At 35.3% G+C, this 72089-nt stretch overlaps 3 protein-coding genes, 1 long non-coding RNA gene and 1 pseudogene across 5 annotated transcripts; 1 reads left to right on the top strand and 4 right to left on the bottom strand.

Moving 5' to 3' along the window:
* Positions 1–14631: 14631 nt before the first annotated feature.
* On the bottom strand, positions 14632–16059 carry LOC113728889 (UPF0481 protein At3g47200-like). Its single transcript, XM_027253247.1, has one exon. It carries the CDS (start codon positions 16057–16059, stop codon positions 14632–14634), a length of 1428 nt encoding a protein of 475 aa, XP_027109048.1.
* A 10167-nt stretch (positions 16060–26226) lies between these two features.
* On the bottom strand, positions 26227–39081 carry LOC113732278 (SCY1-like protein 2 A; annotated as a pseudogene).
* Positions 39082–39154: 73 nt separating this feature from the next.
* Positions 39155–39707, bottom strand: LOC140036959 (uncharacterized). The gene is made up of 2 exons (XR_011840592.1): positions 39568–39707; positions 39155–39413 (listed from the first exon to the last, which is right to left on the bottom strand). It is a non-coding gene; the product is annotated as an uncharacterized lncRNA (long non-coding RNA).
* An 8057-nt stretch (positions 39708–47764) lies between these two features.
* On the top strand, positions 47765–49733 carry LOC113732277 (premnaspirodiene oxygenase). Its single transcript, XM_027257961.2, has 2 exons — positions 47765–48921; positions 49014–49733. Exons 1-2 carry the CDS (start codon positions 48016–48018, stop codon positions 49662–49664), a joined length of 1557 nt encoding a protein of 518 aa, XP_027113762.2. The 5' UTR covers positions 47765–48015; the 3' UTR covers positions 49665–49733.
* Positions 49734–50595: 862 nt separating this feature from the next.
* Positions 50596–57508, bottom strand: LOC113732275 (putative zinc transporter At3g08650). 2 transcript variants are annotated; one of them, XM_027257959.2, is made up of 6 exons: positions 57105–57508; positions 55397–56115; positions 53847–54131; positions 53525–53653; positions 52481–52578; positions 50596–51695 (listed from the first exon to the last, which is right to left on the bottom strand). In XM_027257959.2, the coding sequence occupies exons 2-6, from the start codon at positions 55856–55858 to the stop codon at positions 50882–50884; spliced, it is 1788 nt and encodes a 595-aa protein (XP_027113760.1). In that variant the 5' UTR covers positions 55859–56115; positions 57105–57508; the 3' UTR covers positions 50596–50881. The 2 variants fall into 2 exon arrangements, with proteins under 2 accessions (XP_027113760.1, XP_027113761.1); XM_027257960.2 differs by having other exon boundaries at positions 55397–56112.
* Between the last annotated feature and the right edge of the window lie 14581 nt (positions 57509–72089).

Here is a 72089-nt window from a genome sequence, read left to right as displayed (position 1 = left end):
AATCCTTATATCTAACAGAATTAAAGGTGTAATCAAACGGAATGCTCCAAAATTTATACTTTTAATAATTCTGATGGAGATCAAGGTGAACAGTCAGCTATATAAGTTGAGAAGGTTCGTGTACCTTTGGGACGGTTTACAAAAGCTCAAGCTAAGTAGTTTCGTGACGCACTTCAAGTATTAGTTCATGCTGTTCAAGATCAAAAGATTCTTCCAAGGGATATTGAAGGCCTTAAGGGTGACACTTTATCGTTTGTTCATCTAATTCAAATCATGGAGGGTTCAAAATTCACTTCAAGTTGAAAATGGAGTTAAACGTGGGTATGTCTAAGATGCCTGTAGTCTATCTGACTTATTAAATTCAACGGGTAAAAACATACTATGCACGTATTTCAATGGATAATAATGAAATAAAGTATTACTCCGCATATCTGGAGGCTCGGTATTTGGCACGTGATCTCCAAGTTTCGAATTAAAGTTGCAAAAATCAGATGTTCCACCGGATAGAGAGTCTTCTACTCCTACTAGAATATTAGTTTATTTATCTATTAGAATTTATTCTTTTTCAAATAAGAGATAATGACTTGTTGAGAACTTGATTTCGTTTTAGAAAAGGAGTTTTAGTCGGAACAGGAGAGCAAGCAAAAGAGAATTGTCGTATATCTTCTCTTTTCGTCTCATGAAGTCAAGAAGAGGATTGGAAACTTTCTTTTTCGCAAGAAAAGGAACGACGTCTTTTCCTTTTCTTTTTGGTGTTTCATCTCATAATTTTGGAGAATGGTCTCGGTAATTAATTCAAATATTTGGCTCGTGTATTTTTTCACGAAAATGAACTAAGCTTCTCATTTTAGTCAAGAAACAACTGAGAATTGGTTCAACTTAAATTATTTTATTTACTAGTATTCATATGTTGACGTATCAAATTGAATAGGCAAAAATATTCTGTTAATAGTTGAATGACCAAACTTTGACTATTTTAAAAATTTAGTGGCTACTTAAATAATTTGCTCGAATTTAAATATATTACTTCCTGTGTTCCATCGAAAGTGTCATACTTTCTATTTTAGAATGTCCTAAAATAATTGTCATGTTAGAAAAGTCAAAGCACCTTTTAGTTTTTTTTTTTCAATATAACCCTTCTTTTTAATCATATGTATGTTAACATTCAAATTTAAAATTTGAATTTGTGGGAGTAAAATTAAAAAGAGAAGCACAAACATCATAATTAAACTATTATTTTTAAAAAGTTGAACTTCCCAAATATGATCAAATAAATGGAACGAAGGGAGTAATAAATATGAATGTCCATTCAACATCCGTCAAGTAAAAACTCTTCAAGCCATAAAAGTTACCTGCCTAGAATAAATGGGCGGCAGTTAAAACGTTTATAAGCAATAAAGTTATCTGTTAATGCCGTGGTTATAACTTATACAACAAATGGGCTGGTGGTTGGGGACAATTTCCACCTTGTATCATGAACCATTTCACTATTTTGAATGATCAAAAAAAAAAAAAAAAAAGTCACGAGACTAAACTAGCCCTCATCTGCTTATTCTTTTGGTGATCACTTCCTTTTATTTCCTCAGACAGCTCATGTGTACGTCTTCTTCTTTGATCAATATCAGTCACTGTACACAAAGGTATGCAAGATGGATTTTATGTTTTTTCTTGGCGTCAAAATAGCTGCCAAATGCCCAGAAGTCGGTGATACATGCATCTGCTATTGGTACGAGAGGGACTCTCTGTAGGGCTTACATAAATGCCGTAGGTAACGCGGTATCGAAAGGCCTGACATTTATCCAATCCTTACAAAACGCTTAGGGATAGCAATGGGACCAGCACCCACCCTGCGAAGGAGGAATGAGGTGGGGAAAAGTATGTTTAGGATTGACATAAAAAATTAAAAAGAATGTTTGAACTTATCTTGTGTTTAAAAATTTTAGAAGAATAAAATGATTTTTATATTTTCATATACAGGCTTGTATTCTGCTGCTCATACTACTATCCAGTAACTAACCTTGGACAAATACTCAAGTGACCCACCGGTCAAAACACCATAGTTAAAACTAGAAACTCGCTAACCTCGAGAGAAGAATGTTACGTTTGCATATGGAAGCTTGTGCTTTGGTCATGCATACTGCTACCATCTTTGTTGCATTTACCATTATTCATGTAATTATAACCAAGTTCTTGTTTGGTGTAGCTTCAGGAATTACAGGTTTTGAGTTCAAATTTCTTGTTCTCTTTTCGTTTCTTAAGTCTCATTCCTCTCCTGTTGAATTTCTTTTTAAATAAGTTTTTGTTTGGTGTAAAATATGCAAAGGAGGTATTGTTTTTGCAAAGAATGGTGCATACAAGAAAAGAAAGAGACTATAACAAGATTGACACTTGTAGAAGGACGGAAGTGTTCCATGTGAAGATTCTCAACAGGAAACTTTCCCAAGTTAGATAATAATTTAGTGAAATTGATTATGAGTTCTCCTTGTCTCCACCTTCTCATATGCCTTCAACGTTAAAAAAAGAAAAGAACAAAAAAAAAAAAACACATAGTTTTTTTAGATAATGTAAGCTTTGCACTAAAAAACAAAGGATAAGCATTGAACTTGATATAGTGTGCTTGGCGCTTCAACTGTTTTCACCTACCTCCTTGGCCATATACATTTTACTATAATAAAAACTTGTGCTATGCACAGCTATCAACATTTTTTTTGATGCCACACCATCCATATTAGGTATCAACATGAAGACTGACTAAGTAAACATTTAAAGATGGGGCAGGGTTAGGTTGGGTTGTAATGTCGGAGGGATTGTAAGTAGGAGGTTCGGAGTTCAAAATCTCTCAGCTTACAAAAAAAAGTTTAAAAAACTTAAAAAAACTGAAAAAAAGTAAACATTTGAAGAAAAAAACTAGGTATTAATAAATCAAGTTCAAAATTAATGTTAGTGAATTTTCGTCGTTAAATTTATAGCTTTATGGGCTTATCCCGAAGTCTCGAGGTCATAGTCTAATGGGCCCGTTGTATGCTCTGAAGAAGCTGGTGGTCCTAAAGACTTTAGGGAGCCGAGTTCATATCCTTTTGGATCTGCCTCCTGTGAAAGGTGGACTAGATCCAAATGGGAGGGATACTGGTTTTGAGTTGCTAGTTCAATTGATTTATCGTTGTGTGTTTTTTATTTTGAGGTATTTACTATGATTAAATTGAAGACAAGTTTGAATTGGAAATTAGGTGCATTTAAATCTAAATTGTCATCTAACGTGCAAATTTGAGCAAAATTTCAAATTTGGTACTCATTGCATTGGGGAGACTGAAGGAGCTGATTCATTTGAAACCGGTGCTATTGAACAATTGAACTCATTGTGCATGAATATAATTCGGGTCATAAGAAATGCTGTGGTTCTTAAAGCCTTTCGGTTTGAAAGCCTGATTTGATCGAACAGGAGACCTAGGGACGGCAACGGGGGTGAGTATATATTTGTATTCATAATTATCATAATTTGTATTATAAAATGATTATTTGGCTATTTTTAATTTACTTGAATTTTTTACATATTATTAGTTGTTAATCAAACATTAAAAATAAGTATGATGCTTGTGAGTTTAGATTTGCTATACGCATTATAGATACATATCAATAATATATGCATATCTATTATAATTGAGAACTAAAAAAATCATAATTTCTATTATGAAATGATGTTTTGTTTATCTTTAGTTTACTTCAATTTTTTTTTTTTTTTTACATATTATCAGTTGTTTAAACAAATATGATGATTATAAGTTTAGATTTGCTTTTAAACGCAGAGCAATGAATTCAAAAAATCAAAAATAATTTTTAACCTTGATTTTACATTGAATATTTAGTTAAGAATCTAAAAATGTTTTTTACAATGTTGTTATTGATGTTATATATAAAACATAATGTCAAAATAAAAAATAAAAAAATATAATTAAACAACCGTGGGGCACCCACAGTGACAAGGGACTGGATGGGGTGGAGGAAGGGGATAGAAAAAGCGGGGGATGGGATGGAGTAGGGGTGGCAATTTTCTACACGACCTGAAAACACGACACGAACCTAACACGAAATTAATGGGTTTGGGTTGAGGTTTCGGGAATTCGGGTCAGAATCGGGTTGGACCCGATGAACCCGAAAAGAAAACATGTCGATTTCGGGTCAACCCGTGGTGACCTGATATGATATGATATGACCCGTTTACGAATTAAAAATAATTTAATAAACATAAAAATAATTTTATCTAACTAAACTAAGTTATTATTTTTTTCAAAGGCATTAATTACTTAATCCTAAATGAATTTATTTAATTTGTGTGAAGTTGAAATTATTACATTTGGACAAATAATATATTATATTATTTTTTACTTTTATATTGTTTTAATTTATTTTATATTTTGTTTGGGATAAAACACTTTTACGGTGTTTAATTTATTTTAGATTTGGTTTGGAATTATTTATTTAAATTTTTATTACTTGATTATGTAATTAGTTTTGTGAGAAATTGATTTTATTAGAAATTACAGTGATAAATTAATAAATTAAAATTAAGTTTCGGGTCATTTCGGGTCGACCCGCCAACCCGTCACCCTGAAATTTTCGGGTTCGGGTCAGCATACCTGACCCGTCACGGGTTGGAGGGTCGGGTTCGGGTCAACAGATTTTCTGACGGGTTGATCCGAACCCGACCCGCAACCTGATTTGGACCCGAATTGCCACCCCTAGGATGGAGGCGGGAGGAGGTTTTAGAGGATGGGCCAGGGAACGGGGCATTGCCATGCCTAAGAATTGGTTTTAGTGTTGATCCAATTTGGTTATATGACTAAGATACCATGTTCCTTGGCCTAAAAAAAAAAGTTCCTTGGTTTCTTTTAGATAGCGTTCGTTTGCAAGGAAAGTGTTGGAAAACAAAAGAAAATTAGTTATTTTTTCCTCTACGTATATTCATTTATTAGGAAAATTTTAAAAACATTTCCTGCACATTCTCTCAGTTTCTTGTATTTTGTGTTCTGTAAAATTTGTAAGATTTTGAGGAAAATAGTTGGTTAGGCACAAAAACTTTAATTAATGTCACTAACTACCACAAGCTTCCAATTTTCTGTCATAATTTTTCCTTATAACTTAACGTGTTTTTTTTTTTTTAAAAAAAAAATTTTCCTTTTCCTTTACCTCACTTTCTCCCACTTCACTTTCCTGCATGATTTTCTCTGTATTCAAACAGGAATAGCAGGAGAGGGCAACATCTTTTACCTCTCTAACATTGATCCGCTCTTGTGGTTGCAGACACCAATAGGATTTGTGGTGGTAAAATACGTTGGATTCCCTTCACTAGCCATAAAAGGTTTGTAATTTGAATGGCTATTAGGCGTGGAATGACGAAAATCCCACGTAGTCATCATAAGACTCTATGGTCTGCACACTTTCAAAGCTGTCGAAAGAAGCTTTTTTATTTCTAATTTGGAACTTTTTTTCTTGTCAAATTTTCACATTACTCATCAATTTGTCGGCAAGGCAGTGTACATCTTCCCACTCTTAATTTATTTCTTCTTTTTATATATAATTTTTTTAGTTTCTTTTGAAATAGGGAAGGGATGAGACTTAAGAAGCAGGAAGGAAGCAAGAGAATTTGAACATAAGACCTCTAATACCTTTCACTTTCTAGTTTATATGCTTGCTATCTTCTCCCGCATTTCCTTTGCTTGCCTGCTATCTTGTTTGATTTTGGGTTGTCCGTGCACTTGCTCTTCACTCAATTCCTAGAAGAGCTTCACTTACTGATCCCAATATTCAAGTTGTATTCTCGAGTAAAAAGTTTTATTATATCATCTCGACTAGGCATACAATGGATAAGGTTTGGATTGAATTCTTTTAATCTGGATCCAAATCTATTAGATTTATTTAGATTCAGATCCAGATCCATACCCTTACAGATATGGAAAAGTAAGTCCATGTCCAAATTCTCGTGGATCTCGATATCCAATAGTATTGGTGGGTACTTTTTTGAACATACTAAAGTAAAAATATATTATAAATATATAGAGTTTATAAATAATATAAATACCATCCAATTTTTGTTTTCAAATAATAAAATTAACATTCAATAAGTTGAATGCAATATTATGAATTCAAAGAAAGAGCTATTATCAGTTACTTCTATTTATTTTTAAAGATTCGACTGCATCCATGTCTAATTTTTCATTTGTTTACCTTTACTTTTGTTTCCTTTTCCTGAAAAAGTTTGTATTAGTTACAATGACAACTAGGTTTAGTTTGAAAAAAGATATTCAGCTTTATTAAAAAAAAAATGCATAATTTGGTACCTCTTTTTCTTTTTTAAGTGTCAATGTTGGCATATGTCTCACAATTCAACCCTAAAATAGTGAATGGAATAAAAGTCATTTGACTAAGGAAAGATGGCAAATAAATAATAGAATAAGAAGACTTATAAACACTTATTCATCTTTTTCTTTGATTCAATCCAATCATCATCAGTAGTACATTTGGAAGCAATTTGGCATGAGTTTCAACAATCACCTTACCACCAACACTAAATGAAATTCTAATCCAATTGTAATAGCCTAAAATAGTAGAGAGAGAGAGAGAGAGAGAGGTGAAATTAGGTAGCATTTTACTAGGTCAAGAACGTATCATTTAATCTACTAGTCATGAAATCTTAGGGGCCGCTTGGTTCATGTTTAGGAATCGGAATTGTAATTGGAATCATTTACAAAAAATTAGTATGGGTTTTGGACAAAGGTATGATTACAAATGGGAGTGCTTGGTAAATATTGGTAAGGAATGGGTATCAAATTTAATAATCAATTTTTTACCTTTAATTTCTTTTTTCTTTTCATATCTTTCTTCTTCTTTGTTCAAATGCTTATTCCACATACCCATCCACCATATATATATTCATATATAAATATTAATTTTCTGTTTAAAATATATTTATATAAATATAAATATATTTATTTCAATTTTGTTTTATAATATGTATATTAATATATATTAATATGTATATTTCAATTATGTATATTATATATATTATATCAATTGAAATAAATAATATATATTTATATATAAATATTTTTGTTTAAAATATATTTATATATATTTATAAATTTATTTATATTTATATTTATATAAATATATTTATTTCAATTTTGTTTTATAATATGTATATTAATATGTATATTTCAATTTGTATATTTCAATTATGTATATTATATATATAAATTATAGTAATATTAATATGTATATTTCAATTATGTATATTATATATATTATATCAAATGAAATAAATAATATATATTTATATATAAATATTTTTGTTTAAAATATATTTATATATCTTTATAAATTTATTTATATATATTTATATAAATATATAAATATATTTATTTCAATTTTGTTTTATAATATGTATATTTCAATTAATATTTATATTTTATTATATACATAAATTATATTAATATTAATATGTATATTAGATATATTATATCAATTGAAATAAATAAATATATATTTATATATAAGCATAAATATTTATAAATATATATTTCAATTTTTTTATAATATGTATATTAATATATATATATTAAGTATATATTAATATACATATTATAAAACAAAATTGAAATAAAAAATATTATACATATAAATAAATAAATATTAATATATAGAAACAGAGCCGGTATATATTTAAAAAAAAATCCCAAAATTAATTTTTTTTAAAAGATTTTGGAATCAAATGTGGGATTCATCAAAACCCTCCAATCTACTTGGGTATGGAGAGTGGCTGGTTTTTCATGAATCATTCCAAGATTTCAAAACCTATACCCATTAGCCAAGCAACAATTTTGGGGTTCAATCCAATTCTTGATTCCTATACCCTCCAACCAAGCACCTCCTTATTGTATTCAATCCAATTGTCATCGAATATTAGATTATTTTATAAATTTACTAATACATACATACATATATATATATACATACATACATGTACATACATACATATATATATATATATATATATATATATGTCAGCTTTCTCATTCTCAATTGATTTTAAGATGAAAATCCAAGTTGTTTATCAATGTGAAATATGTGTAATGCTTAGCAGAGGAGAAATGACAATAACAAATTTGTACAAATCTAAGACAATAAAATTTGCAAAACTTGAACTGACACAAATTGACACATTAAAACATTGGGCAAATTACACTATACTCTCTTGTGGTTTAGTATATTTTAATATAATCCCCCTATGGTTTTCAAAAGGTATACATAACCCCTTCATGGTTTGGATTAAAGTGTCAAAGTGACAGAATTTGCAATCCATAACGGAGTCAATTAAAATGTCAAAAATATCCCTATGTAAAGTTGAAAATTTTTTATGAACTACAGAGGGGTTATGTATATAGATTGAAAACCATAAGGGGGTTATATAATAAAGCACTAAACCATAAGAAGGTTATATAAGAAAATATAAATCTATACAGGGTTAGAGTATCATGCATATTATGTTTATGTATTTTGGTCACTTCAACCATTTTAGTTTTTAAATAAGGGTAATTTCGACATTTTTATAGGTTTCGTTATGGATGATCATTTCCGTCATTTTAACACTTTAATCCAAACTATAATGGGATTATATATAGCTCTTAAAACCATAGGGGGTTATGTGAAAATTAGCTATACCACAAGGGGATAAACTGTAATTTATCCTAAAACATTTCTTGCATACGATCCTTATAATGATGGAACAATTGCGAGATTGATCATATAGGATCTTTAAGACATACTCATTCTGTTAATTACACATACAAAAGCACATAATTGCTAGAATAATTTACCTGTATAACCGGGCTGGTTTTATATTGTAGGATGGAAAATATGGTCTCCACAAGAGTGAGAAAAAGCAAGACTAGGGCAGCAAGAAATGAAATAGAATGACTAGGGTATGGGAGTATTTGGAAGCTTGGATCTCCAACAGACGTCAAGATCTGCATGGCTTGCTACAACTCCTAGCTGATATAAATGTTATGATACCCAAGAAGAGTTTATCAGCAACGTTCTACAGTAGCCAAAATGCTAGCAAATTATCACAAAATTAAATAGCTTAAATGGTTTATAGTGCGTTTGGAAGGAGAGATTTGGCCAAAAAAGAAAAGAAAGTGATAAAGGGAATCAATTTTCCACCGTTTGAGAAATTCTTTATGTCAAAAAAGAAGTGAAATGAGCGGATTTGGTTGGATCTATTTTGAGACTACAGTAGAGAAAAGCATTCTACCCATTTTGATTTTGGGCTTATTTGGACTGAAAGTGGAAGAGTGCCTACAATTTTTTTTCAAAATACCAATTGTGTCCTTAAATGGTTATTGAACAAATTTTCAATGACATATATATCCAAAATCTTTTCACTTCTTTCTTTAAACTCTCAAATAAAATTAAAATCTCTTTTTCTTTTCTCATCGTATCCTTTCTTTCATAGCTTAATGTTTCTTTTCTTTTCTTTTCTATCCTAAACTCCCAAACTAGCCATATAGAGATGAGTACCTATATGGCTCTAATGCAAAATTCCTTGCTTCTATAGGTGAATCTTTGGTTTTTTCCCTAAATATTATGAAATTAAAAGAGTAAATTATTTGGATGGCCACCAATCTTTTGGAATCGTTGAATTTTGATCATTGAACTATTAAAACTCTGGTTTTGGCCATTAGACTATCTAAAGTTTAGATTTTGAGTCATTTCGTTAGATTTCATCGTTAAACATGACAGATATAAGTACTCGCATGCTTCACAAGACAAAAGAAAATGGCATAGGTAACGATTAAATCTTACGGAATAGTTTAGAATCTAAACTTTTGATAGTTTAGTCGGCAAAACTAGATTTTTAATAGTTCAGTGGCAAAAACTCAATGATTTCAATAATTCAATGGTTCTCCATCCAGATAATTTGCTCAAATTAAAATGGTTCGGAGACGAGTACCTATAAGGCACAAACGCAAAAGTGAAAAACGTAAAACATTTCTCAAGCCTCTGTGCCCTTCACCGGGGAGTCCACTCCTGATCAATTGCAACTGGTCGGATTTCCTCAATCCTCCATGTTCCCTTGTGCTTGTGCTGTTGGAACAATTTGGCTCATCTCCATGTTCCCTTGGCTCAAAATAAGAACCCCAAATAGTCATTTTAGATCAAGCAATAAAATTAAGCAAAAAATTGGTAGCTTTTATCTTTTTATTGTGGTTGTTTGGAGTTAATATAAGATTATTATATGTGTCACACTTGTGCTTTATTGGCATTTGCTTCTGTGGTTAAAGCATATGGGCTTCACTATGAGCTTTCAAGTGCCAAAAAGATATAAAATATGATTACGACTAGGCGAATTAAATGATAAAAATAAAGAAAAAGATATCTCACTTTAATAAGCATTCCCTATTTTTTTTTTCTCTTTCACATATAAAGTTAACCTTAGAATCCATACTATTCACTTTAGAATCTGGCGTTGATATTTTGCTTAATATAATAATACAGTATGATTAAATGTTATTTTTAGGTAACATCAATAGCTTGTTGAGTTCTTGATATCAAAGTGCACTTGTGTATCTACTAAGGAAAATATACACTTCATGGTAAGGGCTTCACAACTTTCTGAAATCCTCCAAACTGAAGCAAAAACATAGAGCCATTGAGGACCGCAGAATCTAAGACTTTATTAACAAACTAATAATGATTTGGCATTTTGAAACATCAGTTCGTTTTACGCCAGTAAAAGAAACTTTGCTGATGTCGACCTGGGAATTATGCGACATCCTCGAAATTTCTCCATCTAATATCTTCGTATACTCCAATGATTATGCAACAATCACAAACGTGAAAAATCTGTTCATTCCGTCCAAATTCACTTGTCAAATGTCTAAATAATTGCATCGTGATTCATCTGGATTCCTACCTAAATTTGAGAAGAAAAAATGGGCACTACCTAAAAGGCTAACACCGACAGGCCGACGGAGTCCAAAAGTTCTTATATTACAATTAAAGATAGTCAAATGCATAAAATTATTCCCCTCAAAATTCCATTTAAATTGCACTTTGTCCCCTCCAAGTAAATTGAATAGGTACTTTGCCCCATCTAACAAACTTTGTTAGCGGATTTTAACATTTTTTGAGCAAATTCATGCAACTTAATCCACAAGTTGATAAGAGCGCCAATGACTAGGAATTACCACAAGACAATTGCTGGACTTAAATGTATATCTAGCTAGAATAATTCCAAGAAACAATTTTGGGAAAATTTTGGCTTTGTGTGAAATATGAAAAATATTTCCGTTAAATTCACAAATCATATCGGTTTTCTCTATTTTAGTGACTCGCTTCTTAAAACTATTTATCACAATTAATTTGTGTTTTGTCCATCAATTAGCAGTTAGTCAACATACAAAGATCGTTGTTGTTTTTCAACAAAAAGTGTAAGATCTGATTCACAAAGAAATTCAAGGCCAGGAAAAAAAGAAAATGGAATTGACTATTTCAATTTTTCTACAAAACTAACAATGATGAAGAAAACATTCCTTCTTTTTTTTTTCAAAAACGTATTATTTCATAATTGAGTGATTTCAACTAAAGCATAAATTGGACAATCTACAAGTAAAACGACTAGAGTTAGTTTGGAAGTTAACTGAATCCAAGTCAAGGGGGCAAATTGCTCGTTATATTCATTATGCAGGGCAAAACTTAACGATTGTTTAAGTTTAGGGAGCTTTAATTTAAATTTAGACCCATATAGAATGGTATATATGAAGGCACTCAATCATACAAAAAGAAAGGATAAAACAAGAATGCTAGGACATAACGTTGGCCCCGTGCCATGTTCTCTATCACTTATTTTCCAACATGATTTTCTCTTGCACGTGTAGATGTAGACTCGACAAGGGTTCAAATGTTGGTGGCCACCACCTAGTCATTAAGGCTCGGTGGGTGGGAGACAAGGTCACCAAAAATGCCACATTTAAATGGCTTGCTTCAAAAAAATTCAGGTAGGTATGTTGTGCACCAGTCTGATCCGGTGGTAGTTCAATCTCCTTCGGATTACCCCTAGGTCTCCTTAAGTCCACCTCCTCTCCCTTAGTGTGGGATATATTAGATTATACAATAATTATCGTTCCGAAAAAAAGAATTTGTAGACTCGACAAGGTTTGTCATTCTTTTTCTTTTGGAAAAGAAAACATTTAATCATATTAAAAAACAGAAAGTTATAAAGTTCTACCTGCAAGTAACAGCTAAGTTATGGGCAGCAGGGAATTAGTCGGGTCCCGTAAGGATTGATCCGGACATCCCTGTGTCGACAAAAAAAAAAAAAAAAGAAGTAACAGCTAAGTTATGGGCTAAAAACTGACAGACGACCTGCTAACCATGATAAAGATAATTCTAGCAAATGATTGCGACATGCAAATTATATCAAGGTTCGTCTTCCTTGATTCCCTTTACTCCCATATCATTATTGAACTTGAATCTCCGTTAGATGTGGATTTCAGTATAATTGTGTTTGTGATTTTTGATAAATGAAAAAAATTCAGTGGTCCAAATAAAGAATTTTAAATAATTTAGTGACAATTTGTACTATTTGCTCTCTCTCTCTCTCTCTCTAACTATGAACTAGATTTTAACCCGTGCACTTGCACAGGTTGACATAGGTTATAGCGATTATGAAAATATCTAATACTTATCTAGTATAGAGTGTTTAAAACTTTTAAAAAATTAAAAATATATAGAACTATTAAATAGGATTAAAACGAGGAGTAGAGAAAAATAAATTGGGTAAAAACTCAATTTGGGAACAATGTTCCTGTATATATATATGAGTGAACTAATTTCTGAAAACGTACATCTAACTTCTTTAAAGCAATTAAGAAGACATAGCAAGGAACGAACTAATTAATTGAACTAATGTAAATTGGAAGAACTTACACATGCATTGTACATTCTCTTGATTGAAAGGTTAGATGTTCTCTTGGTACAAAATTAAACCTACATTAGAAAAAAGATTTGATAAATAAAGCAATTAAGGACGTACAAAAAAGGTAGGAACTTACCATGCATTCATATAGTCAATAAAAACGTGGCAGTTACTCTTGTTGGGAGACTCACCCACCACAATCAGGTGTGCGACCCGAGTCGACCAACGGATTAGTCAGGGCAAAGCCCTGGATACCGTGGCAGGCAACCAAAAAAAAAAACAAAAACGTGGCAAAAAATTGTGTTCTCAAAAATCATCTTATATATTTAAAAAACCTAAAAAGGTGGGCAAACATTTTTAAAACCTATTGTACTCTAAAAGTTATAAAGCTGATGTATCAAACGAACCACCACTAAATCATCGTCATATGAGGCATAAAGTTTCTAAAAAAAAATGTATAAACCAATAGATGAACCAAATAGTCGCTGAAATGATTAAAATCATTACTTACTAATACATTTTATAAGTATGGGATAGGATTTCAAATTTGAGGTTAATCTGATATGAGAATAAGATTTTCAATTTTGATGATTTTATATCTGAATGAATTTTCACAATAGATATCATCTGTTCTTGATCAAAATAAGTGGATTCTAAATGAAATTTCACAATAGATAATAGGTTTATCTATTCATGATCAAAATAAGTGGATACTGTTTGTGTGAAAAAGGTAAAGAGAAAATTTTGAAGATGAGGTGATTTTTTTAAACATTGGATTTTGAAAGATATGTGATTAAGTGAGTGGATAAGATATGTCTATTTTGAAAGATATATGATTAATTGGATAAGATATTTCTATTCTGAAAACTTGGAAAGAAGCGATATTACTAACCAATTAATTGGGTCAATCCAAAAGAAAACTTGACCTGTAAATACTGTTCAATTAAGCATGCAAAATAGGATTGAGAAAAAGTCTAATTAAAATAGCTGCTTTCATATATATATATATATATATATATATATATATTTGTGAAAAAAGCTGTACATGTTCCCATCCATAATTATTTTGCTTCATTTTCTAAGCAATGTAACCTCTCCTGTTTGGATAAGGAAAAAAATGGAGTGGTTAAAAGCCGTTGGTGAGCCTTTGGCAAGAGTCTTGGTGTTTCCCCTCCCCCATTCCCTCTATCCCACATCGATTGTGAGTGGTGTGTGTGTACTATTTAAGGTCCTCAGTATAGCCTGAAAGTCAGCATGCCTTTTGGGTTGGGCTGTGGGTTTCCCTTAAGTAGTGGGTGTGTGTGTGTGTGTTATTTGCGGTTGTTTGGATAAGGTAACCTCTCCTGTTTTCCTTGTTTACTATTTTGTTTGATTTTGGGTCCGTGCACCTATTGTCCACTTCAACCGATCAAATCAGCTGGTCCGATCTGAGTTTATAACACTCTAAAATATACTAGTGTGTACAATAATTGACGAGAAATGTAAAACCTGAACTGAACTGACCCAAATTAGCATATAAAAATCTCATTTGCATCCGATCTGGTATAATGATGAAACAATAATAATGAGAAGTGAGAACATACAACTTCGCAATATACTCTCTTAATTGCAAAATAAACAAGCACACGCATCGTCGAATTACCAAGTACTCTTACCTACTAGGACGATTTACATATACAGTTTGGCTGGTCTGTATATTGTAGGATGGAAGATATGGTAGCTACAAGAGTGAGAAACAGCAACACCAGGGCAGCAAGAAATGAAATGATGGACCATGGATTGTTGAAATAATTCCTTAGCAGATGAGCCCTCCAGGTATTCCAACGGCTGCTAGAATACTCGTTCACTCGCTGGAAAACTTTCCAGTAGCAGAAGAGCCTGTTGCCTTGATCAAACTCAACTTCCTTTCCCAGTTTGTTAAACACAGATGAAATCGCTTCATCATCGCCTAGCCACTTGGTCATAATTTTCCTGCTTCGAAGCTTTTCAACATCGCTCGAGGAATCGATGAGACTATCCATGAACGTCACGTAATCGAGTACATATTTCCTATCCCAGGGTCCATTAAGCGTGTACATCTCGTAGGCGATTAAGTTTCTCAGAACACATTCTGTAACATCATGAACGTACAAAGGCGGGATTTTCATTACCCCTCTTTCAAAAGTAATATCGAGCCACGATACACTTTGCTTAGCCTTCTCAAACTTGATTCCTGTTTGTCGTAGCTCGCTTGCAGACTCTATATGCTCCAAATTCCCGCCCCTTGTGGAGTAAACGACTCGTGAAACCCTGTTTCCTTGGATTTCAACATCAGCCGGCGCCCTTAGTTTTGCAGCGAATGACCAGCACCAGCATTCGTGCACGAGGTGAAGAAGATGAACTACATGCTGTGCATCACGATCTCCAAGAACTGTGGTAGGATTTGTGAATGATTCAGGTTTTTCACCAGGGAAAAAGGAATGTAGAGGGGATTCAGGGAAAGTGGCAAGATCAACTAGGTTCGCTTCTATAGCACCACCTGGTGGCTTGGTCATGTCAAACAATTGAACAAGGATGAAAAAGGGCAGCTGATTTTCAAACAATAATATGTCCCTGAGCAAAGATCCCATTATCCAACGCTTTTGGAAAATGGGATCATCTGCTTTGGGGAGATAATTAACATCAACTGTGCCATACTTAGCACCGAATTTCCTGAAGAACTCAATGATAAAGCACCCGTCAAGACACATCATTTCTACAAATTCATCAGCACCAAGACCGATCAGGTCGTCCTCTGCATACCACCCTCGAGCTTTGTCTTCAAGATTTGTCAAGGCCTCGATGTATTTCTCAGCACTTGACTCGCCTGTCCGAGAAAGAAGCTCTTTCAAGTACCTCAGCTTATGCGTCTGCCCTTCTTCCAAGGACCTCTTACCGCAATGATAAGGTCCAATGGAAAACATCTGTGGTTCGTATGCCTCTTCATTCTGACTTCGAAGTCTGTGATGGACTCTGAAGATCCTTTGCTCAGTAGTGGTTGAATTTGACATCCCTGAAAGCTTTAGATCAATTTGAGTAGTCACTCGTTTACATCTGTCTTTGGACATGTTGTATCGCCGGAGCTAGTTCAATCACAAGACTAAACTATAAGATAGACACACAAATAAAATATGCATCAAGATGACTGGCTATTAAATTAACATGGAACCAAGTTTTTGGTCAATCATCTAACTATCATATCACCATATGTTATCAAATGTGGTTGGTAGATGTGAAATGCTCATATCCTTTATTATTAACGCATCTAACTCTACTGGGGAATGCAAGTCTTCCCAATTGATTCTAATTGCTGACGTGTCGATCTGCCATTGGCCAATTGATGGTCTCGTGATCGTGTGAATTGCCTCGTGTGACTGGACGTCTGTCAATTCTTTTGTTTGTTTGTTCATTTGTTTGGAAGTCTTCCATAGAAATCTGATCTCCCATGACTTTCACGTTTTTTTTTTAATTTGTAAAAGAAATCCACGTGGATTTGGTGAGAATTGACTGCTCAATGCTTCAAAACTTAGAACCGTCTTTTCTCCTCATCTCCATCTATCATTTTTCGCTTTTTATCAACACCGAAACGCTCCTCAGCCTTTCATCTTCGTCTTCATCATCATCGTCATCTTCTTATCTTCTATTTATCTTGGTGAGAACAAATGGTAAGAAGAAAAAATAATTTGCTCTGAGGTTCTTTCTTCCTCTACTAAAAATAATCTAGCCCTTTAATTTTTTTTCATTTTTCTTTAGCGAAATGGGAGGTTTAGTTGCAGCTTTTTGAGCAAGCTAATGCTGTTTATTTTTTTTTATATTGTAGGATAAAAGAGCTCCAGATGTTTTTGCCTCTGCTTGGTCGTCTTTCTTTCCTCTTCTTCTCTCTTATTTTTATTTTTTTTGGGGTCAAAATCCTCTTCTTCTTTTTTTTTTTTCGGAAACGATAGATGTATTTTATAAATCGCAAACTGTACAATATTTGAGCAACGGCTCAAGCAGCTTTACAAAGTGTACCATAACACTTAAGGAGAGCCAAAAAATCTCTCCTCATCCATAAGTATGCTTAAAGCATAATGGCTAAGATGATTACTTAAAGGCATACTAATACTATTCTTAACCGCAAAAGAGCACATTTGAAACAGATTAGCTAATCCATTTATGTCTTCAACCAGTGTAGCAGTATTCGGATTATCACCTTTCCCAGCTTTTAACAAGGCCATGAGCTGCTTGTTAGCACTAACAACTTTGATTCTTTGCCATCCTTGTTGTCCTGCTTTCATTAGTGCCAGTCGTACTGCTACTGCTTCATCTTGAGTATCCCTGTGCGCTCTCCTCTCCACTAGTTTCCACTTAGCTCTAATTCTCCCTCCAGCCTGCTTAGCAACTATACCAATCCCCAGCTTATGTCCCACTGCTGCTTTCTTAGTAGCAATCTGAAGTTCCATCAGTTCTCCCTCCTCCCGTCCTTCTTCTCTTGTACTTCCAATAGCTTCATCTGTTTCTGATGTGCTTTCCTCATTCTTGCCTTTCCCAACTTCCTCATATTCCAACCATTCTGAACTGGCTTTTTCCACAATTTTCATACCATCTCTTACTTTCCCTTCAAACTCCATCTCATTTCTATCTTTCCATAGTTGCCAGAGTATGTTAGCAGTCAAGGCAATATGCTGTCTACCTTCAGTTCTGCTTGTAGCCTGACTTAGTGCTGACCACCACTTCTTAAAGCATCCTGTTTGATTCTGGATTCCATCCCACTGAACTGGAGCTATCTTCCATACCTTCTGAGCTTGCTGGCAATGGAATAAGATATGTTCAACTGTCTCCATCCTGTCTCCGCACCTTGAACATATAGGCGATCCTTGTTTTGTCCTTCTGAATATTGTTTCCCTGGCAGTTAGTGTATTGGTAATGCACCTCCATATGAATAGCTTGATCTTATGCTTTATATTCAGACTCCACAAAGTTTTCCAGATCTGTGTGTTGGAGTCATCATAGCTCGATCCAGCTTCTCCTTTTGCTCCTCTCCCCCTACTGCTCTCTTCCTTTATCAGAACCTGATAGCAAGAATTAACTGAGTACTCTCCACTCTTACTATGTATCCAGAAGTGCATGTCCCCTGACCTTGACAAACTGATTGGTGTCTTCAATATGTTCTCAGCATCCTCCCTATTGAACCTCCTGTATATCTCATTCCTGTTCCAGCTGAAGTTTGTGATCAATTCTTCCACCTTTTGCTCCTCTCCACTTTCAGGCATCCTTGTAGTAGGCCTTCCATTTAGATTGTTTGGAACCATTGGTCTTTCCAAATTCTAATACTCTTCCCTGATCCCACTCTTTTCAGAATACCCCCCTTGACTACCTCTCTTGCTGACATGATACTTTGTCAAAACCAAGATGCATTCTTGGGGGTCTTACAATTCAGAATAGAATCCTTAGGGTAGTACTTAGACTTCAAAATACTACTAACCAACAGGTTTGGGTATCTAACCAATCTCCAAATCTGTTTTCCAAGCATTGCTTTGTTGAAACACAGTAGGTTCCTGAATCCCAGACCTCCTTCCATCTTTGCCTTCATCATTTTATCCCACGAGCACCAGTGTACTTTGCTTCTCCCTTCTGACTCCCCCCACCAATAACTAGCCATCATCCCTGAGATTTCCTTGCAGAGTGTAGCAGGTAACTTAAAACAGGCCATTGCATAGTTTGGCATGGCCATAGTCACAGCTTTTAACATCACCTCCTTCCCTGCTGCACTTAGGAACTTGTTCTTCCAGCTATTGAGTCTGGCTTTGATGTTATCTTTGATGTAGGAAAATACTTGTCCTTTTGTCCTTGTGATTACCATTGGAAGGCCCAAATATTTACCTTGATTCACTATCCTTACTCCTTCTAGTGACACGCAGGAATCCTCTTTGTCCCTTTCCTTTGTATTCTTACTAAAACAGATAGAGGATTTGTCCAAATTTATCACCTGGCCAGACCCTCTTTCATATTGATCCAGAATGTCTTTTAACTTCCTTGTTTCTGTCCCCTTAGCTTTACAGAAGATCGGAGTGTCATCAGCAAAAAATAAATGAGTTATTGCAGGTCCATGCTTACTGATCCTTAATCCACTTAGCAGACCCTGTCTAACTGCATTCCTTAGCAAATTAGAGAGCCCTTCAGAACACAATAAGAACAGGTAAGGTGACAGAGGGTCACCTTGCCTGATACCTCTAGAAGGGATCACATATTCCTTGGTCTCTCCATTTATACTGAAGGAGTATGAGACAGACTTAATGCACTCCATAATCCACCCTACCCACACCTGGTTAAACCCCATTTTTTCCATCACAGCTTGCAGATAATCCCATTCAACTCGATCATAGGCCTTAGACATGTCCAGCTTGATTGCAGTATAGCCATCCTTACCTTGCCTCTTGTTTTTAAGAAAGTGAAGGCATTCATGGGAAATGATTATATTATCCAGAATCTGTCTATTTGGGATGAAAGCTGATTGGTTTTTACTGATACAGAGTTCCAAAACAGGTTTTAACCTATTTGCTAAGATTTTGGAAATAACTTTATAAAGGACATTGCAAAGGCTGATTGGCCTATATTGTTTCAGATCAATAGGTAGATCCACCTTAGGGATGAGGGATATAATGGTGTGGTTCAGAGATTTGAGCATATGCCCTGATTGGAAAAAAGCTGAGATTGCTTTCACCACCTCTTCCTTAATGGTAGCCCAGAATTTTTGGAAAAAGAGTGGTGTCATCCCATCAGGCCCTGGTGCCTTGTTAGGATTCATGGTGAAGACTGCTGCCTTTATCTCATTCTCCTCCACAGGCCTAGTTAGATTAACATTGATCTGGTCAGTAATAGTTCTTTGGATACCTCCCAGAACCTCCTCTAGACCCTCAGTCCTAGTAGACCTAAAGAGCTGTCTATAATAACTAGCAATCTCATCAGCTATCTCCTTGTCATCAGTGGTCCAAGACCCATCCTCCCTCTGCAAATGCCCTATCTTATTTCTTTTCCTTCTCCCCTTCACCACTGCATGGAAATATTTAGAATTCTTATCTCCTTCCTGTAACCAATTAATCCTAACTTTCTGACTCCAGTATTGCTCCTCCTCTCTGTACGCTCTAACTAACTGGTTCTTCAAACCAGCAATTCTTCCTTTCCTTCCTTCAGCATCAGATCCTTTCTCCTCCAACAGCATTTGTTTCAAGGTCGAGATCCTGTTCTTAGAGTTTTCCTCAAAACCATTCCTCCACTTCAGCAGAGCCACTCTACAACTCTTGATCTTATGAACTACCCTAAACATTCTAGAACCCCTAACCTCCTCCTCCCAAGCCTTCTTAATCACCTCCCCCACCCCTTCTCTCTGGACCCATCTCTTATCAAAGAAAAACCTCTTCCTCTTCTTCCTTTCCCCTGGTTTAGTGTCCAGGATCAACATGCTATGATCAGAAGCTAGACTTTCAACATGAATGCACTTAGGTTGTTCAAACAGAGCACTCCACCCTCCACTGCTAAGCCCCCTATCCAGCCTTTGTCTTATCTCACCATCCTGCCACTGATTACACCAGGTCCAGGGGTTACCTTCAAACCCAATGTCCAACAGATGATTCTCCTGGATAAATTGCCTAAAGTCCAGGAAACTCCATTCCTTTCTAATCCTGTCCCCCCACTTCTCCTCATTAGAACAAAGGTCATTAAAATCCCCCATAATTACCCAGTTCTCCCCCCACAAAACTTTCCTCCTGCTAATAACATCCCATTGCCCTTTTCTCACCTGTTTATCACAGCTCGCATAAATCCCTACCAACCACCACTCCTCTTTCACTTCCTCATCCTCTAGCAACACTTCTATGGTAAAGGCAGAATGTTTAATATCTTTAACCTTAGTATCCTCCTTCCACATCACACTCATGCCTCCAGATTTATTCATAGCCTCTACCACAAAACAATAGTCAAAATTCAAAATCCTTTTCACCTTCTCCATATACTTAGCCTTGTTCTTCGTTTCACTCAAAAAGATCAAGTTGAGGGAGAGGAGGTTGTTAACCTCCCTCAGGTGGGGAATTGTCAAGGGGCTCCCTGCACCTTGACAATTCCACACCATAGCTCTCATTGGTCCTTTGGGGACCAGTGCGGGCTGATCCCTCCCCCTTCAATCCCTACATAGTCTTCCCCCTCTTGTCTCCTCTCTGTCTTTTATCAAAGTGAACCTGGTCCCCCCCTCTTCCATATCTTCATCCCTCAGTTGAAATTTCCTTTTGATACCATTAATCTCCTTCAGAGGAATCCTTAACATTCCTGGATTAGAATGCAGTCTCCTGAATCTCTTCCCTTCTTTCCTGGGGCCCCCTTGATTTTCTTTACTGAAACTCTCATCAGTTTCCATACAATCTAGCTCCCCTCCACCCCTAAGTCTGCCTTGTACTCCTTCTTCCCCTCCTTCGCCCCTCTCAAACTCTTGTATCATTTCCTTTCCTGTGGCCTCTTGGACCTCCAGTCCTTCCTTAGTACCTCCATTATCTGCTAGACCAGTATATCTAATCTCCTCTGATCTCTCCTCATTCATTTCAGTACTTATATTCCTACTTTCTTGCCTCCCTTCCTCCTTCTCTACTTCCTTATCAGCGCTCCAATTTGGTATTATCCTCCCTATTCTCCCCTTTTCAACATCAGTTAAACCACTTTTCTCCACCCAAGGTTGTTGTAACTCTTTCACCATAACCTCATCTGACCTACTGCCTTCCTTAGCTAGAAGTAAGTCAGCTTCCTTTTCCTGTCTCTCTAACTCCTCGACCCTGATCATCTCCCCATTTCTCACCTTCCAGACCTGTCTATGAGGTGTCCAGATTTTTGAACTCCCCTCTTTCTGAGGAGAGCTTCTACCCCCAAACACCCTCATCCACGGTCCATATTGGTTCTGATATTGTCCCTTTTTCACCATCACAGGGGACTTACAATTATTTTCACAATGTCCAATGACCCCACAACTATAGCAAAAGTCAGGGCACTTCTCATATTTGAATGACAACCATTTGCCCATCCCATTGATCTGCACCATGGTTCCTCTCAATAAAGGTTGCTTTATATCTACCACCACTAAAAGTTTCATATGCTTCCCTTCCTTCCCTCCAGTCTGAGGAATTAACACATCCTTGACCTCATTAAATATAGTTCCCACTTTCTTCCCAACTGCCTTAGATAGGCAGTGGATGGGAAGGTTCCACACTTGCACCCAAACCTGAGCTAAACTAAAAGCATCTTCATCCTCCTCAATCCCAATCTTCCAATGCCTAAGCACTAAAATCTGATTGTCTATAATCCACGGGCCCCCCTCTACAATTCTCTCCTTATCCTTAGAATCAGGAATAGTAAACTGGAAAACATTAGGTCCTAATTCTGCCACTTTAAGGCCTTTAGGATAGCTCCAAGCCACAGTGACAAAATTTTTAACCCCTGTAAAATTAACTATTTTCTCCCCTCTTATTTTGCCTATGACACTACCCTGGCATTCTGTGATTCCTTCATCTAAGTCCCCCAGATCTAAAAGAGTGCTACCCACTTCCTTCTCAGAGAGGGCAAATTTCTGCAGAACCTCAACCAACTCCTCCTCCATGAATCAACAGGAAGAAGACAGAAGGAACCTAGACTCTTACCACAAGACCCACACTAATCCCCTAGCTCTATGGAGAAAAAGAGACAAACAGCCAAACCAGGAAAACACACTAAACTGGAGCTACGAACGTAGGAATGAAAAAAAAAAAAAAAATCACTAAGCAAGAGCAAGGACAGTTAAACTACCTGAACAAGTCTTCTTCCTTATAATAAAGATGATGGAATTCCCGACCAGCTGCTTAGGAATTTCACCCATCGAAGTACTTTGTCTTTTTCTTTTGTTTTGTTTTTGCGTCTTTCTCCCCTTATCCTCCGACCAGCACCAACTTCATGACATCCATAATGTTGCTTCTTACTGGAGGCTATTATGCGAATGTACGTGTAAATCTTGGCTTTGAGAATCAACCTTGCACGCAAACTTAGAATCTGGCTTTGAGAATCCGACTTGCACACAAATTTAGAATCTGGCTTTTAGTTCAGATTCAAACTTTTGAGCTTTGTTCATTGGTAGCCTGAAATTTTTCAAAAGTTTGGAGTTCCCACCAAGGGGAAAGGAGCTCTCTTCCCAAGAGAGAGAAAAAGCCTCTACAGAGAGAGCGACCGATGAAGTTGACTTGGATAGTGGTAGGTACTCACTCCTGCTGCAATTTGGATTTTTTGTCAAAATCCTCTTCTTCGTTCACCCTTTTTCTATTCATGTATGTGATGAGCAAGTGGAAGAGACAAATCTGAAATTCTTTTAGGTTTTGAATCTGAATATTTTGAGATTTTTCTTTCATTAAATTTTCTGTTCATGTTGTTTTCTCCTTTTACTTATTTGACCTGAACTTGACCTTTTTTTGTTTTTGTGATTGCAGGTGGGAAAAGTTGGTAAATTTCATGTTTAATTTTGGTAAATTAAGTTTTGGTTGTAAATTTCTAGGTTTTCTATTGTGAATCCTTGACAAGAAAATTTTGTGTGTTCTTAGTTTCTGGGTTTTCTTTGACTAACGGCCAATAGCACTGTAAGTGATAATGGAGCCCTACTAATTTAGATACTTGTTTTAAAGACCTCTTCCTTGCGTATTTGCAAAGATTTTGCCTTTCTTTTTCTTTTACAAGAATATCATTTATTTATTTTAGTTTACAAAAATGCCAGTTTTTTTTTTTTAATAAAATTCCTGTTGATTTGGTTCTGAGAAGCTAAGATTGGCTTGTAATCATCTACTGGGGATAACATTTTGAGAATACAGCCTAAATGATAGCAGATTTACTAGTCCCTAAAATGGTTTCAATCTTTGTAGGCAATCAAAAATTTGGTATGATATGTTGGTCTTTCCAATTTCTTCATTTGTTGAAAAAGTATAGTTAATTTTTTGCAGCTGAAATAACAAGAAGATGTTAGGATTCGTTTGCATTCAGATCCTATTTTCTTAAATTATCTGCTTTTTTTTTTTGTACTTTGGTTATGTTATTAACATACTTTACTATATTAAAGAAGTGGCCAAATCAAGATTCAATCATTCTAAAACCAATTCGTGGAATAGTAAAATTTTTAAGTTAAAAATGTTATATTTTCCTTTTTTTGTGGCTTTTTGATTGAAGAATGGTCACTATTGGATAGAGTGGTTCTTTAATTTCAGCCTTAGGTCCTTAATTATTTGCATGCTGCTAATGCACTATTGTCAAATGGTGGATACCTTTTGAATTATCTCAGATATGTATGATATTTATTTTTGAAACAGCTTTGACATTTCCCCCTTCGTTCTCTATACATACTATGATCATGTTGCAAAAAACACTTCAAATTTTGGTGCTATTGTATTGTACAAAGAACTGAATGAGTTTTACCCAATCATAGACTTATTGGATTGTGAAAGACATTACCACTGGAGGTCGTGGTTTTCTTTTTCCTTTTCATTTTACAGATGATCATTTTTCCCATAACTTTTTTAAAGTTTGGTCCTTTGTGTGTCTTTTCCTTGCGAATCTGAAAATTTTTTGGAAGATCTTAAGCCTCTGGACTGTATGCAAACCAAAATAAGATAGGTAAAGCATAGCTCTTCATCAGTGAAATTTCCTATCATCTTATGTCTTTGCTACCATTTTCTCTTACACTTTTTCATGATTAATGTTCATATAAGTAGGATTGTACAGCAATTAATAATCTTTGTTAGAGAGTTAGAACGGTTTGTTATACTTTATAGCCAGTACTAATTCTCCAATGCATTTCATTAACCTAGAATTCCAAAGTTTAAATGGGTTCTATAGGACAAACATAACTATGATTTAGGAAAGTCAATTTCACGTCAGCAATTCCAAAGAATTATTTAAGGGTGCAAAAGGAGTTCAATAGTCACTTCTTTGTTTTAAGATTTTGACAATTTGCAGGGCCATTCAAATTTTAAGTTTTTTTTTTAAATCTGAACTAATGTTGTCAAGAATTTCCCAATTTGACACTTCCTGAAGGGTGTATATTGGTTTATCCTTTCATTTTTTTTTTTTGCATAGATGTGTCTATTCATGAGCAATTTTCTCTTAATTTTTCCTTTGATCTGAATATTTCTTCATGTTTCCTATTGTTTCTTGCTAGGTTATTACGAGGATGGATGGTAATTTTTTTGGAAAAGGGTATAGCTTTTTGGCTGGAGTATTATAGCAGATGAAAGTTATAAATATACTAACTTATTTTATTCGTAATTGGGCTATGATGATACAATTTTGGTTTTTTTAGATGTATTTCAGGCTTTAAGTTGATTGCCGTATCTTGACAAGGCAACCCTGATGACATTTGATGATCATTCTCCCCTTCAAATGCAATTGGGTCTGCAGCCATGGTAGTACTCTCATCTCTGCCTAACTTTGCTGATAGACTTGAGCCTTACTTTAAATTATTATAATTATTGCTTGATTTCATTAAAGATTTGATCACTGATTCTTTTTATGATTTGTATAATAATCTTCGGACCATGAAAATTTTTGATGTTCTTATTGGTTGTTTTCACCTTTGAAACAATCTCTAGAGAGCTATACCAGAAATTCTCAGGCGTGCTGCTTTGGTTTATAGTTGTAGCTCGTTCATCATATAATGTAGTATTAAGTATTGACCTTCACACTAAAATGCACAGTTGCTTGTAGATAATATGAAAAGTAGCATGAGAGAAGGGAGATAAAAAGAAAAGAAATGAAAAGTAAACAAAGGGGATAAAGGTAACTAACATAACAACGGTACATTTCATCAAATATATAAATGTATATATCATTTAGGTATAAAGTGTGTTTTTTGAGGGAACATTTAGGTATAAAGTTAAGTGTCTAAAAATTATTAAACAGCATTTAGGTATAAATTTAAGGAGGGCTTCGTGCATTTAACGAAAAGGGGGAAAAAGAATGAACCAATAACACAAATTTGTTCATTTTTGGCACAATTTTTTTGTTCTTGCCAACGTCAATCACCCCAGTTTGGGGCTTCTTCCCTTACCTGTCACAAAGTCTACCATAATTCTACAACTCATTACATGTCGGATTCTGGATTGTAGGTTTTTTAGCTGCGAAACTACTTGGTTACAAATGTCGAACGAAAACTTCAAAAGACAGATTTAGAAGGCAATTAAAAATTTGTGGGGAAGATAGATAAGGCCTTACTTCGAAGCTTACTGATGCAACACTTATTTCACTAACAGATCTCTTAATAATGAATGATTACAGAGGCATCGTTGTAGGAGCAACAAAGGGTCAGTCACTTTCATTGACCTAAATCAGAGAATCTATAGTCCTAAATCGATTGACTCAGTGGTCTATGAGGTCTAGGAGCATTGGGATTATCCTGCTCATAGAAAGCCCGTAGAAGAGAGACTGCCTCTGATGCTATTATTCCTCCTTGACACTTGAAACCCTTCCTCGAATGATCTCCAGAATGCAGTGACAATATCGATCCACAGCCTCCAAATTTATCATTTGCACAGCCATAATACACTTGTTTTATACCAAGCATTGATAAGGCTGCAGCACACATAATGCACGGCTCGCATGTGACATAAAGGGTGCAGTTTGAAAACTTTTCAGCAGCTTGAACCTTTGAAAGTCCAGTTTCTCGCCACTGGTCCAGAAGCACATCAATGGCTTCCATCTCTGCATGCCTCGTAGCATTTCGGCTCTCAGTGGTTCGATTTCTTCCAGAGGCAATAATATTATTCCCTTCATCCACAATGACACAGCCAACAGGAACTTCAAGGCTATCTAAAGCAAGCTTTGCTTGGTGGAATGCAAACTTCATAAATGCTTCGGTATCTGGCACCATCTCCATCTGCAGTCTTTCTATGACTGCAAGTGCCGACATGTATACAGTTGAAGGTGGCTGAAAGAAAAGGGGCAGAAGAAGAAAACAAGAGGAAAATGCATTAAAATGCATCTATCAGCCACTTAAGCAACGATTTTCTTCTTAGGGAAAAGATCATTTTTCTTTCTTTAATTTGAAAATCACATTGTACCACAATTACAAGGCAAAATTTGAGTTCAAAATGCATATTACACTTGTCACATAAAAAAAACACTTCAACAAAATGCAATCTTTGATCAAATTAGCGTGCAGTGCTTGGAAATTGCGACTCAAATTTACTAAATGCAAGTGGGGTTCTACAAAATTAAGTAAAGGAATCAATTTTCTTGAATAGTAAAAAGTATACAGAAAACCCAGACAGGTAAATGAAGTTACAGGCTTGATCCACTCAAAAAAGAAGAAAAAAAATGACAAATGCAACTAGACAGCAAATAAGCAAGAGAGAGATAGCAGCCCAATAAATTCAATAACAATCTAATGCTAATCTGGATGTTGTCCAAGTTAGTGTGCAGCTAATGGTTAATTACCTGAATTAAGTAAGAAACGGATGCTAAATTTGGTAACAAACACAATCTAGATCAGCCCAATATCGCAGCTGAAAACTTGGTGTTTTGGTGGTACGCCAGTAGCAGCAGAAAGAAGAGGAGAGTAAAGGAAGGAAGAGAAATTGCCGGTGGCCAATTGGACTTTTGAGCGATTGGAGACTTCCTGCGGGAAAGGTGAGAGAGAGAGAGAGAGACCAAACGACAGAACCAGAGGAGGCCGCGGGAGGAGTAGGGTAAGTTAGGGAGGGCATCTTCTTTTGAAACCAAAAAGCTTTGTTCCTAAGTCGTGGTCGGTATAGGCAGTATAGCCTAATTTAAGCCCAAATCTTGTTAAAAAAAAAATAATTGCAGTTTTAGTCATATGACGGCGGTTCAAGAATATCCAGGGCTGAATCACATATTATCTCTAAGAAGCAAATATCCAGAAAATATGGACTTCAAGAAGACGTACGAGTACACTATCCTGTAACAAGTGAGACATTTACCTCTTCACACCAAACCAATTATATCCTCCTGAACAATCGAGAAAACTTATCATTAAGCCTAATATTCACAGAGCTCACCACTTACTAATCGTCAGTGCAAGAATAGAAACGAAAACACTTCAGAAATCTTGCCATTTAAAGGCTATGATTCGTTAAGAAATTATTAGAGGACCAAGACATCAGGCTAAAACTGGAAATTATATGACAACAACATAATACGAGTTTGCTACTGCAAAAGATACACATGAATATCCAAATTGACAAGCAAAAGGGGTCCTGAGAAGCACTAAGCTAATACACACTAAAATAATAAGAATAGCCATGCACTTGCCAATTACCTGAACACCCAGCTGCTTAACAAGCAATACAGTCTTTTTCAGAACTTCCTCTTGCATACGAGCATCAGTGTCATCATAAGCTCGAACAAGCATCGGTAGAACATGGGAAATCAAGTGCTCATGACTAGCCTGATAAAACATGTAAAAATTGCTAGTTAAATGAGTATAAGCCATGGTCATAACCCATCTTTTAACTACTTAGCAGCTTAATAACAAGGCAAAGAAATAAACACAGTTTAAAACACAATGGTTATCCAAACCAACAATAAACCAAAACTGCAAGTGGAAAGCATTTTAATTGTAATTAGTTCAACTAAATTTCTCACAGTATCTTCTTCTCATTTAAAAATGAATATGGAACAGAAACAACTACTTTCGAGAATAAAATCCTCTCACCAAAATACTTTCATTTCAAATTTTCCAGTCTAGACATTAATAGTAATAGTCCCAAAATTGGATTCACTCTTGAAAGGCAGGATAAGGCTTTCCCATCACACCATTTGGAAAATTACCATTTATGAATTCTAATGTACTGGAGAGCTACATTTCAAATCCCTTCCAAAGCCACCTCACCTAGAATTTATTATTACATGTTCCTAGTCATAGTTTAAGACACCATAGCCAAGTCAAACTTTATTAGCGGACACCTAAAAGTATATATAAACCAACGACCAGAAAGCACTACAATCACAATGCAGCTACTGGAAGGAGTTTCTTGGAAATTTTCATTACATCATAGACAGATAAAACAGAATTATAAGCAAAAATGAAAGACCAAAATAGCTTTTGCATGTAAAACTACAAGGGTTCAATGCTTTGAGAATAACTCCACATCTGATAATCAACGCCCATTTCATCACTGGACTAAATATTATTCAGACACTCCCCAAAAAGGATTAGGAGAAATGAAGATAATTCACCAGACTAATCCATCCACTTAAACAAGTCCAATTAGGCAAGTTAAAGCAGCACCTTAATGCTCACTAAGAAAACTTACAGCAATTGCATCAATACCCCGAATTCCATACCAACTACCAAGTAATCAATCCATGCTTCTAGGAAAATTATTCAACACCATGACATAAAACAATCCCAGCAAAGACAACAACTTTAATTGAGTGGTGTCAGGAGTGACGGGAATAGGAACTGAACTTCAAGTTTTCTGTATGTAAACCTACGAGTACACAAAAAATGACCGACTCCCACAGCTTGATCTTTTCCCCTTTTCCCACAGCTTGATTTTTTTTTCCTTGTATGTAAATCTACAAGTACACAAAGAATGACCAACTCCTACAGCTTGATTATCTTTTCGGGTGAAGCCTGCTGCAGTGAGTTTAAATTGTCACTTTTTCTGAACCTCAAAACTAACACTTCAAAACAGATAATAGCCATTTGTACATTAAATGGCATAACAGAACTAGTTCAGACAAACTAAAATTTTTCACAGGCAAGGGCTCATCAAGTTCTAACTAAACAAACAAATATGACAGTATCCTTTAATTGACTAATACATAAAAATCACAAAGAGCTACCATAAAGTGAACCACTCTTACAACTAATATAGATTCCCAAGAACAATTAGTTAATTACCAATTTCTGCATACGAATTTAAGACATTTTACTAAACAAATCAGATTTATCTCCTAATCATTAAGTTAATATGAACCTAAAAGGAAAAAATTCTATGATAAGAAATTAACAAAAAGAAAATGTAAAGGCATTGACCAAAAGAAAAACAATACATCCAAAAGCAATTTCTTGCATTAGCAGAAGTTCTTCAAAGCTATCTCTGTTACCTTATTGATAATAAGCTTGGCATGCTTCACAAGTAGCAACAATGTCTCACCTGCAGCAGTATTTAGGACAGGAAGAAGAGCTGGAAGAGTAGACAGCTCAAAATCATTTTTGTCCTGCAAAATTCTTATACGCATAAATCTACAAATTATGTGATATGCAAGTTTCATAATTATCTCCTACCAAACTTCACATTTATCAGACAATATCATAAGATGGTCCACATGAACAAGCAAGATAATCATTTCTCTATGACCCAGCAATCAGAACCTGAGGCTAATAAAACAAAAAAGTTTCATAATGCCACAATATCATTGTTAATTTCATAAATTATAAGCGTTTCAAAATGGTACTGCACAACATATCTTGATCAAAAATAGAAGTAGGAGAAATCACATCAACCAGAGCCCATTGGTCTGGAGTAGACTGAGTTAACATATGTCTTCAAATAATCGATTTTGTTAAGATGTTTTGCTTCATTGGCAGAAAAACCTGAACATGATATCCAGAAACAGCATTCTTGGAAGGTCCTCAATTTTATCATTTCTTTCATCCATATGACATATCAAACCAAAAGAAACTCATTTCAAACTTGCCTGTGAGAGCTTATGCCAACCATTGCAGGAAATGCTATAGCCTTTGTGAAGAGTGCAAGTGAAATTCTTTACATTGCACATGCTAGAGTCTTCCCTCAATTAATCTTTCTGGAAACCAATTTGGTTGAATCATGCATGACTAAAGGACTGCAAAGAGACTTTTAACTTTGTTCCTTGAATACTATGACTTTTTTTCAACAACTAATCCTAGACTATCCTGCCATTCTGTTTAATGAAGTCCAACTTTTTCATAAATCTCAAAACCTTCCAGATCTGAACTTGTTGACAGCATGGCACTGAGAAGCTTATCTTATCAATGTGATAAACCATATGAATCTCTATCAATATTTTACTTGAAATATAAAAAGAAATAAGAATAAAATGTAGCTTAACATCTTTCACAGCGAACGGCAGAAGATTTAACATAGCTGGCAACATGGGGAACACAAAAAACACTGGCAAAAGTCAACTGTTTGGCCATGTTCAAGTTCAGGCTCAAAAATGAAGGCTCCTTATTTTGTCATTGAACATGGGCATATGGATCAAGATTTGCAGGCATTAGTATCAATGGTACCTGAGACTCTGCTATTGTAAGAACCATGGGAAGTATCATTGGCTGCATGACCAGATTCCGAAGCTCAGCACAAAGTGGTGGAAGTACCTGCAAAGATCATCAGGATAAGAGCCATCTCATTAAAACTCTTTCCACAGCAGAAGGAATTAAAATGTCTCATCCATGTCCAACATTGGTATGACTCGCTGCTTAACAATACCCTATTTACTAACTCTTTTCTCTTTTTCCATTTCTCCTCTTTTATCTGTGGGGGCACTATCAGAGATGTTAAGGCAAGAGAAGGGTTTCATGCGATGTCTTGGAGTCTAAATAGACAGTAAAACAAGGTAACCAGGAGTCAACTTGGTTAAATATCCAAAATCACTGTAGAATCATCTAAAAGGGACTTCAGACATCATGAAATCAATTATTCCTGCAATCATCTAGTTCTTTGGTTCTGTAAAAAATATAAAAGCACATACAGCTCAAAGAGGTATGTCAGACAACATTATAAAGTCATATTACACAAAAGGAAGCAGAAAAACAAACCTTATACCGCAAGACACGCGGATCAAAATCTTTCCACATGTCTGATAATGCTTTTAGAAACTCGGTCTTCTGCATGTTATCCCTTTCCTGCAATCAAGCAGAGTTTGAGTAGGAATACTCAAGGTTCCATAACATTCTAATACAAAAAATAATTGTCCTTGCTAAGCCTCTTCTGGCTGTCAAACTAATATAAAAAAGCATACAAGCATGTGATCCAGGAAACGAAGTGCACGCAACCTAGTGTCATTATGAAAAAAAGGTGACCCTGCAAAGAAAGAATGTGCATTTGGTTATATAGAATAACAAGATACACCTTAATAAAAATCCTAAACACAATAAGAACAGAAGTAAAGCTATTCAACATTACCCACGCTCACAAACCACAAAGCCTCCTCTAAACAATAGTTAAATTGCTAGTCCAAAGCCTCCTTAACTTACAACCACAAAGACAAAAAGACCATTTTACTACCACATTCCAGATGCTCTCCATCTATTTTCACATCCTACAATTATTTAGAGAATGTGTTTCTCTTTCTTGTTAAAATACTATAGAGGAGTATCTGCCATCTTCACCCTACCCCAACCATCAAAAACAAAAACATAAAAGCTTCAAAGAAAACTAGGACAGGAATTCTCTCAAAATGCTACTTCCCAGATGTTCATCTCATACAATATCACCAAAGCATATGTGTGCGAAGATAGTCTCACATCCTTACCTGTAAAGTCCATTGCTGTTGGTCTCAAAGCCTCGTTAGAAGAAAGCATCCTTTGCAAGTCCGAAACCAAGTCCCGCGGTATTGACGAGAAAGCCTCACTGGATAAGTATGTCAAACTATTCATGTACTGCACTCGAGTTGCATAGGGACATTAGTATAAAAAGTCACATAAGCTATTACCATGTAAATTAAACATATGAACACATCTATAATAAAGATACACACTATTTTGAGGCAGCAATGAATAATCCAACAGAACAGGAAAACAACTGTACTTCTCATTCAAGAGACCAATTAACCAGACTATTATTCATTTTAGCAGAGTATATATTTTAGTCATAATGTTATCATCTTATAACCATACAGCAATTCATTGCTACAATCTAAAATCTCCTACTCCAACCATAAATTTTGCGAATCATTGTGCCAGGAAATATTAGATAAATACCATTTTGACATTGTTGTGACAATTAAACAACGGTTTTCGAGCAACCAAATGGTAGGCAAGACATGCAAAACTGAAGATATCAGAGGCAGATCCAACTGTAGATGTTTTACTTCGAACAAGTTCAGGAGCAGTGTAGTCCAGTGCTGGCTGAAGGGGCAAATAGAATCTTCAACATCATATTCCTGTCAAAGAATTATATTAGCGGACTAGTTAGAGCCTTAGTCAGAAGTAGTTCCAGATAGAATCCAATAGACCAGTTAATAAAACTCCAATCAACTGCGGCAAAAATTTTGATGCTGAAGGTGTTGCACATCTCCAGAACAAAGAGACAGAGCATACAAATACAATAGAAACAATCCTTTCAAAACTTTCTTCAGCCATATGTAACAATTTATTCTGTGCAGAGCAACTTATAGACAAAACTGGAAGATTACAATGCTATTGCAATTAGAAGTTAAGGCCATCTGCTTAAATACACAGCAAGATAGTAAAACTACCAAGAAAAACAGAAAGAGAAGAACTGAACTAAATATATTAATCCTCTTCCAATCAATTCAGAACTGTTGCTAAACCATATATCAAGATAGAATAGATAGACAACAACTCGAGTAGGAAATATGGAAGGACTTAAAGTTTGAACCTGGCCTCTGGAATCCTCCTAAACAGAGATGATACAACATGTTATACACGAGGAAATCAGATTTTTGTCTATGTATTGTTTTAGTATTACTCTAGATACTCAGTTCAAACTTAGTAAAGGATTGGAAGGAAATTGCAATCAACTTTGGCCTCTCCTCCTGCTCATAGAGAGACGACAAGTCAACAACTCGAAAAGGGAGCATTAAAGAACTTTAAGTTGAAACTGGCCTCTAAGATCCTTTTAACCAGAGATTGAAACATAACTTTTACTTCTTGTTTTTCTGCCATGCCTCTTATAAGTTTTATTCCGGTCATGCAGTTTCCTCTACTTCTCCAGCTATGGAACTCCATAACAACATAAGCCCATCCCAAAAGTTATATATAAAAAAAAAAATTATACACCATTCCTCTTCATATTCCTTGCGCATATCAACCTAGAAAGAAGCATAATCCACTTTCATGACCATTCTCCAAACTTGAAATTCACTCTCTCACTCCAAATCCAAAATGTCCCTTCTAGAAAAAGACTTTGCACTCAAAACTTTTCCCAACAATTAATCCCAACCCATATCAGATGCACTACCTGTAAAATCTAGTCCACAACTCGAGACAATGATGCTACTACAATAGAATCTCAGACATTATGAAAGTAACGAGCCTATTCTTCTTACCAACAAAGCCCTACAATCACAAAAGAAAAACTTCTCTTGTAGTGATCACAATAATTTAATCTCGGGTATTAAACAATTTGCAAAACCAAATGTGCTTTTTGTTTGTACATAACATCAATGCAAGAAAGTTCTTGGTCTCCCAGTATTTTGCTCCTGTCTTCCAAAGACTTAATGTTATTACGGTGAAAAGAAACCAGCCTTAAATAGGGGATGTGCCAAGAGTCTCTTTTCAGAGTAAAGCATACCAGACGAAAGTTCCTGTATCAGTTTTCCATGAGAGTTCAAGAAGTAGATGTTGGAACAGCAACTTATAAAATAGGGGTCAGATAAATGTAATCAAAATACAATTTCAGAAAACAGAGATGCAGTAAAAGATCTAAAAAAAAATACAAATGCAAAAGTATAGTGTTTCCATAATGGATCTAAAAATTTACACTCACAGCATAGTGGAAAGCCTGCAAATTTGCTGAATCACTGGATGATTGATCTGTAGATATTGTGAAACCAAATCCACCTAGCTTCCAAGCTCCATTAGATGTGATTAAAATTGTCTGCAATATCAGATAAAGAGGCAATACATCAAATAATGCACATAACTTGAAAAGAACCTAAAGGGTTTCTGGATTGCATAAGAAGCAAAAGACGGCATGATTCTTCTTATAGAATCTATTGCTCTCTTTAGGCACGAATGATGAAAACAACTAAAGCAACAATGACACACCATCTTTAGGCCAATATTTAGCAAAGCAATCTATTATCAATTATCTTGATCCTTTATAAGACAATATGTTTGCGATAGTTAATGCTTGCCTCAAAAACACCAAAAACAATCCTCGCCCAACCTTCCTGACTCAAAAAGAAAATTTTTAGAAGTTTGAAGAGATATCAGTGCTTAGAAAGCTATTAAGATTGAGTCAAGTAGCCACTAGCAATGGATATCAGCAGATTTTTCATTTGGCTCGAAACCAAGAGAAGCAGAGAAGCAGGAGGTTAGCACAAGAGTAAGCATGAAAAAGATTCCTCTGGACATTTTTAGAAGGATGACAACCCAGGAATTAAAAGAGAAACACAGTAACAAGCCCCATCTTCTGCAGACTCGCATGGTGCTATCTACCAATTGGAGCCAATCAAGTATGAGCAGAAAAATCTGAACTACACAATTTAGCATCTCACTACCAGACACCATGCATTGGACAAACAAACATTTTTAGATTAACTACTGCTTAATTATCATTTTGTATGTAAACTACTGCTTAAGGCTCTAAAATACCAACTAAAATGAATAAGAGAATTAGATATACCACAAACCTCTCTTTAAAACTTCATGGGAAAACAGACTCAGTAATCATTCCTCTTGCTCTTACAAGATCAACCAGACAAAAAAAAAAAAAAAGAAGTGCCAACTCAGAATGAGCAAATATTTTGAAAGGATACATATCTTTTCCCATTATTCCTCCAAATAAGGGAACAGAAAAGAGGATGCGTCGACCTCCAACCCCCCAAAACAAAAAAAAAGGGTTCTTCTTTTAGAAAGGACAAAAAGAAAAGCAAAATGCCAAGTATGATATTGACTGGAAAAGACAGTATGGAAAGAAGAAAAAATTACCTCAGGTGCTATAGACCGATGAATAAGATGAGCATTGTTGTGGAGAAAATCCAAAGTTTCTGCAATTTGTAGGAGACCATGCTTCACCTCCAATAATCTCATTTCCTGCACATAAGGAGATTATCAGAAAACTGCAAAAATCATAATTATTTGCAGCCATATATTACTGGATAAAGTGAAGAACTTCAGTAGCATGGCTCGATACATTATCTACTTCAAGAAGATTGTAGCATACAAATCAGTCATATATGAGTCAGGCACTCTAATCTCCCTTTTTCCAGAATGAATCCAAACAAAACCAGATCTTGAATCCAGAATTGAAGTCGGACTTTTGTATAATCTAGCAATCTAGTAGGTAAACTCATTATGAGTATATCAGTCACAGCAATAGGCAAAGGGAGATTGCATGCACTTCCTCCGTCCGCCAAGAAAAAACAAAGGGCCAGGGGGAAACACCTGGTAGTTGTCAAATTTACTCGAGAAGAAATATTAAACAAGATAACACATTAATGTGCATTGTATAAAGTTTTTGAAATCAGCACTTTTCCTTTGTGCCTCCTTTAGTTATTTTGTTAGTACAATGGTTCATTCACACGTAAACTGCATCTTCCCTGTGAGCTGTCCCATATCATTGCCGTTACTATCATTCACCGGTAATTGGCTTCTTTTTAACTTCTAGAAATACTTAAAAACAAATAAAGAGCATTGTAGTTCATTCCTCTTACTATGTTGGTGTATTGCATGTTATCCAACGCTATTTCCAGAGTACAAACCAAGGCAAGATTGGTGTATCATCTGGGATAATTTACACTTAGCTGCATATAATGAACTAAAGTCCATTCATGTAAGGACGCATGGCTGACTTCAAGATCCAAGCAGTTCTGAACTATCATATAAACCGATGAGAAATTTGCCATCTTTGCTAAGCTATTAACAAATATAATTCCAAGTTCTGCCAAAATCTATGCCAAGATTACAATTTTTTCCTAAACAACTCCAGAAGAATGCCTACATTTTATGGTCTAGTTGAGGGGTTTCAGTAAGCTTATAGGCCGCAGATAAACAAATGGATAGACAAAGTCTACTAATCAAGAGTGGCCATACCTGCAAAAAAAAAAAAGTGCATTTTAACAAATCGACAAGTCAACTAAGTTCTCTGCACAATTAAATCTTTAGTCCACCTCTTTTACAACTTACTAATGTAATTATTATAGGACTCAATCAGAATGATGTTACGATTAACATTTAAAATGGTTTCCTTCCAATTAAATACCAAAATAAATTAGTCGCCTCATAGACTCTTAAAGGGCAATAGTGATCTTCAGACCAAGTATCTAAAAGGTAGTTCATCTGACATGCTTGGATCAGTTTTCATTTTCATCTCATTCCTAATTTTCACAATCTCTCCTTTTCAACATCATGTAGTAACTATATTAATAGAGAACTCAGATACCCCACCCATAGCTGACCTCAGAGTGTACTCTTTTTGAGCTCAGTCTTGTACCTAAAAATACCATCTTGTCACCCAAATAACTTAAACCACCTCATCTAATAAGAATAGAAACAATTCGTCTAGCATATTTTCACATAACTCATTTCAAGGCAGCACCAATTCTACAACTCCTGAAAAACTTCATCCCTAGAACATAATGTACTCAAAGGGGAAAAAAAATTTTGATTCCAGACACAATGCGTGACCATTTGCCGTGGCACTATGTTCAAAGCAACTTGGCAAGACACAAGATGGCCTTTGAGTGGACTGCTATACATTATTATCATTTTTCTCAGCATATCACTGCTCAGGAATCATGCTACCATTAAAATGTCGACACATACATAATGTTGGTAAAAACAGATCGCCTTCTGGCCATATACTGTGGAAAATTACTGAAATTTAGCTTCCACGGAGTGTAGAAATAGACATCAAATCCTCACGTCAGCATAAGTTGCTTCCACTACGTGGATTCTCTTATGATTCTCAAGTCATAAGAGAATCCACCTAATGATGCTAATAAAATATTTACATCAAAAGCAAACAATTACCATTCCTTTGAGCTCCTTGGGCACTTCCTCAACATTCTCCAAATTCCCCAAAGCATTTGCGGCCGATGCAAACAAAGGCTCAGTAACCATAGCCATTGCGTTCTTACTCTCATCAAGCCCGTGGACCACATGCACAACCCCAGGATGCCTCAGCCTGACCAACCGGGAAGCACCAGCCCTGAGAACCTCCAAAAACGCATCCTCCGCAGCCTTGGAAAGCCCGGCCCGCTGCCTCGCCTCCGACAGTGCCTTCTTGTCAAGCAGCCAAACACAAACGTTGGGATACACCGCGTGGCCGTCACGGGACTTAGCAGAATATAGCTTCCAGGCGAGTCCCGGGCCGGCGGACCCGATCTGGTAGAGCAAGTCGTAGTCCTGTAAGGGCTTGGGCAGGCCAGTGACTTCCTGGACCGTGGTTTGGACCGTTTTCTCGATCGCTGCTGAGGCCTTGGCGAAGGCCTGAGTGAGGGTTTTCATATTCAGGGACATGATTGAAAACTATGAGAAATCTAGAGGGGCAATTCTGAGATAAAATGATGCTGTAATTGGACGTCTGCCGGGGGGCGGAATTGAAAGTGGATCGAATTAGTACAAATTACTGAAACAAGAGGTGATCGGATTCGGATCCCACACCTAAACAACGACGACGACGACGACGACGACGTCGACTTCGCCGGGTAGAATGAAGAAGAAGAAGATGATGATGATGAACCAGAACAAGTCTATGGGAGTGGAGGAGATGCCAGCTTGGAATTTTTCTAATTTCTGGATATTTTATTTTTAAATTTATTTAATTCAATCGTGAGCGCGGTGCGGGTTTCCGATGAGGTGTACCTTTGTCGGTCGCTGGTGTGTGATGAGTCACTTCGAGCCCGTTATTTTCTCTATTTGCATGTTTGTAATGGCATTTTGACTAAATTAAAAATAAGCTCTCTGAAATTTGTTCAAATTACACTAGCGGTTCTTACTACAAAAACAAATCTCTATTTGGAAGCTGTGTGTTTGGAAGCTTTTTGCCTTTTGTCACGTTTATAAGTGTGATTGGGATACAAAGATTATTTGAAGTTGTATTTGGAAGGGCAAATTATCCATTTGGCCCTTGAACTTTTAGTTTAGATAAAATTTAGCCCTCTAACTATTTGTAGTCAATTTTTAGTCCTCAAACTTGTAAAATTGGGAATCCATCGCCCTTTTGACTAGTTTATCTGGTTTTGCAACCGGAAAGCCAAATCACACGAATGGCGATATGCTTTAAAGAAGAGCATTTTTGTCTGTATCTTTTAAGCAAAAAGTGAACAACTCCATCTTCTTCCCTTTCCCTCAAGTTCCATCTGATCAGAATCAAATTCTCAGACGGCTGCCAAATCCTAAGTACTTGAAGTGAAATCTCCCTAAACAAGATTCTGCCGTGGAATCTCAAAGCCCAGAAGATCATTTTGTACTTTTCAATTCCAGTGAAGGTGTTTAATGGGTCCACGAATGTGATGTCATCCCTGCTTTTCCGAACTGCCAAAAGGAAGGAATTTAGTTAGAGCACTTGCTACCAATCCATTATTCAGCTGATACAGTTTTTATATATTTATTCACAAAACGTGTGGCTAGATTTTAGTTACAAAGGAAGCATGAGTTGAAAGAATAAGTGGAAAAGGGAAAAGAGTACCTATAAATGTCATAATTGAGGTCTTTGGTGAAGAGGAGAGGGAGGTCTTCCCTTAGAGTCCACACAGCCAGACCCAAGTTCACAAAGAAATCATCCCTGTGGTCATGTTGCTTATTATCCTGAGGAGAAGCAAGAGCAACGGTAGCAATCACGATGGCACAGGTGGTGGGGTGGTGGAGGAATAGGTGGGGATGGGGGTGCTGCTGCTTGGTAGGAACAGAAAGAGATGAGGCCTGCCTAGGAGGCGGTGGGGGTAGAAGCAGAGGAGGAGGTGGAGGAGAGGAGGGATGGAGTGATTTTTCCTTGGAGTGGATGATTGTCGGGGAGAGGTTAGGCAAGATATATGCCAAAAGAGAAAGGGAAGAAGATAGAGTTGTTCATTTTTTGTTTAGAAAATGCGGACAAAAATGTCCTTTTTTAAAGCATACTGCCATTCGTGTGATTTGGCTTTCCAGTTGCAAAACCGGATAAATTAGCCAAAAGGGCCACGAGTTCCCAATTTTACAAGTTTGAGGGCTAAAAGTTGACTACAAATAGTTAGAGGGCTTAATTTTACCTAAACTAAAAGTTCAAGAGCCAAATGGATAATTTGCCTTATTTGGAATATATAAGGTACTCATTAACGATCCAGATTTGGCCATAAACAATTCTATATAGCAATTTTTTAAAAAAATAAAAACATTTTTGTGCTAAAAATCTTGAAAAGTTGCATTTATTATTATTTGGATTAATCTTTCCTACACTGACAGTGTATACACTATTAGCGTTGGATGAATGATAACTATGTAAAATTTGAATTTAAAATTTAATTTTTGCACACATGTCATGAATCAAATGCTGATAGTGCATATACCGTCAGTGTATATAAGATTTATTCTTATTATTTTTCCTGAAATATGCTAAACTTGAAAGGGGAAATGTTATACACAACATCTTGAACATTTATTTGCAGGTTTATGGATAAAATCTCTTGTGCCACAATGCAGCTGAATTCTCATTGATTAATTTTCTCTTTACTCCTCTAGTACTTAAATGCAGAGATCCATTAAATGAGACAATTGTATCAATTAAATATAGAATATCGTAGTGCATTAAAGAATCAAAACCAACCAAATTTGAATCATGAAACAATTTAAACTTTCCATTTTCAAATGAACAAAAATAATCAAATTTGTCCAAAGTAAAAATAGAAATTAAATTCCATCGAAAAGACGGTACAACAAATGTTTCATTAAGATCCAAATAAAATTTGATCTTTAACAATAATCTAAAAACCCTCGTTACCTCAATTTGAACTGTTTTGCCATCGCCCATGTAGATATATTTTTCATTATCATTAGATTTTCGATAATTCAGATAACCCTGCATAGACACGCTGATGTGATAGTTGGTGCAATGCTTCTTTTTATACCCTTCAGCTCCACAGAAGAAACAACTATTCTTTTCCTGATCAACTGATTTCTTTTGTTATTTCTTTTGTGGTGCCGTACCTGCAGCTTTTTTATCCTTATTTCTCTTAAGTTCCTTGCTTTTATTATTAGTGATTGAGATCAGATGAGCACTCTCTGTCTGATCTTACTTCAACCTTTTCTCTTTTTCTACACAGTGTGAGATGAGCTCATTTAGAAGCTAAATCTTTTTTTGACAGTTGTAACTCACCTTAAACTAGCTAAACTGTGTAGGAAGAGATATTAAAATCAAATGCATTAGTAACTCTTCACAGAGAATACCAATTTAAGTGCATTTAATTTTGAAACAAGATGAGACATCTCCATGATATATTTTTTGATATTACTTTTACCACTATATTTCATTGAAACTAGGTGTATCAAGAGCGTACTAATTTCAATCTTTTCGTTCTTGACAAACCTTTTTTAATGTCTTGAAGGAACTTTTTAGCGGTTACTGTCGTTTCTGACATTGTTCTTCTGAATGCTTCTGGAACGATTTTTTTAATGATCATCAAACACCAGCAATTTGATCTCTCCCACCTTTCCTTATCTTTCTTTTCATCAGAGGTACTCTAATCTGTAAGAGGTGGAGAAAAATCATCTCTTAACACAAAGTCGAGATCCATTACTCCAAATACTATCAAGAGATTTTTTTTTTCAAGATTTAAAATTTGTGCCATTCAGCATAGGAATATCATTGATGTTGGTAATATTTGTAAAATCATTCGTAACTGAATAGAAAACATAATATAATTAAAACAAACTCACATAGACCACCATAATAATAAATTCAAATAAAAGTAATTCCATCTCAAAATATCGATGTTTCATTAATATTTTATTTTTGGACAAAAATATTAATTTTTAAGTGATATCCTGACGCAGTAATAAACACTGGCAATAATAACATGTCCAAAAATAAATTTTTCTTTGGGTTAATTTATAATTCACATGTAAAAATTTGAATAATTATCATATGTTTATTATCACAAGTGCACATGTAATTTTATTAAATATTGACCTTCCTTTGGTCCGATCAATATTCACAAAATCACAAGTACTCAACTAGTTATATTCCAAAATAAATTAATTTTCACAATAGATGTCACTTTGGTGGCATATTGTTTCAATTAATTTATTCTAAAATATATATAATCATACAAATATTCAAATTTAAATTACACAAATTTCACAAAAATTTTGATCAAAATCAACTTTGGTCAACTCTGGTTAAAAATGTAGTCAAACCTGATCAAACCAGTTAACTGGATCAAGACTTATTGGACCAAAAGTCCATATTCATAATTTGACCCAAATTTATCATTCAAGTCCAAAATTTTCTTGAAGTCCATAAAACTCTATAAAACTATATATTTAGTGGACCAAACATATTAACTTTTGTAAGGGTTAAATGTCTTGTTTATCTTTATTAGGGTTCACTCAAATCATAGAAACCCTAATTTTCTTAACATAAATATTGATAAGTAAGGAAACCAGCCAAAGAATCCAATTGTAAATAAATTGAGTACAAAGGATCATATTGAATATCAATCTAGATTCATAAACAATGAATTGGTCAACTACAACATCACAGCAAATAACCAAAGTTTGGTTAGTGGGACTTGGCCGAAGCCAAAGAGACATAATTCATAACTTGACCAAGGGCATAATGAAAAGTCACAGCAAAAAACTATTTTGGCTTTCGACTTTCAGCATAGTAAGACAATGGCCCACTAGAAAGTCATGTTCTTTCATATTTCGGCTTTCTGTTTCGGCTTTCTATTTGAGATAAGAAAAGGACAAACTACTTAACAATCAATTAAGATCCTGAAACACGTGCCAACTAGTCATAGTATGCTAAGCTGAATTCTCCAGATGTAAAGGTCAATCGGCCATTATATCAAACAAACTAATTGGATACAAATAAACTTAAGAATCACAACATGATTTGTCAATTCTTCTGGAACAAGCAAACCTTTTTTTTTATTGACCGATTCTTTACAAACAACACAGGAATAGACCACTCATAGGGCCTGTTTGGAAGCTTGGTTTTTTATCAAGTTTGTATAAAACTAGTTTTTTAACAACTTTTGCTACAGGAACCCCAAAAAACTTATCAAAGTTTTTAACCTACACACTTAAAATATCCAAAACACAACAAAAAAAAATTCCCTTCCCCTTTTCTTCTTCTTCCTCCCTCACCACCACCTCCATTGCCGGCTCCGTCACCAATTTCCGGTGCCGGTGCCGGTCTTTTTTTTTTTCCCCATTTTTTTCCCTCTCCCCCTCTTCCTCCCCTGCCATCATCCTCCATTGTCTTTTTTTTTCTCTCTTACGTCTGGCGCAGAGGGGGGTGGCGCAGAGAGGGGCGGCGAGGGGGGTAGATGGGGAGGGGGAAGGGGCAGAGGGGGGCGGCGGGGGAGAGAGGGAAGGCGGGGTTAGGGGGAAGGGGCAGAGGGGGGCTGCGGGGGGGGAAGATGGGGGAGAGAGAGGCGGCGGGGGGAGGGGGAAGGGGGCAGGGAGGGGGACGGCGGGGGAGAGAGGGAAGGCGGGGGGAGGGGCAGAGGGGGGCTGCGGGGGGGAAGACGGGGTAGAGAGAGGCTGCGGGGAGAGAGGGAAGGCGGGGGGAGGGGTTGCGGGGGGGGGGAAGATGGGGGAGAGAGAGGCGGCGGGGGGAGGGGGAAGGCGGGGGAGAGAGAGGCTGCGGGGAGAGGGGGACGGCGGGGGAGAGAGGGAAGGTGGGGGGAGGGGGAAGGGGCAGAGGGGGGCGGCGGGAGGTGGAGTTGCAGCTAGGGGTGGTGGAGGTAACGGGGAAGAAGAAGAAGAAGAAAAAGAGAGGAAAGAAAAAAAAAAGAAAAAGAAAAAGAAAAAGAAAGGGAAAGAAAAAAAGAAAAAAAAAAGTTTTTCATCTTACAAAAACTTTTACAAAATTTTTCACCTAACAAAACTTCTACAAAATTTTTTCAAAAACTTCTACAGTGCACTACAGTAAAGTTTTAGACAAACTCCCAAAAAACTCAGGTTCCAAACATAATTTACAATCTTTAAGGTGAAACTTTCAAAGACTACAAATTATTTTTTAATAATTAACCATATTTTGCTCTGATACCACTTATTAGAGTGGTTGTTTATATTCAACTTTTGGTGAAAACTATCACCTATTAAACCCAAAATCTATATGGCGATTATTAAGAATTAAATTAACGGTAAAATTGTGGAAATGTACCTGAATTCATGTTGACAAACTGGTGCTTGAATCTCTAGAGATTTTTGGGTGGCCTTCCAAGTTCACACGTATTTGCCAATTCTTGAGAGAGCCCTTTAATTTCTCTCTGATATTTTTCCTGACAATGGAATATTAGGAAAGAGTTATTTTATAGTACTAGAAAATATGACAATAAGAAAATGTGTGACCTGTGGACCATAATCCTATTTATAGATAACATTCATGTTACCTTTTGGATTCCTATTTCAACCTATCATATAAATAGGAAATACCGTTAAGTTTCTACACATTAAAGACCCACACCCTATTAAATACATTGAACCCAAACCATATTTGATTACTTTAATTGGACTTAACCTTATTTGATAGTTTGCAACATATAATCATTCACATATAAGTCCAACGTTGGATTAAGGATCCAACATAAGATAATTTAGGTTATAGAAATGTTACCATTGCGACAAGAAACAAATCAACTTGCAATAGATTAAGATTTCTTATTTGCTTTCTTCCCCCAAATCTATCTGGAATCCAATCTTCAGTTTTCTTTTTTCTTTTAATTTTGTCCAGATTTGTTTTGTGATTTTGGGCATAAATTTGGATTTTCTTGAAACCTTTTTTATCATAACCAAAAAATTTTAAAAGCCTATTTTAACTTTTCTTGAGAAAGAGGACAATGACTATAAGGATTTTCGTAACGATTTTAATGTGGCGAGAAAAAAAATTTCAATCCATTACAAAGAATCATCATATTGGAATTTTGAAAGGAGATGGAAGAAAAAGGTAATGCACATGACTGAATCCCTGTTGGCAGATATGCAGATGAGTGTGATCCCTTTGGCAGAAGCTGCTGCCGCTGCTTCCTCCACCGCAAGGGAGCTAAATAGTGATAGTGGAAGAGGAGAGGAGAGAAGAAGAAGGATGAGAGGAGACGGTGTCTACTACTGTTGGGAGTAGACTAATGGAAGGATATCAGCAAATCCTAAACATGGAGGTTTTTGGACTACATAGAGTTGCACCAGCTAATCCAACTGCTTTATGGTTGGGGAAAAAAAAAACGAGGGAATTTTGATACTTCTGTCAATGATTAAATAAGAAAGATCTTCCTTGATCCCTCAATAATCAACTATGAAAGGAAGAGTTAGTCTTATATATACATTGATATTATATATATTATCATAGTTACATTACAATACATGTATAAAATTTGAATTTTAAATTCATATTAATTGTCATGTATCTAACGATAATAGTGTATATATTATCAGTGTATAGAAGATTAATCTTAGAAGAAAAGAGTTAGATGTCACTTTCTCAGTCTGAGTCCTTTAGTCTAACGTATCATCCAAAAGGATTCCAGATTATGATTTTCAGGCTAAAAAAATGCTGGCAGAAGATGGCAGGTTCAGTTCAGTCTAACTCAGTTGACAAGCGATCCTATTATTGTTTCTGAGATTTCTGAGCTGTTGGGTCTCATTTGCGTATGAATTTCGATCGATGTAAATTTAAGCAGGTCACATGAAAAGTGAATTTATCAGTAGGGAATGATGCAGATAAGTAAGGATGGAAACCAATCGTGCAGTTGTGTATCTGAAGAACTCTATTTGGACAGACATGACCGGTAAAGAACCCAAACTAGAACCATTATAGATCTTTCTTGACAGTCAAAGGCAAGAATTTGGCCAAAACTTGAAATTTCCAAAATGTAAGATTATGATAATGTGGTTTACCTTTGATTTCTAAGAGCCTGCCAATGTTTGCGTTGAGAATTCTTTTGTGCAAATATTGCTTTGAGAGATCAAGGTAAGTATGGTTATGTCAGGTATTAATATGTGCAGTTGTTGATTTGAATTGGGATATAATTTGGTGTACACTTGTGTTATACTGTTGTACATTTGAACTCTACAATTTGTTCAGTATAACACAATTTGTAAATTGTACAATAGTATAACATAAGTGTACATAATTATTGGGATATAATTATTTGTTGGATCTTAATGTGACAAGATAATACGATACACCAAATTTGTGATTATTGTAACATTATTGTTGTACCATTATTGTAATTTTGGTACAACATTTGTGCAAGACAGTTTTGGTATGTTACAACAATAATTAATTTGTGAAAATTTGGTACAACAGGAACTCTTTTACTACATACTTAATGTTACAACAATAATGTAATTTTGGTACAACAATAATGTTACAAGATAAAACGATGAACCAAACTTGTCATTATTGTAACATTATTGTTGTACCATTATTGTGATATCCCACAAATTTGGTACAATAATAATGTTACAACATAGAATGATTATTGTAATTTTTACAACATTTAGTGTAAACAAACAGTATCCCAAATTATAACACAAGTGTTATAATTAATCTCGAGTTTGTGGGATATAATTATTGGTTGGATTTTAATGTTACAAGATAATTAATGTCAATGGAGGTTAGTGTAATTTTCAAAACTTGGAGGAAGGCCAATGAAATAGTCAAAAACCCCAAAGGGAGGTATCTAAAATTACCCCCTAATAATAAGATGTTCTTGTTGATGAATGACTACTAATAAATGTTATTTAACAATTGCACGATAAATGACTATAAATAAATGTTCCTGTTCCTTGTAAGCATTGTATTATCTCAATTGAGGGCAAACAATCAAATGGACGACTAGGATTTTTGTACACTCAAGTAGTAGAATATAGAAGTAATGCAAAGATGTCGGCATGATAATCTTCATAAGTTTGGGAAAATTGAAAAACCTCTTCCGTGGAGAAAAAGCAAGTTAACTGAAAGACATTTACTTTTAGAGGTGTAATCGAATCCAATCGAGATGAGTAGTACACGACTCTAGTTCGATTTTATTTTGTATTCCTTATCGAGTCCAATCGAGTCTAATCAAACCTAATCGAGCCTATTGAGGTTAAGAAATATAAGTTTATATTTTATATAAACTGAAAAAGCAAGTTAACTGAAAGACATTTACTTTTAGAGGTGTAATCGAATCCAATCGAGATGAGTAGTACACGACTCTAGTTCGATTTTATTTTGTATTCCTTATCGAGCCCAATCGAGTCTAATCAAACCTAATCGAGCCTATTGAGTTTAAGAAATATAAGTTTATATTTTATATAATTTTAAACAAGGGACAAAATAAATATTTCATACTAATAAATAAAAAAATTTTAAAAAATATTTATATGTGAAGTTCGATTGAATTCGATTAAGCTTGACGAACTTTCGAATTTCACATATTAAACTCAAACTCGAACTCGGTCAATGTGAGTTCGAACTCAAGTTTTGAATGAACAAGCTCGCGAGCTACTCGATTAAATTTGACTCGTATGCATCTCTAGTTACTTTGCATTATTATTAATTTGAAGACTTCTAGTTAGTTATTTTCTGTATCTTTCCCGTGGCGGCTTCAACTCCTCGGTTGCGGATATTCAATCGCAATTTAGTCATAGACATAAAAAACCTTTCCATGTTAAATTCACTAATCTCGTTACGTGACAATTTTTTTGATTTTACATATAAGCTGAGTTAGTGGAAACCATGTGACAGTGTCTCATTTGGGCGACTGAATTGGATCCAAAACTTTCACAACTAAGGATTTAAAGCCACCCCACGCATACTGAAAATATATGGTGCATCTTCTCTTCCCTACTGCCTATGAGAGTTGGAATCCTCACTTCCTTGAGAACAGAAGGATCTTCTATTTAACCAATTAGCTTGGCTTAGTCCAATAGCATAATAAAAGGTAGAAAGATGATGGATCTTACCTCCAACTTCATAGCTTGTTTTCTTCTTCTAGCCGTTGTTACAGCTTTAATCAAGAAACGCAAGAGATCAAAAGCATCCCAGAAGCTACCCCCATCTCCATGGAAGCTCCCTTTTGTGGGACACTTGCATCATTTGCTAGGTTCCCCACCCTATCGTGCTCTTGCAAAATTAGCTCAGAAACATGGTGCTCTGATGCACCTTCAGTTGGGGGAGATTTCTTCAATTGTGGTATCATCACCACGTTTAGCTAGAGAGATTCTGAAAACTCATGATCTTGCATTGTCAGATAGGGCAGAAATTCTAGCTTCCAAGATTGTTTGCTATGACAGTACAAACATAGCTGGTTCCCCATACGGTCCTTACTGGAGACAAATGCGCAAAATATGCACCATGGAGCTCCTTGGTGCTGAGAAAGTCCGATCATTTGGCTCTATCATGCAAGATGAGGCTTGGCATCTCATTTCATCTATCCAGGCTCTATCTGTTGCTGGAGCTCCAATCAATTTAACTGAAAAACTGTCCTCCTACACGAGCTCCATGGTTTTTAGAGCAGCATTCGGGAAAGTAAGCAGATGGCATAAAGATACATTCGTACAGGTTTTGAAGCAAGCACTGCCCGTTGTAAGTACTTTTGATGTTTCTGATCTTTTTCCGTCATACAAGATGCTTCATCCCTTTAGTCGGGTGAGTACTAAATTCATGAAGATGCACCAAAAGATTGATAAAATTTTCGACAACATAATTGCTGAGCGTGTTGATAACTTAGCAAGAACGAGAAAGGGCATGGGAGAATCCAGCGATGAAGATCTAAGTGATGTTCTACTAAGAGTAAAAGAAAGTGGTGATCTTCAAATTCCAATCACCAACAACAATATCAAAGCTGTTCTGATTGTAAGTACATGTCATGAAATTCTTTTTGCCTTTTGCCTTCAATTGTGATTTCCATGTGCAGTTTGTGACCAAGAAATTTAGCACAAATGCAGGACTTGTTTACAGGTGGCCTTGCAAATGTACCCGCAGCTGTTGAATGGGCGATGGCTGAGATGATCAGAAATCCATATGTGATGGCCAAGGCACAGATTGAAATAAGGGGAGCCTTTATGGGAAAGAAAACAACAATTGAAGAAACTGATGTTCAAGACTTGGAGTACCTGAAGTTGGTCGTTAAAGAAACTCTAAGGCTACACCCTCCTGCTGCACTTTTACTCCCTAGAGAATGTAGGGAGCAATGTGAAATAGACGGATATATAATCCCCATCAAGACCAGAGTTATAGTTAATGTCTGGGCAATAGGAAGGGACCCTGAGTATTGGGATGATCCAGAGAGTTTTAGACCCGAGAGATTCGAAAACAGCTCCATTGATTTCACTGGAACTCACTTTGAGTATCTCCCTTTTGGTGCAGGAAGGAGGATGTGCCCAGGAATTTCATTTGCTATGCCTAATATTGAGCTTCCATTAGCTCTTTTGCTCTATCATTTTGACTGGAAACTCCCAACTAGCCTCCATTCCAATGGTTTAGACATGAGCGAGGCAGTTGGATTTTCTGCAAGAAGAAAACAGCACCTTTGCTTGCTGGCCTCTTTGTGTGATCCTGCCCACGATATCGCATGCCAGACCCCAGTAACAGATTAAAGTGGCAGAAAATCCATTACCCAATCCCTTCTATGGCTCTATATGTTACAATTATACAATAAGCGAAAACGTAATAGGGGTGAATTTCTTCAATATATATATATATATTTCTTAAGTCTTTTTCTTTAGTATTTTAGTTCTTTTCTTCTAACATTCCAAGTCTGTAGATGCAAGACATTAGTCTGTATCACCAAAGTGGTATTTGGTGGATTTGATCTGGTCTTAAACTGTTTTCTGTACTATTAAAGTCTAATTTATCATTATCAATCAAAAGTCTAATTGTCTTGCACATTGATCATATTTAATAGATACTTCCTGTTGTGAAATACAGTTAGTAACCATTGTAATTCTGGAATTACAGCTTTATGACAGAAACTCTTTTACTACATGCTTAAAGGAGTATATGATTATATATCCAAAACTTAAAAAGTTACTCTAGTAAACTTGTCAGCATTATAGATGACACTTGGTGATTTCTATTTTTGGATGGATCAGAACATTCAGATTCTATTTTTGGCAGCTTTCTGGGACTAAGCAGGTACTGCATATGCTTCCGGATTTGAGGAGAATGTATCAGCTTACCTCGCCAAGAATTGAGGGAAATATACAGCTTTTCCATCATCTTGTTTCAGAAATTCTCATCTAGGTTTCCGTGACCAAGAGTGACAACTGATTGAATACAAAAATACGCTGCCAACACATGAAAACAGGAGAAATTTCTCTTAATTCTGTACTAGCAAGGACGGTCACATCTGCAAGATTGTCTCATTAGCCATGTAACTTCCAAGATTTGCACCCAGGACCGCTTACTTCTTGTTGCCACAAGACATGACCAAGGTTCCATGCAAGGCAGAAAAATGGCAATGCTGCAGAAGCAGAAGTAATTTACGCAGTTGTCCAAAATAAGGCAGTGCATATATAGCAATTTAACTAAGAGGGAAATAACTACACATTTTCATTTGAAAGGGGACTATAAAGTCAATTGGTGATGCCTGCAATTAGAGGGCAAAACAGTTTAACACCTACTTTGCTGTATAATTGTAATACCCTCTTTTTGCAAAGCAGTGGAAATAAATGTAAGTTTAACAAAATCAGCTCAATGAGCTTTTGCATTGATGAATGAACCAGCCTAAGTACTACTACTATCTAGGCACTGGTCACAAGTTCTCTCGTCCAATCTGCAGCAATACATATATATACAGCAGTTCCATCATGTATCATCTCACAGCCTCAGGTGCAGAATTGCAATAAGGTGTGTGCAAACACACCAACTTGGTGAAAGTTAGGCAGATGCTGGCAAATCCTACGCCTACTATCAAGCCCGATACGGTTCTTCTTTTGTCTAATTTTACTGCCCTTTTTACAATACTCCCGAAACATGGGAGTAATCCCCCACATGCAAGCACCATTAAGTGGTCCAAACCACTGTAGTCAATTCCTCCAAGTATAGCTCCAATTGCAGACAACGGACCAACAAACCCAATTAGAGCAGCAGCTAGAAGAGAGCCATGCCAGCTGTCGGTTGCCCCAAAAATGCAGCTAGCTACAGCAGCACCCCGAGGAAGACCATGCAAGGAGACAGGAAGCACCATGTACTGACCAAGCCCATATGCTTTAGGTGCAGCAACTCCTAAGGCAAGCCCCTCAGGAAGAGCATGAAGGGCAACAGCCATACAACACAAGATTGACTGAAGGGTAAGAGCACTAACTTGAATGCCAGTTGCAGCAGATAATGTATCAGCTGAAGTGCGCTTCCGACCTCCAAATTTTAAAGCACTGGAAGTAGTTATATGGACAAATGCAGAGCCCACTGCAAGAAGCAGCATAAGGGGGAAAATCCCCATCTTCGAAGAAAGAAGCAGTTGTACTGGCCGCCAGGCACCAAGAATAAAGGCAACACCAGAAGCTACCCCAGTTAGGAGAGCATGCTGAAGACGAAGAGCAAGAGCAAATGCAACAAGGGCGAATCCTCCAAGCAATGGGCCAAGACCAAAGAGCAGTGAAACAAAGAAACCGGAAGCATCCTCAGAACTACAGAGCAAAGATAAAAAACAATTTGGGGATCACATCCGCCAATAATAATAAGCAAGTACTAGAAAGTGCTAGATTCATGTACTCAATTGGTATCATCTATTAAATAAATTCCTATTTTGTTTAGAACGTCGAACTCAACATCCCAAATACGATGCCACTTCTCTCACAAAATATCGCTTTAAGAGACAGCAAAATAGTATGGATAACTAAATTCTGCTCAATTTAATGATTGCCACAATTAACAGATGTTTCTTAACAGATTTTCCTTAACCTTGCCAGTTGTACCACAATTAACAGATTGGAGCAAGAATATAATTGTTTCACAATTTAATAATCAGGCCATTACATAATTTTAGACATCATCAAGATTGTTAAGATAATTTATCAAATTCACCTGTACAGCCAGACTTTTCTAACCTTTAAATAAATGCTTTTGTTGAGCATAATGGCAGTTGGAGGTCTCAATTCCAAGGATAAGGTCACGAAAAACAAGACAACGGATGCATTATGGAAAACAAGAGGGTTCAAAAGCAACTGCCTATATTAATACACCTTAGTCTAATAATTCCATAAACATTCATGTATACCTTCAAATGCAATAAAGCCATGCAAAGAAACATATTATACTTATATAAGGTGAAAAAAATAGAGCGACATATGGAGCAAACAAATGTGCGTACACTTGAAACAGCCTTCCTATAATAAGAACAGAAGACTATTTTCTCCCAGTTTGTCACCATATTTCAGAATGCAGAAATGCATGCATGGATGCATAAGCTCACCTGTAGTTGTTGCTGAAATTCTGGAATATAGCACCCAAAGCTTCCATAAAACCCACTGAAAGTGTAGCTGCTGATGCTACATGAGATGCAGAGGCCTCCTAATATGCATAATCAAAAAAGATATTTATTTTAAGATAATTGTGAATATTCACCACATGACATAGTATTATAGCATGCCATACTGATAGTGATACACAGGTATTTTTACAACAATTTCCTCTTCAATTCAAATCCTTTTGTTTCTCTTTTTTTTTTGGGGAGGGGGAAGGGGGGTGGGGGGTTAAGCTCATTAATTTTTATTGATCATTGATGAAGCACCTGCAAGAGAGGTTTACAATCTATGCAACAGCTAGAAATTACAAGGAAAAGTAATCACAAGCTATGAGCAAAAGCAAACACAAACTATACAGAAAAAATAGAAAAAATCCTCGAAAAACTTCAAATCCTAACAGATAATCATTGAAACTATATCAACTAGTGTTCAAGGCACACTCGATGTGTGTACAACTACAAAAAATATTAAAAATTTTTTTAAAGATATTGGTTGAAATAATTTTTATAAAAATTGATTTTATATTTTTTTAATACATAAATAGAAAATTCACATTCATATAATTAAAATGCACAAATAGACTATTATTTCGCAGTGGGTAGTTATGAGAGAGGTGGAAGGAGATATAGGCAGTTATCTATGAAAGGTAATTTAGGAAGATCATAAAGTAACAGGCTCTAGCTTACACCAAAAGACCCCCTCCTCCTTTATATATAGTGTAGACGAACAAATAGACTATTATTTGGCAGTGGGTAGTTATGAGAGAGGTGGAAGGAGATGTAGAAGGCAGTCATACATGAAGGGTAATTTAGGAATATCATAAAGCGACAGGTTTTAGTTTACACCAAAAGACCCCCTACACCTTTTATATATAGTATAGATATTAAGGAGAAAATTCAATTGCCATGCTCCATCCAAACCCAGACCAAAGGATTTAAACTCAAAAACACACACATCAAAACAGGTAATAAAACAAAGAGAAAGCGAGTTACCTTGAAACCATCTGGCAGCACCTCTGCAACAACCATCCAAATCATACAACCAGCGGCAAAACCAGTAGCAAATGGCAAGAACTTGTTAAATGCATCAGCACAAATAAATGATGGCACTGCTACAATTGGCTGTACCAAGATTCCAGAAATAATTGGGCATTAACTAGAGGAAGATGGGTATCGTGTAATTAGACCACTAAATTGCAGCAATATGCAGCTGCTAACAAAAGAAAACCATTAGCTAAATATGTGTGCAAGGTCCAAAAAGTCTAGCCAATGTATCAATGAATTGTAAATAATGGTCAAAACCCAAAACAAGTACCTGTGGCAGTGATGTAATAATGCTCCACATCAATGCTTTTTGTGGAGAAACACCTCTTGATGTAAGCACCATACTCACAGCTAATCCCTCTGGGATATTGTGCACGGCGATGGCTAAAGTAACCAATATTCCCTGTGACAGACCTTTAGAGCCAGCAAAGGATACTCCAACACCAGAACCTTCCCCAAAAGAATGAAGAGTCATAATTCCAACAACAAGAATGGCTTTAGCTGCATCTGCTCCTTTGATGTCCAACATGCTTACCTCTTCATATTGCTCAAGAATCTATGTATCAAGAATAGACGCACTGGATAAGTAGGCCATGGACATGAAATCAACCAAACAATAGTAAAATGGAAATATCATGCCCTACAAGCCACATGATTTTTGGAAAATAAAGTTTTGTATTCCAAGGTTGAAATTAGCTACCTTTGTATGCTTCAAAAGTATAAACAACTTTTTGAGATGTGTTTGCTTAAATTATCTGATTCCAGTCCCTAAGTTATTCCAGAAAACTGTAGCGACCAAGAACATATACCCCAGCTCCACACAGAAAAATCACATTGCTTTTGCCATTAGTGAGCAAAATCATTGGAAATTTAGTATAACAAAGGCACAAAACTCAAACACTGAACTTGGCATGGTGGTTTAACATTGCTGGGGTCTCCCAACATCAAGTCATAATTACAAAAGAAAAAAGAAGAAAAGAAAAAGAATGTCAACAGAACTAGAAAATTCAAAACAACATAATACCACGGAGTTCGATCATATAACAATCTAACTTGCAGACAGATTAAGATTTCTGATGTGTATTTTGCTTGCATATTTTAGAACCAAGAAATACAAAACTCAGGAACTTGTGATGCATAATCTTCAAGGATAGCTTATAAACAAGCAAGAAGAAAATAACATGACTTAAAAAGATGAAAAAAACAAAGGAGCTTATTTATCTTGTAAGTGACTATAAACTTGATATGAAACAAAAAAACAGAAACAGCAGCATATTCTGGGCATAGCTTATGTAAATGTTGCCTAAAATTTGGGCAAATAAAACAATATAATAGCCATTCAGAACTTAGGATCCAAACAGGCAAACCCCTGTAGAATCAGGTCACCATAAACCTAGATGAACACCAAAATAATGTCAATCACCAAATTCAGAAATGTAGACAACCCAGGATAATTTTGCACCATAGGTCTACTTCCCCAAGCTGGGAAGGCACTGGAAAGAAACCCTCTGAATCATATAGTGATTGTATATAACACTAGACAAGAAAAGAAAACCGGAGAAAAAAGAATAAAAGTTAAAACAGCATTTTGTTTAGTGTTAATTACTACATGAAAGCTACAAGGATAAGTAACCACAAAGGCAAGGAAAAAAAATTGTATGGTGTGAAACAATTACAGATTTATATGCTGGATATTGGTTACTAAGAGGATTACTGGCAATGAAAGTAATTAAATGTGAAAAGCAATGATCCCTCCATTTTATTGACACATAATTTCAGTTTTCAAATAGCACAATTGGATGAGAGAGATAAGAAAGTCACCTTCTTACAAACCCAAATGAAAATGCCACCAGCCAAAATACCAAGCATGACCCAACTGCCACTCCCATGGTCCTGTCCTTCTTGAATAAGGTCAAAGCTTGCAGCCAACATCACACCTGCAGCCATCCCGTTGCATATTCCAGACCACTGGGGATCGAGTTCCACAAAGAAGAAGGGCACAGCACCCAAACCAGTAGCAGCAGCCATTGCCAATGTGAAAATTGCCACTGTAGACACTGAAACTCTGCTATTCCCCCCCTTCCACTCCCCAGTTCTATCAGAACCAATAGCATGCTCCACACCTGACCCATCAATAACACCAGTGTCTGCATTCTTCAATGGGGCAGTTCTAACACTTCGTGAGGTTTCTTGTTCAGTTTCTGATGTAACATGACAATTAAATATAGCTACAAAAAGCAATAGTAACAGCACATGTCTGAGCCCCAAAGCAATTTTGGTCATGATTACAATAATATTTCATTCCACCAAGAAGATCTTTTCAGAAGAAGTGCTAAATATTCATCTTACAGCAGTTGCATCCTTGCTGTTATCATTGTATTGGGCCTATTCAAACCGAAGCGTTCCCTGATCATCGAGAGCATGAGCTAAACTAACCAAAGATGATCAGCTAACAAATAAGTTCTTGGATCTACTCAAACCAATAAATTGAGCTGCACCCATGGGCATATCAGCCGAACTTGAATATGATGGAATCCCTGCTGTATTAGATATGTGAAATGTTATATCAATTGGTTAAAAACATTATCCTGCAACCTATGACACATAACACAAAGAATGCACAGATCTACCAAACACCTTTTATTCTTCTAGCTGAAATGGTTACAAAGGTGATAGGTTGATATTTGTCAGATGCACAATCTTCCTAGTAACCTCAATAGAAAAGTGTTTACACCCAGCCCAATTGAACATTTAAAAAAGCATGCGTCATTTCTTTACGATCCACATCAAGAAATTGAGAGTTCAATGTTATCAGTCACCACAATTTAGAAGCAAAGGAGCCCATAAATAATATTTGCATTCAAAGGATACAAAAACTAAACACGGTAGACTCTCTTTGACTTTAGTCACCAGAACTTCGAATCAAAATAAGAAGAATTGGAGCTGCAAACTACTCCAACCTCCAGAAATGATCTAGAAAAGTTACAAGTCTACGATCTTTTTGAAGTTTCCCCTGTTTACAGTACATTTCAAAACCACAATCCCCTAGTAACGATGACAGAACATCAGACTGCTGTTAAAACTGAATTCTGCTACACGGGGATGCATCACTTGGTGACAATCCACATTTAAAAACAAGAAAAATGCTTGGCAAAACTGTCCAATAATAACCATAACTAAGAATCAGAGAAACAACTTAAAGTCAATCGTGATCAAACCAACTTTATTGATCAAAATTGGTAATTGATATTCATTCCAGCCATGTATAAGAAGCGCCCCAAGAACCCATTTTCCAAAATCCCTAAAACATAATCAAGAAGTTATACCCAAGAAAAACCCACAATAACAATCAAAAGAAACAAAAGAAGAAAAACCCCAACTTTAAATTCTCTTAATGCCTTACATCCATAAGCCCAATCCCACAATTGAACCAAAATCATCAAAACTAAATTCAATTCTCAACCGCCCAAAACAAAAATCAAATTAGGCATCAGAAAATTCTATCTATATCAAGTGAGATCAAAGTTACCTTTTCATGGGGCAGTGCAATAATCCGAGGCCTAACTTGAGAAACCCCAATTCCCAGAAAGAAAATTATAAAAACGGGCCCCAGATTAAGAAGAAAACTGAACTGGGATTATAAAAAATTATCCCTTTTTTGCAACTTTTTTGGGGACATAGATATATATGGGTAAAGTTTGAAATTTTGAAGGGAAGGTGAATGTAGATTGGGCAAACGAGGGAGGGGCTACGGGATAGAGAGTAACAAAAGAAGAAGACTGCCAAGGTACCACCCCTATCTTTTACATCACATTACAGTTGGTCCGTTTACGTAGTTGTCCACTCGCCTTTCCTTTTCGTACCTTGCCTGACTGGGTTTATTGACCAAAAAGCACGAGAAACCATGGACTCCTACCCACTGTTTTTTTTTTACGAGGTCAATTAGGATTGAGAGAAATATATATGAATTAGGGTGCATGAGAATCCAGTCAAGTCTAAGAATTTGGCGTTTTACTTTTATCTTGTTCATTAGATGCGATCATTTAGGCTCGTTCATGTTAGATAATGGCTCGTTCAAAATTTTATATGAACCGAGTTTGAATACACATTTTGACTCAATAAATAATCTAACAAATATGATCTAGTTCGTGAATTTAAACAATTATTCATGAATATGAATCTAATTGTCATTTCACAAAATTTAGGATAAGTATTGTATTCCTAATTTCTATTCCAAGCGTTCTAGCCTCTATTAGTCTGAAACGTGTTGTTCCTTACTTGTCAATACTATAAATAGGTAGATTGTATCAAATTTGTGAGAGAAAAAACCTGAATTTGAACGTTTTGATCCTATTCGCAAATGGCTTGATTATGTCAAATGAGTCGAGTTCAAACTCGAAACCGAACTAGGATTTTACTTAACAAGTCAAATACGAACACAGACTTGAAACTCGAATATTATCGAACAAACAGAAGCCTTGTTTGAATAGTTTAACGAACAGAGTTCAAACACGAGATATTCGACTTGACTCGACTCGATTAATTTACAACTCTATTAACATATAATGTACACAGGTGTGTTTATTGTTCCAATGCATTTATGTATTTTTCTAATTTAATTTTACTACTAAAAATACAACTCTTGGGGCTCCACTTAACAAGTTAGATAAGCCCAATAAGCAATTATACACAAATAAAGATTACATCATTTTTCTTTATTTACAAGAATAAAAAGAAAAAAAAATTTTGGTTGTGCTTCTGCATTGCTGTAGTCGTACACACTTGCAGCTATGTGATCAAGAACATACACTCCAATCCCAAAACTGACGTGTAATGGCAGAATAATGGGGATAAAATATAATTCTTGTGTTTCATTAACAAGAGACATGTTTACCATTTTTTTACCTTTTGTTGTTACAAAAAAAAATTTTTTTTTTTTGGGCATTAGAAACTATCAATAAACAAATAATATCTCAACAGCTCAAACAGCAGAATCTTCAACCAATTAAAAGTTCATTATTCCAGGATTTTTGTCAGAACAACACACGTAGTCTATTTTTAACTATTAATATTGAAAACTTTGGGTTAAAAGTACAATATATCAAGCCATTAATTAATGCAATTCAGATTGAAGAAGAAACCAAGAATTTAAAAATAAAATTCCCTAAGGTACTTCGAAAATGCTGTCTGATTGTTACGTTTCTTGCAACTAACAACTCCTTTTTGCTCCTTATCAGTTATTTAAAAAAAAAAAGTTTTTCCTTTGACGTTTCGTCGAAGGTATCTCGAACTTTTGATCTCGTCATATTTTTTTGGTCAGCTTGGACATTTTTTTTTTCCTAATTTGTAATTTTCTGAAGTCTCAAATTTCTTGCCTACATTAGTCTTTATGATTTGCACGTCGAGATTTGCATAGTTATTTAAAGTACGCGGAGTCCTAACTTCTGTCATCCTAATTTAGTAAAAGACTAATCATTTAATGATTTATCTGATCCGTTGAAGTTTTACAATGTAATTTTTATTATTTTTTAATCTGTTAAATCTACTGATATTTTAAATTAGTTGCATTTTCTAACATATTCAATGAATTTTCTATCATTAGTGTAGATGTCAAGGAACGAAATATTATATTTTATATAAAAAAACAAATCCAATTGTTGTATAACATGATTATCAAATAATTGATATTTCACTTATTGATGAGTTGGTTTGTGATATTATTGAATTGTAATTCTCAATTGATTGTCTATATTATTCACATTATTGTGGATTTCTTGTAATTAGAGATAATCAATTCTAAAATTTCATTTGAAGAAATTACATTATGCTATCATATTCTCCATCCCAATTCCCAACACATGAATTCTTACTCAGGATCTTGTTAAAATTGAATTTGTTTGAATTGTAAGTTATTTGGGATATTTCTACTGTAACATTTTTTGTGATGTGATATATATGAGATAAAAAGGTAATTAAGAAGATAAAAAGGTGTATTGAAAATTATAATGATGATGTAAGTAAATAAAATTGAAAAAATAATACTCAATCCAAACAAACCAAAAGTTTTAGCTGTAGAAAACTTGCCAATATTCAATCATGAAGTCAATTTCAAATAGGAATCTTAAAGAAACAGCTAAGCTTCAGTGTAAAAGCCACGTTCGAGTATAGTCCACGTTCGAGTAGACTATACATGCATGATGGAGAAGCTGAATTTCCTGTTTGGCTAAGTCAACCCTTTGGCTGCTGTGCATTTATTTTCATCTTAGACACGCTTTACTTGGTCCAAAACTTTTGACTAACTAACTTACACGTCTTGACTTTTTTATTTTTATTTTATTTTTTTGAGGTTGATGCAATTTATACTCTTATATATGTTATTTGCACTTTTACTGTCTCATTTTCATTTTGACGAGATCATAGTATCCTACCTTAATTTCTTCTCAACACCCATGAGCTAACTGTACTAGATTTGGTTATCCAATTAGGGTTGGAGAAGGAATTAGGATATGGGTATATGGTGTCATCCAAATAAAATTAGGGTGGTGAAAATGTAAATAACATAATAGAAGTGTAAATAACATCACCCTTTTTAAAAGCAAAATTTCAACACTACCCGCACAAAATATATCAAATATGATATGAATATATACAAATCTAGAAAACAACGGAGACAGCGGATATGAGCTAGAATTTAATAAACACACAAAAAATTTTGAAACTCCAAATCATTTATTCAGATAAATCACTGCTGCTTCATAGATGTGTGCATTTCTTTTAGGGATAATTTCAGAAACCTCCTTTGAGGTTTCTCACAGTTTCACTTGGCACCCTCGAACTTTAAAAATTTTACTTCCCTCTCGTATTTTAAGCTTTTTGTATCATTTACAACCAATTTCAAAATATAATATTAAAAAATTTATGTTGAGAGAGCAACTATAATCTTATTTCAAAGTGTCCTTTTGTTGTTTTATTACCAAAATGTGAATATATTAATAACATATGAAAAATAAAAACAAAAAGTATAAAGGTTTATTCTGATGTGACAAAATATAGTTTTTTTTTTCTTAAATGCCAAGAGTATATATTTCAAAGTTTATTGAAGATTTTGCAAGTTACAAAGATAATTTTCTTTAGTGTAAAGTGCTTTAAGTTAATTTATAAATCATTTACATATTTTTAAATTTTTAAATTTTTTTCTAAATCGATGGCTTGACAACTAAAAAAGATACAACATGTTGAAATTTATATATAACTTGTTTGTATTTTTTTAAAATTTGTCCAAAAAGGTATTCTCATGGTTATAAATTATTGCCTGTTAACTGTAAATCATTCATAATCTTAAGTAATTTAACATTTTCTGTCCGAATCAATGACAAAAAAATTGTTAAAGAGTTTTTTTTTAATCTTGTTATTAAATCTTAAATTTGCATTAAAGAACTATATCAATTTATAAAAGTTAAGCAATAAATTTAGTGTATTATGACAATTAAGAAATCACAAGAAAAGAGCAAATTTGGAATGAAATTATATTTCTCTCTCCCAAAATGAGATTTTTAATATTATATTTTGAAATGGGTTTTAAATGTTACAAAAAGTTTAAAGCAAGGGAGCCAAGTGAGATTTTTTAAAGTTTAAGGGTGTTAAGTGAAACTATCTTAAACCTCAAAGGAGGTTTCTGAAATTATCCCTTTCTTTGAAAGGTCAAATTTGATAACAACAACAATTTATGTTTAAAGAGAAGTTTAGATATGACATAATAGGCATGAGAAATTCCATATTTGAAAAGTCAATTTAATGAAATCTCTCAAATTTCACTAAAAAATGTCAAATCATAAAAGCACTCACATAAGAAAATTATAAGAGAGAATGAAACTCTCATTAGAAAAATCTACAAAATAGAAAACTCTCACTAAAAAATTTTAGGAAAGAAGAATCTCTCATTAAGAAATGCTATGAGAGAATTTTTTTTTTAAACAAACAAAATAAAAGCTAGTGAGAAGTTCCCTCCCAATGGGAACAAACCAAATTTGTTTGATCCCTCTCCCATAGGAGAGTTAGTTGAGATTTTGGTTGAAGGATTTTTAGAGAGAGAAAGGAGGAGAGTATCATGTCTCCACTTATTAATTCCCCAGATAAATAGTATCTTTGTATATATCTGATTTAATATCTACAATTAAATACAACTTTAATGAAAACCATGATATTTATAAAAAAAAATGCAATTGTTTGTTGAAAAATTATATGTTTTCTATATTGACAATTTTTAGTCTTCAAGCAATTCAACATATACATTCTTGTATAACTGAGATCCATTATGCACGCCCTTGATTTTATATGTATAAAGTATAGAACAAAATATGACACTTTTTGTGATGTGATATATGTGATATAAAAAGATAATTGAAAATATAAAAGGTGGGTTAAGAAATGTGTTTATGACGCAAACCAAATATTATTTGGCAAAATTGGGCTATCCTAACATACTCAATTTTTCCTTTTATATCCAATTTAGAGTTGTTAATTGAATCGAGTATTTGGCTGCCAAACTCGACTCGTGCTTAGGTTCGAGCTCACTCGACTAAGCGGACAAGCCTTGAAGTGTACTCGAACTCGACTCGCAAAATAAAATGTGTGACTTGAGCTCAAACTCATGCTTGACTGGTTTACCACAAACGAGCTAAGCTCGAGCGAGCTCGAGCATGAAATTTCTATCAAACAATGAACAAACGTTACACCCTGTCCAAAAGTCAGCAGAACTTGATTCAACTGAGACAACATAAAAGACCATAAAATCCAAGAATGCCAAATGCAATGCCAAATTCCATCCGAGACAAACATATAAGACCATAACATCCATAATACACAAACTCCAGGAATAAAAGTCAACAAATACACCAACTCCAGAAATAAAATGTCAGGAATAAAAGTCAACAACTACACAAACTCCAGCCAAATTCCATCAAAGACAACATCCATAAGACCAACAGGATTTGAGTCAACTGAACAAATACACAAATTGCAGCCAAATAACTATATAAAACAACGTTAGATAACTAAAAATTTGTCCAGCTTAAAAGGTCCAGCTTCACAAATATGTAGAAAGGTCTAGTTTCACAAATTACAAGAAAAGTCCAAGTTTACTTCAACAAACAAATTCAACAAGAAATAGCATCACATATTCCAGAAAACAACTTTCAGATGTTTGGAAGATCAATTTCTTCAATTGTAGATGATTCGGGAACATTGAGTGGTTTTTACAAAATGAAAACAAGAAAGTTACAACTCCTAACAAGGTAAAATGAGGTATCAAAATAAACAAGTAGTAGAAGTTATGTTTTTCTTACATGAGACTTGTTTTTAACCCATGAAGATTGCAGATCCAATCATTGCCACAAAGTAACATTTGCATCATTTCAACCGACATAGAAGCATGCCGATCATCGATTATTCTACCACCAGTACTGAAAGTAGATTTGGAGGCCACGGTTGTAACTGAAATAGTGAGTACATCACTTGCCATCCTTGACAATATAGGAAACCTCCACCTTTCCCCTTTTCACTGGTTCAAGACATCAAGATTTGCATTTACAGTACAAACATACCTACCCTCTTCCAAATAGACATCTAAATCTGATTTTTTAGGAGGAGCCTTGTCAATTTCACTAACAATCATCTAAAATTTTTCTTTCCCAATTATAACATTAACTCCAAACTTTTTAGCAACCTCTTGGATAGATTTACTTGTAATTTTTGCATGTTTTCATTTTCCAACTTCTCTTTATGGTTCCTCACCATGAGATGAGATGTGAGCATCCACACATTTATTATAGAGTTCACAAAGAATGCGTCTAATCTCATCAATATACCCAGGGGCTGCATCCTCGCCATAAATAATTGGAAAAGTATGATTAACAAGGACAATTTTATATCTCTGATCAAGAATGGCACCCAAAGACATTAAAACATTACTTCCCCTCCCCTCCCTCAATACTTGTCAAATTTTTGTGTCATACTTTCAGCCATAGACTTAATATGATTAGAAAAATCGAGAATTTTTTCATTTAACAGCTCCTTAATCTTATACAATTTTACAAGAAAAAAGGTAGCGGTTGGGTAATCAGATCCAGAAATGATATTGGTGATCTCATAAAAAATACTCAAAAATTTACATACTTCTTCAATTTTCATCCACTCATACTCACTTGGTACATAGTGAAACCCAGGATCCTCATATCCTGGAAATACATCCCTAAACTCTAGAGTCGACGCCAACATCAAATAGGTGCTATTCCACCTAGTTGGGCAATCCAAAATGAGCTTTTTAGAAGACAATTGAAGCTTTTTTTTTTTAATTTTGGCAAAGTTATTGAGGCGAGACTCTGAATATTTCAAATACTTAACCCCCTCTCGAACAACGTCAATCACATCAACAATTTGATTCAACCATCTTGAACAAGTAAATTAAGTATATGTGCACAACATCTAACATGAAAAATTTTTCCTCCAATGCTTAACCTTTTTCTAAGAGAAAAACTTCTCCTTAAGTCTCCTAATGCATACATCATTATAAGAAAGATTGTTTACAGTTATAGTAGAAATCTTGTTCGCAATTCTCACTCAAGAAAATACTTACTTAAAGTATCAGCAATAATTATTCCTGTGTGAGGAGGTGGGACATTCAAAAATTTAGAACTCGTTTTTGCAATTCTTAATCACTATCAACAAAATGTCTTGTCACAACTATGTATTGAATTTTTTGACTAGATTTCCACAAATCTATAGTTATACTAACCCTGTTGGCACCTTTTAATGTATTTCTCAGCCTTCTCTTTTCAAGCATGTAAACAATCACACAATCTTCCTTTACTGTTTGCCGGTTAATCTTTTTATAAAATAGAGATGCAGCTTTCATAAATTTGTTAAAAACAGTATGGTCCAACATAGAGAAAGGATATTCATGTACAAGAACTATATGAGCTGCTAACTCTCGAATCTTGGCATGATCGTAGGAAAAATTAGTTATAGAAGTTATACCGTTCGAGGGTCCTTTGGTGAAGGATAAGACTTGCTGCTTTTTTCGATTTTCTTCCTCAATAGCTAGCTTCTTTTGCAGACAATTTTTTAGGTGACGCTTGTGTTGAAAAGTGGCTCCAGATGCACTTTTTACAAACAACTCTTTGCAATGATTGCACTGCACTTTCATTGTTCCATCGACCTGCTTTACTATTTTCATATCCTCCCGTATTGTTGACTTCTTTTTCCTTTGCTTTTTTTTTTTCAAACGGTTTTGCTCATTTATCATCACTTTTTTGCCCTATTTCTACTTCTTCATTCGACTGCTCTAAGATATCTAAGTCCAGTTCTTCTTCGCTCATCTCATCAGCATTTTTCTCCACCTCAAGTTCTTGATTGACAACTTCATTTCCAACCTCCATAACAGGACTTGATGATGATCCTTGGTGTGAATGAAATGGAGGACTGTACATACCTATTTTTTGAAAGGAAAAAAACCAATTAATTTTACTGTTAGCATGATCCAAAAAAGAAAGAAAAATGGCAGAAAAAGAATGAAAAAGAAGGCAAAAAAAAAGGTTTTTAATTGCACTCAAATATGTCAAACAATGATCACAAATTTGTTAATAGTGTCAGTAGTTGAGTATACACTAATTTTCTCGAAAGAATGAAGAACAAAGGAAGAGAAAAGTAGAATGAAATTGCTGACCAAGATTGCTTCAAGAAAATGGCCGAAACTAACTGGATAAATCAAGATAGAAACATTGTTTATTTCGGTGCAGGGAGGGGAAGAGTAGTTTAGAGTATAGGGATGGCTCAAGAAATGGAAAGTTTGGCAGCAGATTACTATATGAATTTAAAACTTAATTAATAACTTTGCTTATTTTTTTCTATATGAATTTTTAAAAACTTAATTAACTGGCCATAACCTTAAAGCTTAGATAAGTTTCATGTCCATCAGAGTAGAAGAAAATGCAAGGGCTACAAAGGGCATTTGAATGAGATTTAACGAGTGACTTTCTAGTGAAAATGCTCAAGCTAAATGGAAACTCGATTTGTTGGATAGCTAATTGAAGACTAAAAAACTAACCTAGCTAAACATACTTGATAACAATTACTACTTGTTAGACTTCTTAAAAATCAATTCAAACTTAAACTAGCCTAAGTTGGACTACTTGTCTACAATCCAGAGGAATGAGAGACTACTTTTGGCCATAGTTTAGCTCAAATTTGTTCAAAGCTCGTAAAAAATCTTAGAAGGGACAAATTACACAATTTTAGGGTTTTAACAATCCAAAAAAAAAAGAATAAAAATTTTCTTTTCTCATACAACATTTCACCAAGACCAAAAATGTTTTGAGGCTAATTATGGGCAAGTAAGTCTTCAGCACATACAGCTAATTAATCATTTTTTACTCTAATGGTGATTATCTGAAAGTATACCATTGAGTTCGAGTACAATACAAACAATGTTGGCCCAGAACGCTTTTCACTCCCTTACAAAAATAATTAACCTCGCATATGCATGAATTTGTCGATAAATGTGAAACTTATCATCAACCATTCGAAAATAATAGGTCTTTCTACCTACCAGAAATCACGGTGGTTTAGAGAAATCAGTCAAATTGGATTGGTCAATGGTTGCTTGCGGTGATTTTGGGTGAAGATCGGAGAGCAGAGATGGCTAGAGGTGACTGGTTTGTGAAAAATAGAGAACTGGTTGTGGCGGTGACTGGTTTTGGCTATGAAAAATGAAGGACTTTATGGTGCTAGTGGACCGGTGGGGTGTGATGGAGAGGCAGAGAGGTAGAGATGGTGGACCAGTGGGCCGTGGGTGTGGCGGAGAGGCATAGAGGCGGAGATGGAGTGAAATCGAAGTAGAAGAAAAATGAAATAGAACTCGAGAACCCTAATCTGAATTTCTGTTCTTTTGATTTTTAAAATGACATATATGTCCTTCCTTATCCTACCCGATCGAGCTACTCGAGTAACAAACGATTCGAGCCTACTCAACTCGTTAATTAAACGAGTATATTTCTAATTTGAACTCGACTCGTTTACCACAATTAACAAGCCGAGCTCGAGCCTTATCAAGTTGAGCTCAATCGAGTTTTTGACCTGATCGTTCTGTTTAATAGCTCTAATCCAATTATAATGTTGCCTCCCTTCAGTAAAATGGCCTCTTTGCAATGTGTTGCGATAGATTCGAACATTGGTGTCTTCCCTTTCCGCTTCTCTTAAGCCTATCTTTAAAGAAGCTAACTTCATGGCTGATTGCTTAGTTTCTTTGCATTTGGATTGTGATTTTACGTCTTCACATGAATTTGCCTGTATCGGTTAGGATGTTCATCAGTTTAGATAATCTCTCATTTCCTCCCATCAGGAAGTAGGTTTTTAAGGGTTCATATTCCTTCTTTATAATTAACAAGTCGAGCTTGAGCCTTATCAAGTTGAGCTCAATTGAGTTTTTGACCTGCTTGTTCTGTTTAATAGCTCTAATCCAATTATAATGTTGCCTCCCTTCAGTAAAATGGCCTCTTTGTATTGTGTTGCGGCAGATTCGAGCATTGGTGTCTTCCCTTTCCGCTTCTCTTAAGCCTATTTTTAAAGAAGCTAACTTCATGGCTGATTGCTTAGCTTCTTTGCATTTGGATTGTGGTTTGACATCTTCACATGAATTTGCCTGTATCGGTTAGGATGTTCATCAGTTTAGATAATCTCTCCTTTCTTCCCATCAGGAAGTAGGTTTTTAAGGGTTCATATTCCTTCTTTATAATTTTCTTTTTTCCTTAGAGGTCAGGTCTGTCCCCCTCTAATGTTTGTATTTTGATTTATTATTATTAATAAAATTTAAGGGTTGACATCTCTCCCTAGTGTACGATTTGTCATTTAAAAAAATAATGTTGACCCTTAAATTCAGTCTTATTTTATTTCTACAATTTTTGCCTCCATAATTCATGTTTCTGTTGGGTTTTTGGAATAGAAAGGCAGTGAAAATTAAAAAAAAAAAAATTTCAAAACCCACTCAAGGATCACTCTAGATTTTGCGTATGGTTCAACAAGAGAGGGAAAAATGGATTACCTTAATTCGTGTGACATTCCTCTGCCAAATTGGAGAAGAGGAACAGCTCCTTGAGCAGTCCAGATGTTCTGCCTCTACCAAAATCCACGTGAGAGTGATATCTGGATCGTCTCTACGATATATGTGTAAAGGTGATGAAAGTTGCCAACCTTTCTTTTCACCTTTCTTGTCTATGTTTTTCTCTCTATGTGTGTCTCACACACATTTTTTTTCTCTACTCTCTATGTATTCCAAAACCTTATTTTTTCCTTGAGAGAGTCATAGGTTTTTTCTTGTTCTAATAGAGATAGGATTGGTAGAAAGAAAAAGGAAGAGATAGGTTTTTTATCCCATAACAAACTCTATCCTTCAACTATCTGATAGATAGGAGATAAGTATTTTTTTCTATCTGCTCAAATAGATTTGGGATTTATTTTCTTTGTAATTAAATCCCGAAAGTATCTTATACTTTATTTTCAAGTCTTCACTTGGACACATAATTTTAATCTAGAATTAAAACTCTAATGCGTGTGATTCAATAGGCTCCAAATATATTTGCAATAATTATGACTTATAATTTTCAAAAGGAATTAGATAAAATAAACAACTTTATTTTATCATTAATTACAATAATTAATTAATTCATAATTATAAATCTTGAGCGGTGTCTAGCAACACATCATTATCACCCAAGTACCCGGAATTAGTCAAGAAAATTTTGACCTAACTTTTCCATGAGAAGTTACCATGTAATTATTATTTTTTCACCATCGATATCCAATTAGTCAAGGAATAAGGAATAAGTGCCAATTCCTTAATGGCTAATTAAATTTACTAGTTTTCATAATTAACCCTAGATTAGGTTAACTTGAAGATATTCTTCAATCAACCTAATGTAGTCGACCTTTTAGGGTTAATTTCCTACTAGTGGCCATCCGGATATCAACTCCTACTATCGGAGTGGTGAATCCTATTTTGATCACTTATTACCTTTCCGTACTTCATACTACACCCAATCTCTGTTCTGTAAGTCACTCTTAATGAGTAACAAACAATAGAGTCAAAATGTAGTGATTCACACTCAAGATACTATGGTGATTTCAAGTCGTAAGATCAGTTACATAACTTACCACAAAAGATACAACTATTGGCACTAGATAGATATCCTAATGGGATCTCTAAGCGGATCGTTCCAATGTATTTGTACTTTACAAATCATCTACACATTAATTTAGATATCTATATACCATGGTTGATGAGAACAACAATTACTTACATTAAATAGAGACTAATTGTGTACTAGTCTTTCCATACTAATGATGTCTTATCTCATTAGTACTATGACTAGCGAAATTTAAGAATATTACTATAAATGTTATTGATATCTCATAGTCATCAACACTTGTGACCACCATCACATTAGTAAGTATTCTAATGATTTTATCAGTTATATGTAGCATTTAACAGATAAAGAAGAAATTATTAAAATACAAAACATAATAAGGAATGTATTAAACAAAATCATTGTTTTAGGGCATACATTCCAACAATCTCCCACTTGCACTAAAATACTTCATTCATGACATTCAATCCAAATGACAATACATGACCTTTATGTTTCTTTTGAGAAAGAACTTTAGTGAGAGGATCAGCTATGTTATCCTCTGTGAGGACTCTCTATCTTTACGTCATTTCTAGCAATGATTTCTCTAATGAAGTGAAATCTTCTAAGTACATGTTTGGATCGCTGATAAGATCTAGGTTCCTTTGCTTGAGCAATAGCTCCATTGTTATCACAGTACAGAGTAACTGGATCAACAATGGTTGGAACCACACTAAATTCTGTCATGAACTTTTTAATCCAAACGGCTTCCTTAGCTGCTTCCGAGGCTGCAATGTATTCAGCCTCTATTGTAGAATCTACTGTGGTGTCCTATTTGGAACTTTTCAACATACAGCACCTCCATTAAGAGTAAAAATGAAACCTGACTGCGACTTATAGTTATCTTTATTCGACTGAAAACTTGCATCAGTATAGCCCTTAAGTTCCAACTCACCTTTTCCATATACTAAGAACAAATCTTTAGTTCTTCTCAAGTACTTAAGAATGTTCTTAACGGCTGTCTAGTGATCCTTACCTGGATTAGCTTGGTATCTGCCCGTAACACTCAGAGTATAGAAGACATCAGGTCTTGTGCACAAAATAGCATACATAATTGATCCAATTGCCGAAGCATATGGAACAGTACACATTTTATTAGTCTCAACTTGTGTTTTAGGACACATGCTCTTAGAAAGGCTTATACCATGAGTTATAGGTACAAAGCTTTTCTTGGACTGATCCATGCTAAACCTTTTTAACACTTTATCTATGTATGTAGATTGTGAAAGACCAAGCAGCCTTTTAGATCTATCTCTATAGATCTTAATGCCTAATATATAGGTTGCTTCTCCTAAATCTTTCACTAAAAAGTTCTTTGACAACCAACCCTTTACCGATTGTAACATTGGTATATCGTTTCCCATTAGTAATATGTCATCCACATATAGTATAAGGAAAACGATTGAACTCCCACTAACCTTCTTGTATACACAAGACTCATTTGGATTCTTGAGAAACCTAAACTCTTTGATTGTCTCATCGAATCGGATGTTCCAACTCCTAAATGCTTGCTTAAGTCCATAAATGGACCTCTGTAACTTACATATTTGACTGAAATTTGAAGTTGTAAAACCTTCAGGTTGTGTCATGTACACATTTTCTTGCAAATTTCCATTAAGGAATGCAGTCTTTACATCTATCTGTCAAATCTCATAGTCATGATATGCTGCTATTGCAAGCAATATCCGAATGGACTTAAACATTGTTACTGGTAAGAAGGTTTCTTCATAATTGATTCCCTCTTTCTGCTTGTAGCTTTTGACTATCAGTCTAGCTTTATAGGTAATCACATTTCCTTCCACGTCTGTCTTCTTTTTGAAGACCCATTTACACCCTACAGGTTTTATCCCTTCAGGTGGATCAACCAAGGTCCATACCTTGTTGTCGTACATGGAATTCATTTCGAAATTCATGGCTTCCAACCATTTGGAGGAGTCTGGACTATCCAACACTTCTTGGTAGATAGTAAGTTCGTCATCTTGAATGACTAGTATATCATTGTTTTGACTCATAGGAAATTCATATCTCTTGGGAGCTGAGCGTACCCTTACTGACCTACGGGACCCTTATATATCCACAACTTCTGTATGTGCACCATCATTATGTGGCTGAAGTTGTTCTTCAACAGGTTGCTCAATGTTTGTTTGATGATCTTGAATTTCTTCAAGATCTATTCTACTCCCACTGTCTCTTTCTAGAATAAACTCTCTTTCTAGAAAAATAACATATTTTGAGACAAACACCTTTTGCTCAATTGGGTTGTAGAAATAGTATTCTATAGACTCTCTTGGATACCCTACAAACAGACACTTATCAGATTTAGTATCAACCTTATCCGATTCTACCCTCTTCACATAAGTTGGGCAGCCCTAAACCTTCATGTAGGATAGATTTGATTTCTTTCCTTTCCATATTTCATATAGAGTTGAGTCAACAACCTTGGTGGGTACTCGAATAAGAGTATGGGAGGCAGTATCCAATGCATATCCCCAAAACGATGTTGGGGCACTCGAGTGGCTCATCATAAACCGTACCATATCTAATAGGGTTCGGTTTCTCCTTTCAGACACACCATTTAGCGATGGTGTACTTGGAAGAGTCCATTGTGGAACTATTCCATTATCCTTCAAATAAACTCGAAACTCATCACTCAAGTATTCTCCACCACGATTGGATCGTAGTGTCATAATACTTTTACCTGTTTGTTTCTCTACTTCATTTCTGAATTCTTTAAACTATTCAAAAGATTCAGATTTGTATTTCATTAAATACACATAACCATATCTAAAATGATCATCTGTGAAGGTAATGAAGTATGAAAATCCACCTCTAGCTGTAATTGATATTGGACCACATACATCAGTATGTACTAGCCCAAGTAAATCAGTAGCCCGTTCTCCCTTTCCAGTAAAGAGCATTTTTGTCATTTTTTCAAGTAAACAAGCTTTACATATATCATATGTTCATAATCAAATGAGTCCAAGCATCCACCTTTGTGTAACTTGAAAATACGTTTCTCATTTACAGGACCAAGTCTACAGTGCCAGAGATAGGTTTTGTTTAGTTTACCTAATCTCATTCTCTTTTTATTTACACTGAGAATTTGGTTATCCAAATTTAGAATATATAAATCATTATTCCAATTTTCAGAATCATAAAACACATCATTTTTAAAGAAAGAACAACATTTATTCTCCTGGGTTATCCTAAATCCATTCAAATCCAAACAGAAAATAGAAATAATGTTCGTAGCGAGTGCTGGAACATAATAACAATTT

Source organism: Coffea arabica, chromosome 2e (genome assembly GCF_036785885.1).
Source record: "Coffea arabica cultivar ET-39 chromosome 2e, Coffea Arabica ET-39 HiFi, whole genome shotgun sequence".
NCBI classification, from domain to species: domain Eukaryota; kingdom Viridiplantae; phylum Streptophyta; class Magnoliopsida; order Gentianales; family Rubiaceae; genus Coffea; species Coffea arabica.
Note: the sequence above shows the minus strand (reverse complement) of the source record. Positions and strands in the feature narration are given on the sequence as shown.

Coding starts and splice junctions, on each gene's coding strand:
- LOC113728889 (XM_027253247.1), bottom strand. CDS start 16,059: ATGTCCAAAGACAGATGTAAACGAGTGACTACTCAAATTGATCTAAAG.
- LOC113732277 (XM_027257961.2), top strand. CDS start 48,016: ATGATGGATCTTACCTCCAACTTCATAGCTTGTTTTCTTCTTCTAGCC. Junction 48,922..49,013: donor ATATCAAAGCTGTTCTGATT/GTAAGTACATGT, acceptor GCACAAATGCAG/GACTTGTTTACAGGTGGCCT.
- LOC113732275 (XM_027257959.2), bottom strand. CDS start 55,858: ATGACCAAAATTGCTTTGGGGCTCAGACATGTGCTGTTACTATTGCTT. Junction 53,654..53,846: donor TTATTACATCACTGCCACAG/GTACTTGTTTTG, acceptor ATCTTGGTACAG/CCAATTGTAGCAGTGCCATC. Junction 51,696..52,480: donor AATTTCAGCAACAACTACAG/GTGAGCTTATGC, acceptor TTTGCTCTGTAG/TTCTGAGGATGCTTCCGGTT.